General features: G+C 36.5%; 1 protein-coding gene across 2 annotated transcripts; it reads right to left on the minus strand.

The window, feature by feature from the left end:
• Positions 1-3,127: 3,127 nt before the first annotated feature.
• Positions 3,128-50,883, minus strand: NDUFS4 (NADH:ubiquinone oxidoreductase subunit S4). Of its 2 annotated transcripts, XM_014889714.2 has the most exons (5): positions 50,515-50,792; positions 29,953-30,031; positions 11,151-11,323; positions 7,645-7,718; positions 3,128-3,336 (listed from the first exon to the last, which is right to left on the minus strand). In XM_014889714.2, the coding sequence occupies exons 1-5, from the start codon at positions 50,598-50,600 to the stop codon at positions 3,233-3,235; spliced, it is 516 nt and encodes a 171-aa protein (XP_014745200.1). In that variant the 5' UTR covers positions 50,601-50,792; the 3' UTR covers positions 3,128-3,232. The 2 variants fall into 2 exon arrangements, with proteins under 2 accessions (XP_014745200.1, XP_088013257.1); XM_088157131.1 differs by lacking the exons at positions 3,128-3,336; positions 7,645-7,718 and having other exon boundaries at positions 11,147-11,323; positions 50,515-50,883.
• Between the last annotated feature and the right edge of the window lie 21,206 nt (positions 50,884-72,089).

A 72,089-nucleotide genomic window follows, 5' to 3' on the forward strand; every position in this document is an offset into this window, starting at 1 on the left:
ATGCACACTTGGTATCAGCTGTCAGGAAAGTGGAAACACAAATGTGTGGTAAAATAAAGACACTGTAGTTTACTAGAGAAGCTAAAATTTCATCAAAACGTTCTTAGTTTTACACAACCTTTCAAAACTCATTTATGAAAACATCAACTGGACAAGAGACACTAAAAGTCCCCCAAATCTATATACCACATATCTTGTAGAGTTGACTGGAGTAAAAGGTAGTAGCATATGGGAGGAAAGATACTATGATGCTGCTTGTTTCTTTGAAGAAGGAATTTTCACGAAGACTTGACAGAAATAATCCAAAACTCATTATGATATGCTGGCTGAGACAGCAATGACAGATAATAAGCCTTTTTCAGAAAACTGGCGGTTCTTTGGAACAATTTGCTAGAAATTGGAAAGGACTTTGTCTCTAGCAGCAGCATGCTGCCTCCAGTACTTCACACAACACAACTACCGAAGCCAAAGTGCAATGTACTTCAGATCAGCCTGTTCTTTGCATAGGGCTTTCTACAATAATGGAAGCTACAAAACTGGAAAGAAAACACCTCAATTCTAACACAGCTCAAAAGAATGAAAGAATGAAAACGTGAAAGAATGTAAATGTAACATCTGTGGTACATTACTCTGCAACATACAACTGTCTAGTAATTTTTTAACATTCTTTTGCTACTGCAATGTAAGATGGCAAGACACGTGAGATGCAAACAAATCCCACTGGGTAAAGAATATATTCAGTTTACTTGTGAGCTTTACACTTTTTCTTTACCCAGTAATGATTTTGTTACTTTTACAGGTTTCATATATTCCTCATAATAAAAGCTTAGATTAGTTGGATGCAACACAGTTAAATCTACCACCAAAATGAATTTGTAATATCATTCAGCATTTTAATTCTCCTTCAGATGATTTGCTAGTCTCATTCAGGATAAATGACCAATTATGTAGTTTACTTGTTGCGCCTTTTGACACATTCAAGGTTCAGGAACAATTTTATTTATCCCAACACATTGCGGAATAGATAGAAGCTGGAGTTCACCTATGAAACATTCACTTCTGAAGGCACTTAACTAAAGATGGTCATATCATCTTCTACAATTTCAGTTCCAGCTGAAAAAACTTCCAGAGTTGTAATAATTTGGTAAACTAATGAAAGGGTAAAGAAGTTTAGTGTCTAATAGAACTTCTGATCTCTAAAATATATTCTTGCTGCAACTGATCCTTTCCAAGCTCATGCCCCCAGCACTACTTCTAAGGTTTGAAGACCTTAGTGACTACAATCAATTCTATTACCACTGTCACCATGGTCATTCTTAAACCATAAAAGAGGAACAAAAAATCCAATTCCTAAGAAAATGATCAAAGGAAAAGAAGATCAGGGCTCAAACACGACTTAAAGACTTCAAGATGGTAAGAATAATACACAATCATAAACAAAGAAACAAACAAAAAGATTTCTTCCTTAGAAACAGAAGAGGATTTATCAAAATTCCTTTTATGTCCAGGAGAAACAAAAATATGAAACTGTGTTTTATGTGAAACTGGTTCTAGTTACAAGAAGTATAGATTAACAGCAATTTCATTAATTAGGTGTCCAAAGATAATGTTAGGTATCTAACACTAATCAGTCAATTCAATGGACCATGTCATTTCAAAAACCAAGCTGTGCCTCTTCTGTATTAAGATACCATGGATTTCCTATTTTGATAATCTGACGAAGCTTGAAGATCATTAAATTAAGAACTTGCTGCTCTTTACTTGGAAAAAAACAGAAGAAAAAAACTAACAAATGGCTTTTCTTTTTACTGTCTTCTTAGTAAGATAAGCATATTAAGCTGAACTGGAATATGAAGAGATGCAGTAGATTCTGGCTGTTAAGATTCCAGTTTGGTGCACTTTGGCGTTTCTGGGGGACTTCAGGCACCATTGCAAAATGCAGCATTCAAAATTCAACAGAAGATGAATTGGAGTAATAGTTTTTATCTGTAATAGAAAAATAGCAACTTCATCCAACTGGTTGATTATGCTGAAACTGGGTCAGACTCAATGCCTTACATGAATGCTAGCCAGCATATAGGGAGCTAGTTAAAACTGAAACAAGAATATATGCCATATAATAATAAAACCTGGGAAATACAGGATAGTTTTATGCCTTCTTTCAGTTAAAATCTAACACGGCACTCACACCATTACTTAAGTCTATGTGGAGAGAGATGTTTCAACTGTATCTTTGTGACAGCTGAGATGAAACTCTCAGTTGCATAGGAAAAAGGTGTACCCCCCCATTTGAAATAAGTTTTACTGATCATGTGTGAATACCATAAATTGTTAAATTAAAGCAAATAAAGCAACAGTCAAAGATATATAAACAAAGATTTCAAATATAACATTATGCATTTTTAAAACTAATAATTTAATAATTTAAGACAAACTGAGCTTAGAATATGTACTTGCTGTTAAGGCTGAGATGCTATCTGCACATCTCCTGTTAAGCAACAGGAAACCTCAATAGAGATAAACATGTAACCAGCAACAAAAGATCCAGAACTGTAATTATGTAATCAGTGATGCACCCAAGTATTCTGACTTCATTCGTGAACATTTAACTGGCTTGAAAACTTTCACTTTTCAAGAACATCCCAGAGAAACAACTAGAATCTTAATATTTCGGACTAAATCTGCTCCATAACCAAAACAAAACTCAGTGCTTTCTATTCTGGTCACGAATGCTTCTGGAATAATGACAGTATTAATTTCAGCAGAAAGGAGTTATATAACATACATTTATAGAGAACAGTCTTGAGTTATACCCATTCTTTGCTCTTCAACTGCCAATACTGCTTTGTATAGAAAGAAAAAAAACAGTTTTTATTGAAAGACTTTGCAAAGGTTACTGAACTTATTAAACTTCAGAAGTTTAAATAGTAGATATAAAATTACCATCAAAGATCAATTATAACCCCTAAAGTTGCAGCTGATTTCAAACATTCCCTTTGATAGATTCCTAGTACAGTAAGTTTTTAGAAGTATGAACACTTCAAATCTCCTCTATTTTTAGGGAAGTTCGTAACAGGTTCAATTGGAGACATGAAAACCATTTTAAATAGACATCACAAGATGCATCTGTAGTTTAAAGGTCAAATTTATTAGGAGATTAAGAGATGTATTATACATGGACTATAAATACAGCACAGCTGACTTTATTCACAGTCGCACAGCCAATGCCAACCTATTTTGTAGACACTCTTGTTCTTTTGTTCCAAGAAAAATTTGCACCATAAGACTTGGATTTAGGTTTTGGCATCTTCTTCTCTTCAACATCATAACTCCAGCCTAGAGGATATAGGGTAATGGCAGGGTGAGACAAGAAACAACGAGAATTATATTCCCAGCATACAATATATAGCAAATACAACTAAAAGGTTTTAACTTAGTTTTTCAATGTAGGCACCCACTAATCCATTCCTTTCTAGTTGGCAAAGGAGAATAATGAAATACCATAAATGTGGCAAATGACCATTATGAGAGATGGCAAGACCTGACCATACTACAGACCTCCATGCAAAAAAATTGACAGTCATCAATGAAAAGCTCAACAGGGAAGACTAACTGTCCTGTAAGTTCATGGCTCCACAATTCCATAGCACAGAGAAGCACTAAAGCTCTGTGTATGTTGGTACAGGAAATGAAGAAGGTAAGAAAAAACATGGCATAAAATAACATACAAAAGATCAATCTCAAAGGTTGGGCAACAACGGAGACCTTGGAAAGCTAATATAAAAAGAAGGGCATGAGGATCAAAAAAAAAAAAAACCAAAACCAAAAAGCAAAGAAAAACTTCAACATTAGATAGGAGTTTAATACTTAACATTTTTTAAAAGAACATAAAAAATCAGGAGTAAAAAGAAAAGGGAATGAAGTGATAGAAGACAAGTAAATTATGTGATAGTTAAGCAAGAAAAATGCTTAAAAATGTCAGAAAAGAGGAGGTGGAGACATTAGTGTTTATGTAAATCAAAATGCAAATTGATTGCAGCCTCCAGGTGCCTGGAAAGTTGCCAGGGCAGCACTCACTATTCCAAAGTTTGGTTTCTTTAGCTGCAATATTTCACTCAAAGTTGAGATACTTCAGTTGAAGCCAGAAGTGGTTAAATATGCAGTTTTAAGTGATACTCGTAAGAAAGTACTTTTCTTCCTTAGTGTTAAAACTGAAAGTTTTAACAAGCCCCAAAATGCTTAACATATATCTACATTTTTATACTTAAGGTGCTCACAGTAAACACTCAATACACCTACACATCAAAATGTTCTGTAAGATACACAAGTTGTCATGTCACTACCTCAGTTTTGCGTATTCACAAATGTCATACAAACATTTTCTTCATGTTTATTAGTCTCAACTAGTGTTAATTTCCAAGTTAACTATTCTCTGTAAGAAACACTGAACAGAGATTTTAAAAACATATTCTTTCCATCTGTGAGAACACTGGCTTTTGCCTCCTGTTCTGATTAAAAATATAAGCTTGAGTAAACAGCCAGAACTAGATCCAGAGACAGACTTCAGTGTTGCAACATTCAGCATTGTAACACCTAACACTGAGACACTTGGCTGCTGGAATGGAATCTACAGCCCCAAGGTATTGCTTCATCTTTTTATACACTAGATGGAGAGGGGCCGAGTGCTTCTAAAAGAAATTTGCAACTGCCAGCACAATGACTTGCACCGCCACAGATATCCAAAATGCTTAAGGTTAGTTATATCTAACTAATGATTGCAAGAGGCCATCATATGTGATTAGGTTCCACACTTTGGAACAGACTCCTTTGGACCGGCACTTTGAGGTGCTCACAACAGAGAGCAGAGGTCACTTCTATAAAAATACCAGATGCTGAGGGAAGTTACTCTTGCCCAGAGCCCTGCCATACAAGTCAAGTAGAGAGAAAGCAGATTGCACCTTCTCTGGAAGAACACCCTCACCACCTGACTAAAGGTTATTGTGGAGTAGAAAAACTCTCCATCCTTGTTACTTAAGCTGTATGTTTTTAAACAACTGTTTAAATGATGTCAGACACGACAAAAAAAATAGGTCAACAGTCAGAATTGTTAATTTCTTCCAGTTAAAAATGTTTCCTCCTTGCCTAGAACTCATACCATCCTCAGCTGTAATATTTGGACAGCAATGTCTCCTGTAACTGTATCCAGAGCTGCTACTCTGACATTTGAAAACATATCAGAAGGGGCAGGCAGAAAGACAGCTTATCTCCTTAAGGTGACAAAGAACTCTTAAGTTTACCAGCTGTACCAAAATAACCTGCAATATCTAGAATTTTCAGAAATTACACTCCAAGTTCTTAAGGAATTCTGTGATGGAAAATTTGTGTGGTTCATATAAGAGGAACAGAGTGAGGTAAGTATTAGTGTTCTTGGTTAAGAAGCTAACTTCCTAACTTCTAATGTATTTTAAAAAGCAGAACTAAATAATGTAAAATTTGTATTTTTAGCTACATATGATATTGAAGCTATCACTACAGAAAACATTATGCACATATCATATGCATAAATAGAAATGAAATCACAATTTAGGCAAGCCAGTATCTACAGAAAAGCTTGGCTCATCTCAATTATGGTAAAATTAAGAGAGCAAGCTAAATGAATACTCAACTACTAATATTAATACCAAGTCATAGCCTTAGTTTAGGTGATTTCATGCACAATGGAGAAATTTCTAGCCCAGCGAAGGCATAAACTTTCTACACCGAACAAATGCATTTTACTCGAATCCATATTTTGAAAAGACAAAATATAACATCTATATAAGAGATGACATAAGCAGGTCATTACATTAATTTTTTTCCCCTATATACCGAATTATTCAAGAAATAATATGAACAATACAGAAGCATAAATGCAACTATACCAAATTCTCTCAAATTTCACTTGCTCATAAAACAGTAAAATACACTAATAAAATTGCACAGATTATCCTATATGATCCTATTAATTTCTTAGGTAACAGAACTTATTTTTCAATAAAATTAGCATTACTAAGACAAAAAGAATTACATTCGAATAGGAACAGACAAATTAGATTCTAGCCTTTACTATTAAAAAGTGCAAATTAATTGCACATCAAAAATTAAATAAATTGCACATTGATTTCCAAGGTCTCCATTGTCTCACAGCCTTTGAGATTGATCTTTTGTATGTTATATTATGCCATTTAATGTGCAATACATCTAAATCATGTTTCTTAGATGTATAGTTAATGGACTTACCATGTTTGTGGTGCACAGTCAATCATCTAACAACTTTGCATAATTTGGTCTGACCAAGGAACTTTACTATTTACCCCACACTAAGTACAGTTGAAAGCTGCAGACCACAATGAAGACTTCTGAAGACTTCATGTGCATTATTCCTGGCTTTATCTCAATGTAATTAATCTTCTTCACATCCGTAAGGACTAATTATCAAGCTTAACTTTTTAAGGAAAATGGAGTTGATTTAAAAGAAAAAAAAAGAAAAAGAAAAGAAAAAAATTCATGATAACACTAAAAAGGACCACTAAATATTCAAAAGGCTGAGATTATGGGTACTGTTTGTGGTACCATCATACTGTCAGGAAATACAAACCTAACTAAGTTTACAGATACATTCCCTCTGACACAATATTGGTTTAAAATTATTAAGTGATGATACTGACTTTCCTACTGTCTTTTTCACAAGTTAGAATTATCATCAAGAGTATGTATTTAGACTCTAATGCTGGGCAGAGTTAGGCATAATATCCTAAATCTACAGGTTCCTCATGAGGAGCAGCGAGGGGATGTGCTGATCTCCTGTCTGGCGACCAGTGACAGGACACAAAGAATGGAACGAAACTGTGTCTGGGGAAGTCCAGATTCAACAACAGGAAAAGCTTATTCACTGAGCGAGCATGGTCAGAGGAACAGGCTCCCCAGGGATGACCAGGACACCAAGCCTATCAGACTTCAGTGAGCATCTCGGTGATGCTTTTAGTCACACGATTTGATTTTAGGTAGGCCTTCGAGGAGCAGTGAGTTGGACTTGCTGATCATCTTGGGTTCCTTTTTACAATAAATCTATGCTGCAACATAGCCACAAATGAAGTCCAACATGCTTACTTGGCAGTCATTTAATTTTAGTTTTTCTGATTATCAAACATTTAAAAGAACTCAAGACAGTTTCCCTTAGTAAGAACTAAGATGCTCATGTTAAGCATTCAGGCAAAGATCACATTGCCATGCATCTGGGACACCAAGTCTGGGATACACCTGAACTATTAACTTTCCTCTAAGACCTGAGCAAGGTCTCATTCAGCTCTCATTCAAAACAGAGATACTTGAAAAACCATTTTAATTTTAATATTACATGTTAATAATATTAATGGCTGAAACACCTTTCTAGAGAGTGTAAAGTCTAGATTCAATGCCTTCAGCACCTCTGGAAATATCCCCCATTCCCATTTTCCTCCTCCTCATGTAGTACACTAGTGGTCTACCAACTCTGCAGAACAGAGGGAAGGTATTTATCCTGCATTTATTCTGTCATTAATACTTTGAGATCAAGATTGCCTATGGAAAGATGAATCCCTCATAGCCCATACATACAATACATACCATTTTTTTCAGCAAAAGCAATGGCATCTTCTTTAGTAGAGAAAGTAAGAACCATGTTGGATAAAGGATCAGCTCTGTAAGTAATCAGATAAGAATTTTTAGGCATATTGGAAATAGAAAAAAATTATATCTGCATCTCAAATGTTAAATTAAAGGCTGTATTACACAGTTCACTGTAGTACACCAACTCACAAACATTCAAAAGACTTTAAAATTATTTTCAGGGTCAACACTTCCTTTATGCAAAATATTGTTTTACTCTTTCATTGTGTTAAACTTCCCTCACAACTACTTACAAAAATTAATTGGGTTGTTAGACAAACATGTCTAACCACTTGCTAAAATTATAGTAAGTGCTTTGCAAGACTCTTTAATTTAAATCTGTAAAATCCCTCTCTTTATGTAAGATCAAGAGTTTTAAGGTAATTCTGAACATTTCAAGGAGACCAAGAGTCTGTAGAGCAGCTAGAGGAAGAATAATCTCAGACAGAAAAGAGCAGAATACTGAAGTGAGCAGAGAAGGTATTAACCAGAAACTGAAAACTACATTAAAAATATTAAGAGTTCTGCTTTGGCTGAGGTCACATGACCCGCACAATTTATTCCTACACAGCAAGCAGCTCACAGGCCACAACTGAAAATGAAGCTCTAAAATGCAAACTGCTGGTTAACTAATTACGCAGTGGTTGGTTTTAGATGACCAGCTATTCCTCAACTGCATGAATGAAATACCATAAAGGTTTTTGCAACAAATTTAATTCTCAGTTAAAACACAAAATTGCCTTATTTGTTGCTAAAAAAGCTCAATTTAAGAACAGTGATAAAGGATGGGGGAAGAAAGTAGGAGTTCTAACTCTTAAAGAAATGAGATACTGGTTGTAGCAACACAAAGATAGATAAAACCTCCCTGCGACAACACCGCCTATGAGCCTGGGAGACAACTGGAAAGACAAGACCAAATTGCAAAAACTATTGAAGGAGCTGCCTCTCAACTGTTCTCTCTTTGAAGCTAGAAGGATAAATGAAGAGAAAAGACTGAAGATACACTGAACTCTCTACAATAAAGGGCAAAGCCTGTGACTGGAGAAGGGGGAGGGGAAAGGGGGGAATCTCGCTTCCAGCAAAGGCAACAGTGTAATTTTATCTGATGTACACATGGAAAAATGGAGTTCACTATATATCCAATATATTCCCCAATAAAAAAATCAGAAACAAACAAACAAAAACCACACAACAAACAAAGAGAAAACCAGGATAGAGACAGAAATTACACTTTTGCAAGCCACCGTGATAGGCTCTCTTAAGACATTTAAAGACTTCTCTTATAACAGCAGTTAAGTGAATTAGGAGCTAAGAGTTGATGACATGACCAGTGGAGAATCAAGTGGCCCTAGTGTACTGCAATATTGTGACAACTTTTACTTATCATTATTTTCTTCCATGATTTGGGTTAGGAAAATCTTTTCAACACTCCTAAAAAGGAACAAAGAAGCTTTAGGTCTGAAATGCAGTGAGGGACCAGTGCCTGTTGAGACCTGCAAATATGGCAAAAGCCTCCCAGGACAGAGGCAGCTGGGAAATGAGAATTGTGTAGAAATTATTAGTTTTATGTTGAATCATCCTTCATTCAATCTAAATACATTTCTGATTTATTTCCATAAATGAGCTATCCATGTAAGAAAACTGGATTTCATGATGTCCAGCATGATGTCCTGATAGTGTCAGTTTTACCAGTGCTGCAGAATTACCTATGCCTACCCCCAGCTCTTCTATCAGTCACTGAAAATTAGGATTCCATGTTTTGTTCTCTCACGAGATCTCACACAATGAAAACTTCGCACTTTCCACATTTCTTTGTTTACAGCTTTATATTAAAAGGTGTACTCAAGAACTGTCTTTAGGCATTCGTGTAACAAAACCTTCCAAATAAAAATAAATGCCATGGGTCCATTTTACTTAGATCTATAACTGGATAGTTTTCACTGAAAAAAAGCCCAAATAGCCAAGAAACAACAAGTGAAAAAAACCTCCAGCCCTAAATAAGACTATAAAGCAACAGAAATATAGGAAAGACCTACAGGTGAGTAAATATATTTGGTTTAGAGAAAAGAGGGCTTTAATATGTAGACTCTAAAGAGCTCTAACCCACTAATCCCATTACATTATTCAAAAGTAAATGGAAAACTGTAAAAGGAATTTTCTTTGCAGAAATTAAATCTCAAGAGAAGAAACTCTTCTTAGGTATTTTTGGGCATTGAATGGTAACACCAGAGTGTATACTAATAGTTTTTACAAGAATGCCTTAAAAATGAATGGATACAAACTAATTTACAACACCTTTAACCTAGCGGTGTCAATTCTCAACACAGCACCTTTTTTTATCCTACCTGGAGCTTGCTTACCCATGAGAAATCCCTTTCCCTACCCAAAAAAAACCCCATATGTACAGCCTTCTCAAATTTTTATGAGAAATCAATTCAACAGGAAGACTTGATTTCAAAGTTACCTTGAACTAAATTTCAGTTACTTTGAATTAAATTTCTGGATACATTTATGTTACATATATAAAAAATAATTTCTGTGACTGGATTTAGAGTGTTAACACATCTCAAAAAATGTACCCTGAAATTATTTCAGGTTTAAGATTTTAAAGTTTCTTTTCATAGAATTTTGTATTCTTTCATGGTAAGTGCTAGTATGATTGGAGCCAGATATTTTCAGTACACATTGTGTTCATTCTGAAGGTTGAAAAATAATCTCTAGTGGTTGATTTTGGTTTATGTCTAATAATTAACTATTCTGAATATGCCTCAAAGGAGACAGCTCCAAATTAAAGTTACAATATTGTCAGGGGAATTGCTGGCATAGCTCTCAGCATTTACAGTAATTCGAACCACAGTGTGAAATGTAGGTACTGTATTCACATAAGGAAAAAAAAAGAATTAAAAATTAGATACATATAAGTAGTAACTACATCTCCAAAGTACAGTATATTTAGCTAAGAGCAGCACCTTTCTGTATTTTTTGTGTTTTTAAGAGGTTTTAATGCTAATATTGGTAATATTTTAACAAATTGAATATTATTTTAAACAGCTGGGCTTGTGGTTTTTTATTAGTTATGACTCCTCATTTTAGATCCTCAGGATAAAAAAAGCTGAAAGTATTGTTGTTTTTGTTTAAAAGATGCAACTGAGAGCTGAGAATGATTTACTACTTTATGTAACTAATGACCTTCCGGCCCTGATGCTGCCACACAGTAACATCACTACAGTATAATCATTGAAAAGTCTAGCTAACATCTTTTTCAAACTCTTCCAGATGATTTCGTGAGCTTTAAGAATCTGCTTTTAAACTGAACAGATCATAAATCAAACAAACCCAACCACTTACTGTAAGGAATATTATAATACAATCAGATTTAAATGTACAAAGGATATTTCAAATTTAGATTACTAGTGAGAGCCAAATATAGAAGAAAAGTATTTTCAAATTCACTAAGTACTCACGTAGATGCCCAGCCCATTAAAGGGTTCTCCCAGCGCTCCCTGTTATCAAATTCCATCTTCCATTTCTTTGTATTGTTAGCTCCTGATTGCATTGCATTACGTGCTGGAACAAAAATGTGAACCTTTCTGGTTTTGATGTGCTCATCTGGAACACCAGTTAAAGTAGTGATATCCTAAAAAAAAACATAACACGACTTGTTAAAAAAGGGTTTATAAGAGATTTGTAAAAAGTACTGCTTATGCCTTTTACATAATTTCAAGCCTTATTTTTAAAGCTACAAAAGCTGAAAAAAAAATTTAGAAAAAGACATTATGATTTCAGCTGAGCACAACAGAAGGTGATAACATTTTAGGGCTGCTATTATTTTGCTTCCCCTGGCTGAGTTAGGTTTTGCTTGGATCAGTTACCTGAGCTTGCTTATCTACAAAACAGCTAGAGCCAGAGGAGGGACAGGATATTTCCCCCTATCCTTCTCTGTCCACAGCTGCTAAGTTAGGACTGCTTCAACTTCCACCAGCTATAGCAAATATGGAAAAGTGCAAACACTTTATTCCTTCAGGAAAATATTAGAGTGCAGACTGAAACATTGACAAATTCCAAAATTTTACATTAGCATTAGAAGTCTGAACCTCACATGAACAGGACTATTTACCAAAATACTTGCCAGCCAAATATATGCTGCAGTGTAAGTGCTTTCCCTTGGGCTTAACTCTGTATATTGTTAAGAGACACCAACACCTAAGGTGGCTCAAGAAGCTATCCTTAGCATGAAGGAAGAGGGAGAAGGTAGTATCTTTTGCACAATATGCTACTGATTGTTTGGGACTGCAGAGAAGGTACTAGAATTCACCTCTTATCTCTCTAGCCATTAGTTGTTAAATAAAGCTGACCCTCTCTTCATGTTTCAAGTTATGACTCGGCATTTGACAGTTCTGTGGAGGTTCAAGATCAAGAGAGGGACATTTGATGCTTGGTAACATTCTTCAGTATATTTGTGAAGGACAAAATTATTCAGGAGGTTCCAGCCTTCAAAGAAAAAGAAATTTGTTACATATAGTAGGATGCCCTCCCCTACTAGGGAGGGATGAGCTTTCCAAATAAACCTAACAAAGATAAATCCTTCAAACCAGCCTAAAAATATTAACTGACTGTAACAAAGCATAAGATAGGGAAAAACCTCACAAGAACTGCAGTGAAAAACTACCCTCAGCAGCATCTGATATAATTAAAGTGAACATTCTTGCTAAAAACTAAACAGTAATTATGCAAAATTAACCTGTCAGCTCACCCTAGTAAAAACTGAAATCAAACATCAAATCCATCTCTAAGGAGGTTAAACTACTCCTGTTCCTTACATACTTAAAAGGCCAGTGGGAGCTCCTCAGTCTCCCTCCCTGCCCATCCCTCTCCACCCCTCCCCTGCCTCCCCTCTTCTCTCCCCTTCTCTCTCTCCAGAAACAAGTAGCAAACTGGTAAAAGTCCAGAAAACTGCAGCAAAACTTCGGCCATATTGAACTTATCCTGACAGTATTGCCATGACTTGAATGAAAAGAGAAATTTTAAACAGAACACTGTCGTTTTACTTAAAAGTACCTACTAACTTAATGGGACTTTGCTTTGTGACAAACTTGAAACTTCCCGATGCAGTCACTAGACCATCCTTTGAAATGCAGCAGTTCTCATTTTCAATTTTACTTCAGAAAATTTGAGACACCAGTCCCTTAAAACTGTAAAAGGGAGGAAGTTTAAAGCATTTGACTTGCATTTACAATTAGGACAGCAAGGGCAAGAAACAAGCATCCACACTAGCTTTCCAACTTCTGACATTTCTACCCAAACCACCACAACAAACTGTCAGAGTATCTTAGCAATTCCATTATAAATGCTCTCATTAGGACCAAGTCACTCTTATTTTCAATATGAGTCTAGCAGTGATATGAAAGAGAAGCAGTACCAGCTACTAGAATGTTGCAACACCTATGTAAAAATACCTTCTGACAGATTGGCATTTCTCACTGCTGAAGCTTAAAGTGAAGTTTAGGAAGGAATTTGCTTAAATTTTTCCGATTTGAATTGGCAAAGTGCTTAGCTTAACAAAAAGGAGTTTTTACCTGCAGTAAAGTTTGGTAGGGATTCAACGTTTCAATTTGCTTATTTATACAAATAGGCTGAAATATAGCCTTTATGTCTATATTTAACAAATATGAGAAAACGTAGTAATAGTTACAAAAAATTTCTTTTTCTACTCTTAAACAACGGTATGTGCAAAAATGCTGGGGTTGTTATCATCAAATACTTTCAGATATGTAAACTTCAGAGTAACTCAAAATTATTTTTTTTTTTTACTATTATTACTCTCAGCAACTCATAAGTTCATTATGAATGGTATGCTTCAGATTTAGAAGTTTTTGAATTCTTCCAGAATAATCTGGAACTACTAAAATAAAGATATTATATTAAATAACATTATGGACATATCCTATTTTCTCTTTTGAATACTTAACACCAGAAAATCATAAAAAAATTGCACAGTGCATACAGAACACAGTCTAAAAGGAGGATTAAAATCAGCAAATGATATATTTATGAGATAATCATAGTAAAGAAATGCCTAGACTTGTTTATCTGGATGAAAGTAAAACCAAAACCCCAGACAAACCCTTCAAGCTATGTTTTTTGGGCACTCAGTTGGCTCTAAATCAAGGTTATTGCACTAATAATATAGGATTAATCCCATAAAAATATTTTCAAACTGAAAATTAAAAATCAAAACCTGCCTGCTTTCCAAAACTGAAATATCTACATGGTGTTGCTAGCTCCACAAACTTAACATCCATTATAGTTTTCATGCCTTCTGGGAATCTAGCAATTATTTATTGATATCTTTCCCATTTTAAAAGCTGGCAATTGAACAGACAGTTGTTAGGACAATGAGTTTCAGGTTGCTGAAGCTCAAGTTGTCCTGACATAAAATCACTGATTTTGCTTGCTGTAGACATGTAAGGTACTGTAGCATAGCTGAGCTGTTGCCAAAGATATGGAATAAAAAGGCTTGGCATCTATCACATACTTGACACCTAAAGAGCACAGAAGCTCTAAGATTCTTATTCCCTGTAGGCGCACTCTTAGTCTAGACAAACTGATTTCTCACACTTTTAAAATGCATTACAACACTCTATTGTGATCATTTCATCCACACAGCTCCAGCTAGTGACAGAAGAACCTGTCCTTTAAGCGACATTTCAATGGGCTAAAGCTCCCGCTCCAAGATGCCATTAAAACAATATAATACTTGAAAAGAACTATGCTGCATTGGGTTGAACTCTTTACTGGGTCTTCAGTGCTTTGTTCTGAGTTTAAGTTCTCATTGAAACTACCTGTGAACCAACTTTCCAAAACAAAGATATTTTTGACAGCTAGTTTCACATTACTATCTTTTTTTTTAAAGTGTTCCTTAATGAATTTTGTGTATTAGCATATTAAGATACTAGTGAGATGTTCAGAATTCAAAATCTTAAAGATATTAGATGACAATATAAAAGACTTGAGATTTGAACTGTATAGGTTTACTAAAAATTAATGACTTTTTAAAAACAGACACCTAAAATGTCAGAATGCATCTAAAAGGCGCATTCTGTTTTTCATAATATATATATGTATTATTTGAATAGTAAACTCTGATTTCTTTTTTTTTTTGATAAGTCAAGAAAATTTAATACTAAATTTGAGGCATTTTGTCTCTCCTTGAAATAAGCTTAAAGGAACAAACCACTTTTTTTTTAACAGCAGAAATAACATAAAATTTCCTTACAAATATAGTGGTTTTTGTTTATTACAGCTTACATTATTTAAGAATGTTTCTCATGGTGGAAAGCCTGCTAAAGCTGTTCTGGGAAGGGTAGTAACAAACAAAATGTGCTATGCAGCAGTAAGAAAAACTGATTCACAGAGGCAGTGTCAATGAAAGCACCATTCAGCATGAAGATGACTTTTAAAGGAAACGAGAATTTCCTTCTTTTAAGTCCTCCACTAATAGCAGAAATTCCAAAGGGGACAAGAAATGGAACTCTCTAATTAAAGGAGAGAGACAAAATGATTGAAAGTAGCTCTGAAAACAAATGGTTTTGAATAGATGGGTCAGGTGTGCATAAAGGTGTCATATTTCTTCTATGGCATTTCCTTCACCACTAAGACAGAAACTGTACATAACCACTATTAACTACCTACAGTTTAGCACTCCTTTTTTTTTTTTTTTTTTTTTTTTTTTTTAAATAAAGGAAACAGGGAACAAGCAATGGGAAGTTGATGTCAAAACACAGAAAAACCTCCCAGCAAGCTTCCAGCAACCACCCAGGATTTAGAGTCTTGCTAGCCGCTCTCTTTTCAATACCAGAATTTCACACATTTCAATGACCATTATGACTTCAAAGAATCAAATTTTCATCATTGTCCGTCATCTGCCGGTTGATTTGTATAAAGGAGTTCTTCTGCATGCATTCCAGACAAAGGACTCCTTACTTTCGTGGCTATATATCAAGTTTAAAAGTTCTATTTGTGACAGTTGTGTCTGTGGTAAATTAGGGTAACACTGAAGGAGTGCAGCTGCTCCGCAGGAACCTCCTTTTTGGCATCATTTCACTTAAATAAAAACTGAATAATTAGCGTCTGCCTTTATGAAACCACAAAAATGCCACTGGCCTTAGCAATTACTTCCGGTTGCCCCACCTACTTAACCTTAATAGTTTTACACTTGTTAGAATGAAGAGAAAGTAGAAGTTTTCTGTACTTTATAGGAGTTTACAACAGCTTGCTCTCTTCCCTACCTCCAACATGTTTTACCAGACTAACTACGTAAAGTTTTGCTATAAATTCGTGTTGCAATTCACTTATTTAGAAGTTGTTATATCAAAGCACAGAACATCTTGCATAATACCCACAAAGTAGCTTCTGTGAAAAAAGTTTTTATTTAATGTGCTCAGCTGCTTAACTGTAAGTCAGAATCAGAACATTTGTGTTTCTACATTTCACTGCAATATTTTTGAAGGAAACGCAAGAGAACAGAATCTGCTATGTAAACTGCAAATGGAAAAATGGAGCAGAATGAACTAAACATGGTCAGACAACATTTATCTAACAGCTACAGACAAAACAAGGGGAAAAAGCATATTTGCCCTTAGGAAACTTTGTATCACACAGGATACAGTTTTCTTTCAGGCTTCACAATCATTTTGCATTATCACAGTAAATGGTGAACAACATGGTATTACTCATAACATATTCTCCCATGTAGCTATCCTACAGAATGATTAATAAAGAAGCTGAAAAAAACACCCAAAGAATCGTATTTTCAAAAAAGAAAACCAAACATTGTAAACAGGAAATAGAATTTGACAATAACAAAGATGAAAGCTTCCATTTAAAGAATTTTTTTTTTCACACGCAGTTTTGCAAAAAACTAAAGAGAAACTGAAAACGGAGAAAAGTAGGTCTAACAGAACCAGAAACTATCACATTACTGGAGTCAAGCTAAGTCCACTATAATCTTTTTAGATTGCTGACTGCCATTATGCAAAGGAAGTGTCAGCATTCAAAACAAGCACTGGTAGCTTCAGCATTTCTATTCATCAGTTTGTATTTCACAGCCAAGGCAATACTATAGCAACCACGATGTCTGAGAATTCACTGCAGTTGCAAGAACTCCTTGAGAACTTCCCTGTTGTCCTGCTCCAAAGGCTCACTACACTTTTCCAACATTTTACATGCTTAATATTATTCTATACTTGTTTGTATGAGATACTAAAAATAAAATGGCATAACACATTCCACACACCATTAAACCAGTATGTCTTTGAATCTGTGATTTGAGAAAAACACAAGAGCAAATAGGAATAACAACTGGACATGACTTCACAGTAATAAGTAGAAAACATCCTTCTCACCAGTCCTTTCATGTCTTTAAAACACTTCACTAGAAGTTTGCAGTACATCACCAAACTTTCTAGTTACATCTCCTCCAAAAGTCACAGAAAATTGGTATTTATAAAAGTGATTACTTGCAAGTTATGGGAAAAGCTGCTGAGTTGTGGTTTTCTTAGTTTAAACTACAACATTGAAAAGAAAAACAAAAATTATAATTTTGCACTTCTCAGTACCCTGACAAGACTCAAAAGAGAGAGGCATTTTTTCTTGACACACTTGCAAAAAATACCAACCATTTAGCCTGCAGTCTGATCTTACAAACTTAAAAATTAAACAGTAGAAACACCTAAGTCCCATTTTAAGCACTGACAGATTATTTCTCGTTCAGTATCATTTTTCTGTCAAGAAATAATCACAAGAAATAAAAATGTATTATTTATTAATACTGTATTTTTTTCCTGTAGCGGTATGTCTTAGCTGTGTAGATGTTGTCTGGGTAAATAAAAAGATGTTAAAAAGAAAGGAAATCAAATAGCTGGGTTTACACTTTGGTTTCTCCATATATCAAGAAAAATAAGCATTAATTAGAGGAAAGTTGGGGCGGTTAGGGGCAAAAAGTATATTTTGTAAAAATAGATTGATGTTGCTACTATTACTCATAGGAGACGTCATTGTAGATGCAATGTTAGTCAAATTGACAAAATGACAAACAGCGGGATTATCTTGAAGAAGACAGAAAAAAGTCTGAATTACACAAGATCTTGCAAATTACTTTTTCTTTTAATACAGCAACAAAGAAAGTATACTTTCTGGCTCGTTCAAAGCATATGCAAGCAAATCCTGCTTGTACACACAGACAAGTGGCTAGATCTTTTTGCGAGGCCTTTTAAAAATACAGTTTTCTACAGTGCACGTATTTCAAGCACTTTACTAGAAACTCACAATGCTCAGATTAAAAAACATGCAAGAAAATCAATTAGTGAAGAATAAGATAACAGCCACATTTTAGATGATAGACTTTCAAATCAAAGAAGGGGCAGTCTTAGTTTACCTGCATTTTGAAAATGAGAGGGTAACCAAAAAACTGAAACAATCCAATTTATCTTAGAATAATTTACATTATGGGAACACTTCCCTACTTTACTTACCATATACAACTGCACTTACAGACATTATTTCTCAGTGGAAAACAAGAGAACAGGCAGGAAAGAGCTTTGCAAGAAAGCAGAGAGAAGTACTAGCAGATAGACACTACCTAGGATAAAGAACTTTGTAGCTATTTCTTCAGATCAATTTTGTATATACTAGTAAATAAATAGCATATTGAAGTTTACTTGTAGTTCAGTGATGGCATGTTTTTCAAACGCAATTTATTCAGTTTGCAGTTTTGATTATTTAGAATACAATCTTAGCATAAGTCACAGTAAAGCAGATTGTCTTGCAAAGCTAAACACAGTATTTCAATATCATCTTGGTGAATTATTCATTACCAATGATTTATAGTCTATAAAATCCAGTTTTGATCATGGACACCAAGAGCCTTAACCAGCAATTCAGGATGAGGTCTTCATATCTGAAGTGAAAGCCAAAATTCAGGCTGCTCTTGTGCACTGGAAATAATCTCTGTACTTTTTGTGTGTTTCTGATGCTATTTTGATAAAGAACTTACTTATAACATTCGATAAAAGTTATGGATCTACAAAGTAATCCATAAACATATGACTTAAATGAATTTTTTAAGGTTACTGTTTTTCAGGAATAAGAAAATTTAAAATTATTATCTACTTTATGCCCACCTGAAAACCTTACAAAGCTTTTTTTAAAGTACCAATTAAGAAAATTTCCAAATAAGGCCCCAGCAGAGTTCCCAAATTCAGGCACTACTTGTTCCATAATCTTCAGTTTTTGGAAATTGTTTCAATTGATGTTAAATATGTGCCTTTTTCTCAAAGCTCCCTTATCCGTCGAAGCTGCAAAAGACCCAAGGGGGCAGAATAGGTAAGAGACTGCAGGGAACTAGGAAATTACTTACACAGAGTTAGTGGAATTGTTGCTGTGAGGCAGGAACACCTTGGTCAATTCCTAATCTAACCCGGACAGCAAATAGTTTAAGGTCTGAACTGTTGAGTACCCATTTGGATGTACAGCAGTATCTTAGGAACTGGTAACTCTGGTAAGATTTCTTATTATGAAATCATAAGAAAAATTGTCACTACAGCGTATGAAACATTAATAGTGAATTCAGTTTTAAGTAAGTAACAATGTCCCAAGGCAGGAAGCTAGAGCAAAGAATACTAAAATTTAAATCCCATTATCATGCCTTTTCTAGTTCTTTTCCTTTCACCTCACAACTACCAATTAATTAATTCCCTACTGAATGGTAGCTATGGAGCAGCATTTAACTTTAAGCTTTAAAATTTAGCAAACTATGTAGGCTTCTGTTTATTCATCAAAGGTGAGGGTGGAAAAAAAAAGGCAAATAGTAGGGTTTAAAGTTTAACTTGACAATTCTGTCACACTACTGTATGGTCTGCTACTAAGAACAGTATCAAGAAATTCAACCAATGCCTGCCTTCATTGTGATGCATGTTCTCTATTCTTCACATGTCCTTTATAGAGAAAATTATTTCTGTAACAGATCTTTGCCCATACAGTTATAAGTGGGGTGAGACACAAGAGAGAAAAACAGAAGCAAATCCCCAATCAAGAAATGCAAATTTAGAGCAAAATCCCTGTTAGTGCATGCTTTTTAGAAGAAGAAAAGTTGCACTTAAGATTAACTACAAGGAAATCAGACCTGTTAAAAGCTGCCCCTTATCCTAAAGCAGGATGTAATGCTTCTATGTAATATGCATGCACTTTAGAAGTTGAAAGAAAGTGCTAAATAGTGTACATAATTTCCATACACAGCAGGTAGTGAAGCAGGAAAAGAACTGACACAGTTACCCTCATTAAAGAGATGCACAATAGAGAACTGTTATGCAGTGTTAGCATATTGAAGGTCTATGCATCAGGGATGTTGCGGCTATTAACAGCTTAAATGTTCACTGTATTTTGTTAATTAGTGCATATAGGTTTTAAACCTTAACTGTGTTTTAGAAGGTTCTTTTCTAACAGTAGTGCAGTCATTACTTCCTGGTGGGGATGGAAAGGGTTGATGCGGCTTCAACAGTTTCAATGTTATCAATAAAATATACCTTAGTACCATTGGACAAAATGGGTTTATTTTAATTTATCTATATAGCTAGTTAAAATTGATGGTTTCAAAAATGCCCCTCTAAAAAAGCTGAATCGTAACTAGAACATATTCATATTATTTCACAACTGGTTTTAGTTTGTTATCTCTAGAAGTCCATTCCTGTAATTAGTGCTTTGGCCTTTATATGCTTGGCCTTTACTTACAGGACAGAAATCATAGTTGTATAGTTTCTAATAATATAGAGAGAAATCCATCATCAAATAAATTCAACTTGATACACAGCATGTTTCCTTCCAGTTTTCTATTGCTGGTGGGAAAAAAATCAAAGGAGAAACAGTGTACAATTGTGTTTACTAAATGGTGATAAAAAAGTAAGAATTTGTATTGGGTCCAGACATTAGAGAGAAGATATTCAACTTCTGACTCAACAGATTCAGAATGAGTTGACTCAAGAATGCTTTCAAATATAGTCAATCCAGCAACAAAAATGTGGTCCTAAGAAAAAATACAAACCAGAAGAATAAAAAAATACTAGTGCAAGCTAAAATATTTAATTTAAAACAATTACTAACCAGTCATAATTTTTTAGAAATATTTGCAACGTAATTAAAACATCTTTAAAAAAGTACTGTCTTTGGTATGTCTTACCAGCATTTTGTAGCAATTCCTCACCGCTCAGCTTCTTCTCACTTGTTAACCAAATTTTCAGGGTAATGGGTAATAGGATAAGTTATTTTCCCATCTGCAAAGAGTTTCTTTTGCTTTAAACCTGGAGTGAGTAGAATTGAGTATGCCAAAAAAAGATACATAAGAGACTATGCAATTTCCCTACAGTGCGTGCTTCACAACACAAGAGCTAAATGGCATACTAAAATTCTGGATCTGAGATGTTCTCTCCATGGTGCATGTCTCCACTTAATACAGGTTAGCTTTGCCAGTATGAAAGTAGTTCAAAGATATCTCACAAACATGCCATCAAGAATTTGAAAAGCATCATTGATGATCTGAGTAGAGTCAGAAAGCAATGAAGAAGCCTCAAGCTTTCTTGCAGCATGATGATTCCCAGGCTTTCCAGACAAGGAAAGCTTTTCCTTTCTGACTTGATAAAATGATTCAGCTAGAACTTCATGACTAGAAACAGCTTTCAAGTCTGTACAAGGAACTTTCTTACGATTTGTGGTTTTCTAGCATTTCTTAGGCTAGAAGCTGTGGTTTAAGTCTACAACTTAGTACTAGAGAAATGCAGAAAAGCACACCTGAATGCACAGAAAAAAGAGCACTGTATGGGAATTTATTCACTATTTCTGACAAGACAAAAAAACCCTCATGGCATCTACAGAAATATATCATAACATGGGATACTAACTTGGGTGTTTTAGAAAAGGTTCAGATAATGGAACTGTTTTATGAGAATATGGAAATACCACCCTTTAAAAAGAAAAACCATTGAACCAAACAGCTCCAAAAAATGAAGTTACGTCTTACTCCTGTTGATTGCTTAGTTGTATCAATGACTTAGTTTTCTTCTTTCTAGCAGATTAGAAACCTGTTTTACATATTCAGACTTCCAAAACCAAGTAAGTATTTGCATGTTGAATAACCCTTTGGAATCCAAACTAAACACAGCACAATGACCCCTTTAATTTGTTCTGAGCAGCCATCACAACAACGTCTTCAAAAGCATTATTCTTTGACAGAAAATTAAATACTATGTAATGAAATAAAACAAAACCTACATACCATTCAAAAAGTCATACTTTGACCAAGTGCTCTAGATTGAGGCCTTGAAATTTTTGCACAATAATGCTGTATGAAGGAAGTGCAGAGAAAACAGACACTCAAAAAATTTTGTGTAACCTCAACTGCAGACACCCCTCCTTCCAACAGCCAGTATAGGGAGCACTACTATGTACAAAAAGACCCTCAGATCAAAGAAATCCCAATCTTTTACCCCAGCCTAAACCCAAAATAAACCTATACAGGGATGAAAGGGAAATTGCCCTCATGGATACAACCATCTATCACTTTATAAAGGGTTCTGAGCTACCTGAAAAATGTACAGTTTTCTAAATTGAACACCAGAAGTATTTACAACTGAACTTTAGTAATATAGCAATACTTATTGCTCTTAGAAGACAGATGAAGGTGATGGAAATTTCTTTACTTGGACTGTCAAGAGTTATAGAAACCTTCTTTATCACAGGGAGTAACTTGTTGCCTACAGACATTCTTACAGAAATCACTTTATCAGCCAGCTGGGTTTTCCAAACCACTGCAAGCTTCACCAAACTACAGCTGCTTACAAAAACAAGTTGCAGCAAGTACGACAGACAGAATTGAGCTAGGATAGTCCAACTGAGGAGAGATTTAATTGCCAAAAAGCAAAATATAGTAAATATGCAGCAATGAAAGTATGTACATAACTAGATAAACTGGTAACTATACCTGAGCTTGTACTATAATGAAGCCCAAATGCAACTACCAACCGTAACTATAAAGAAGGATATGCTAAATTATTTCAATTAGAAACAAAAAAATCATGTTTAAAAGCAAATATATACTCTGGCAGATAAGAATGGTATAGATGAAGTAAGAAAGGTTATCACCATTTCCAGAGTCATTAAACCCTTCAAATATTCAATTTCACTTAATCTGCTTTTCTAAGTTAAACAAGGTTTTTCCTCCCCAAAGTATTATTTCTTAGTCTTCACTGGGTGAGGGGGGTTGGGAAATGGGGGAGCGTGGGCAAGGTAAAACAAAGAAATAGAAAAACAGCTTTTTTAAAGATTATGTTTTGCAGCAAAAATGCACTTTCACAGAAACTACTGGTGACTGCAGAGTAAAGGCCTTTAAGCACTTAACCCTATGCAAGTCCATTCTTAAATTAGACAGTTTTATTAAAGTAAATGCGCATGTGTTTTCCTTCCTAGTGGTCTTCTCTTTTGAATATTTTACTTTTACTGAAAAAATTAATTTTGAAATAATTCCATAATGTAGTTTTATACCTTAATCAGCCTCTAGAATCATTCAAACATCAGAGCAGTTAAACACAGAACTGCAGATGACCAAAGGAAAACAAAACACTTTTTAAAATCTTGAATCTCAAGTACAACACAGTTCAAATAAGCTGATGACCTGCTTACTTGACACAATCATGATTGAAGTACTCCTCCAAATCACAGGCTCCATATGGAAAGCCCCTTTGCACAAAACTAGAAACTGTTTCTTAAAACATATTTGCAGTGTAAAGGATGGGAAAAAAACTTTATTAGCCTAATCTTATGTAACAGCTTCAATATTTTTCATTAATTTTAGCTATTCTGAAGCAAAATGCAAGCTGCTGATCCAATTTAGAGGAAAAAATAAATAAAAGGAAGACAAGCCACAAGAGGAAAATTTGAGGCTAGGGGAACGGAATGAGTAACACTAAAGCCCCACCCAAATTACCATCCTGGTCCAGTGTATGCTTTGAATATGACAAGTTCTTATCAGAGCTATACATATATAAATTATAGAAAAACTTCTAAGTTAGATTCCTCATCTACATAGGAACATTGTCCTGAATTGAATTCTTTATGGTAGCCACTTGAATAAATACTGCAGCTAGAGTGGATTAAATGAAAGATTATTGCAAATTCTTTTATCCCATTAAGGTAATTTAGAAACAGCTTCACCTCACCCTTAAGGAATTAACCCACAATGGTTTAACAGCATTTTGAAAACCCAAACATAGAACATCCACTATATCCTTATTATTTAGCACAGAGGTAATGCTTGGAGAATTCTTGGCTGAAATAGTAGTTTCAATAAAAGAAAATCTAGTAAGCCTGTCCTTAATAAATGCATACTTTGCTGAGTGTTTCTCTTCACTGAGTCGCAAAAACAGCTCCTACACACAGTCTTCAATGCAATGTCACACTGTCTCACACATAACTTTATGACACATTTTTTATTTGGTTTTCAAAGTAAAGTGTATTATATACTCTCAGTTCTTGGGAAAGCTATGATTACACATTACACTTTCAAATGCATGTTAAAGCATGATTTAGTATGTCCTTTGATTCATAGCACTGTAGACTATCAGACTGAGTTTTGAAGAAGTTTCATCATTCCAGACTATTTTTCACTTGTTTGTATATTTTACTTTGAGCTGCAGTATTATCACTGTTTATTATAGTAAAGTCTATGGTTCTTTAATCAAACAAAGATTATACAATTTCACTAATTTTTAATCCTAGCCAAAATTGGGATTTGGATAGTGAACAAACTATGACTCAATCCTGAAAACACCGTGTGATGTTTGCTAATAACACAGTCTTCTTCTAGAAAAAATGGACTGGAGTGGTGGAAAAGGTTCATATTCCGAGAATCCTATGAATACACTGTTACTACTGGATTATCTAGTAGTAAAGATTTAAAACAGACACTAAATGATACTTCTACACAGCCAAAAGGAAGCTGCTAAGATTCTTGACATAGATTTCACAATAGTAATTAGAATCAAGGAAATCACTGCAAACGCCTGTAAGATAATTGAATCCAATTTTTAGCACAGCCAAGCCCATCACTAAACTATGTCCTCGAGTACACATATATATACATCTTTCATACATCTCCAGGAATGGTGACTCCCACATCCTGAGGCAGCCTGTTCCAATGCTTTACACCCTTTCCTGTGAAGAAATTCTTCCAAATATCCAGCCCATTTCCTCTTCTCCTATGAACTGCTGCCTGGGAGAGGAGACCAATCTCATCTGGCTACATCCTACTTTCAAGAAGTTGTAGGGAACAATGATGTGTGCTCTGAGCTTCCTTTTCTCCAAGCTAAACACCCCCAGCTCCCTCGCTGCTCCTCACAGCACTGGTGCTCCAGACCCTGCCCCAGCTCCGTTCCCTTCTCTGGTCTCACTCCAGCCCCTCAGTGTCTTTCTTGGAGTCTTTCTGGAGGGGCCCAGAACTGGACACAGCACTCGAGGTGTGGCCTCAGCAGTGCCCAGCACAGGGGGACAATCCCTGCCCTGCTCCTGCTGGCCACACTATTGCTGATCCAGACCAGGATGCCATTGGCCTTCTTGGCCACCTGGGCACACCCTGGCTCATGGTCAGTCACTGTCACCAGCACCCCCAGCTCCTTTCCAGCCACTCTGTGCCAGCCCACACTGCCTGGGGTTGTTGTGACCCAAGGGCAGGATTTAAGTCTTGTTGAACTTCACACCGTTGGCCTCAGTCCAATAATGAGCCTGTCCAGATGCCCCTACAAAACTCTCCTGCCTTCCAGCAGGCGTATACTCCTGCCCAAGTTGGTGGCACCTACAAACTGACTGAGGGTGCACTTGATCCCCTTGACCAGATCACCAATATGGATATCAAACAGGACTAGCTCTGATACTGAGCGCTAGGAAACATCACTTATGATCAGTACCAACTGGATTTAACTTCATCCACCACCACTTTCTGGACTTGGCCTTTCAGTATTTAACTCTTGGCCATCTAAACTTCTCCTGAGTGAAAAGCACACCCATCTACGCCATGAGCAGGTTTTTTTTTGCAGGAGAAAGATGTGGGAAAGGATTTCCTAAAATTCAGGTGGACAACATCATGGCCTTTCCTTCATCCACATTGACTTACATCACTGGCCTAGGCTGCTGCAGTATATAGCATTTTCAGCTCATCGTGAGTGCCTTTCCAAAAGTATGAATGGCTCACCCTCAAATAAGGGTTCAGATTTTCTGTGCCCGGTTTGGTTTATGCAATGTATCCAGTGAGTTACAGTTTGTCTACAGTGTGATGGAAAATGGTCCTTTAATGAGGTTCAGTACTAAGACTTCTGAACTGTTACTTGGAAAGGTTAACTAGTGTTATAGATAAAACAATTTCAGGACACGAGATGAAATGTTAATAGCATCGTTTTATTTAACCTCTCATGCTTGTAATAGTCTGCCCCTAGATGTTCTCACCATGCTGAAAAAACTATTTTAGTACCATTTAAACTGCATTGTGTAGCACTGCCTGGAATACTTAACTCTCTGCAGCAACTAATCTTATTTCATATCTTGGCCTGATACAGAATAAAAACATCTGGGAGGTAAATACAACCTCCCAGCAACCTAGCCCTATAACTGCTCTTGCAATAATTTTTGCACTGAGATACAGGATATATATTATTAGTTGAATATTCTGCTTTAGCAATGCAACGGATAATTTCTGACAGTAGTTCTAATTTTGAAACATTTTTGAAATATCATCATTTAATCAGTAAAAAAGTCATTTTATTGATAAATATTTGTGGGAACCTTTCAGCTGTAAAGAGCAACCTCCACCAAAGTGCTGAGCTGCAGGCTAAACATCCACAATGCAACCTTACCAGCACTGACTGGGAAGCCTGCTTAAAGCACACATGCTGAACTGGATGACTTTTAGCTACACACAGTATTGATGCACACTACTCACAACAACTGAAACAAATCACAGGAATTAGAACAAACCAAGTGCCTATTTCAGGCAAAACCACTTCAACTTTTTATAATGATGATATAATGACATATGTTATACCATACACTAAAACAGTTAAATAATTTGGAACATTACCTGAGATTTGCTGCTGACAGCCTTTGCCCTCCATAGCCCAAATTTCCTAATGCAAGCAGGGTCTTGAGAGACTATTTTTCACACAGCTATTTGTCCAGACTCTTGGAATATGACCTAATTGGCGGCCAGAGAATCAAAATGTGATACAAAAATCGTGTTTCTGTTGAGCTTTGTTTGTTTTGTATATTATTTTCTTCAGGTTTTACTGTTCATTAAAAGGGATTTTGTTCAGTGCTCACTGAAAACAGCTAATAGCTGAGACAAAGACCTAATTTCTTGGATGTGTTCTATACAAGCTGAGCATTTAATTCCTTTTATATTGAAGAGACATTTCTTTCTAGAGTGATTAATGTGGAAACCACTAGTTTTCCTACTATTTCATTAGAACTCATTTTTCTGTTGTATTTAACTGAGAAGAGTCTAGGCTGCAGAAAGTAAGTGACTGGCCACCGCTTATTTAATGTCAGGATGCTCATACCTCTTCTATTTTATTTGTGTTTCCCAACACAAGGAATATTTTAGCACTGCTAGAACCAAATAATTCTGTTGAACAAGTTCTAGCATATGCATGCACACACAAGAATATAAGGTCTACAAAAGCACTGGAAATACAAATTAATTCCACTACAGTATGCAGTTAAATGTTTTCAACAACCTTAGCATTACTCTACCAGCCTCATAAATATCAAGTCATGGAAGAGTTCAGTTTCAAAATAAGTTACAAGATGAGAGCGGCAAACAAGCATAACCATATCCCCTCTTCCACCTGTTCTTCCTCCTTCTGAAATGCAAGTAAAAGCATCTCTAAGGTGATGTCCAGCTTTAAAAAAAAAAATTAAAATATGACAAAGATGGCAAATCCATCGAAATAGGATTTAATGATTTCTAACAATTTGTAATAGAAAACTTTTTTCCAATTAAATGTTAAGCATCAATTTCCAGAGCACAGTTTAAATACAACTCACAAGGAAATAATGGTTTTATGCTTTGTAACATTAATTAACAGAAAACACCTGCAATATGCTAAATTAGTCTCAATTGGTTGCAATTAATCATACTTAAAAATAGGAAATATATTGCAGCAACCTAAAAGAAGGTAAGATAGTACTCTACTTTAACATGAGATCTAACAGGTGTCTAGAGAACTTCTCCTAATGTTGAAAGAGTTGAAAAACCACATCAAACCCTGAGATAATTTTCCTTGCTGATGGGATATAATTTTTGCCCATTAAAAAACATTAATTTAGAACATTATGGAAATTATTCCCAAAATTTAATGAAATCCACAAATGAAGTTTCTAATTTTCTGTCATTTTGTTTCAGGTCCTATAATGATCTAAAAAAGAAAAAAAAACTTTTGTGTTTAGAATATGGAACTACATGCATAACATTGTAAGAAAGCACTATTTAGTCTGACATTTAACCTAATACTTCAAGAAATAAAGACAATCGTTTTGATTCATTATATGTATCAAAACAAATGGCTTAATGGCTGATAATACGAGATCTCAAAAAACCTAAGTAAATATGATATAAAAGTTTTCAACTTGATGACAACATATAATGACATTAGAAATATGCACTCCATGTACAGTGTATTTACAATAACACTAAGGGAATTGAATAGCTATAATTCAAACTAGTTTCACTTTAACTCAACTGAAAGTATAAACTCATAGCTAGACAGGGTAATGTACAGCACTAATTTTGGAAAATGTACATTTAAATTCAATATGGAAGATGGAAGAGTACTTTTTTTGTGGGTCTGTCTTTGCATTGTAGTCTTTTCAGACATGTATCCATCACCCAAGGCCACAATAGGGAAATGTGATACATGTATGTATTTGAATACAGCTTTTATAATGCTTAAAAAGTAAATGTATATTTTAACATTAAAGAACAGTGCATTTAGAAATCATTTCAGAAAATGTAGGTCTACTGTCTTGTTCAATCTTGTTTACACAGTGACTCACAATCTCTGTACAAATTCCCTGACCCCAAGTTATGCAACTAGACTAGAGAAATAATCATATTTGTGAGAATCAAGTACTATTTTTTCCTTAATTTTTAAATCTAAGATTATACTATTATTTCTTAACTTCAGAAAGAAGTTTATGAAGTCACTGATTATTTTTTTTACTTGTATGCAGATTATTACTGCTACATCTACATACAAAGTATGAGTGAAAAAAACCCCAAAAGTTGGCGAAGTGTGTTTTTTTCCAAAAGCCTGTTAAACTTCAGCTGTCTCAACTTGTACATATCATAACAAACAATCACAACAAATTTATATTTATAAATATAAATTCCACATATTTTTTAGGTAGTTATCATAGCTTCAGGGATACAAAAAAGATAGGTACAATGTGAACTGCCTGGTACATATGAGGAACATTGTTTTCCTGTAGATTCAAAAGCAATATGAAAACCAATGAAAGGCATGGTTCTGCTGTGATGCTTTCCCCCCAGAAGTCTTACAAAAATTATACTATTGAATAATGTAAACATAAGTGTCAGGTTGCATCTAGAGTAACAGACCACACATTATGGAAGAAGTTACAAGAAAAGATTGCCAAATTTCTGATCTGCTACTGATTAGCAGAAGAATGTTATGCATTTGTTTCCAGTTGTAATCTAACCTTCATGCATATTCAAAAGCTAGAGTGTATGTGCATAGTAACAATAATCTTTCATGATATATCTTTACACAGTATCTTTAGTAATATGGGTACCAATGAAGACAATTTCAGGAAGCTGGCAAATTCCATATAATTTTACTACACAGAAAAAACACATGAATTTCAAAAAGAGTAAACTTGTTATTAATTACAGCTCACACTGGTCTTTGACTAAAATATAACAATAATAAATAAGGTACTCATAATTTTTCATTGCTTAGCATTTTGAATGCCATATTCGTTCACATAATTATGTTTTACGGATGTTCCACTTTTAAAAGTGTATAAAGGACTGTTGCTTTGTAGCTCACATTTATATGGCTTTTTCCTAGAAGAACGCAGAATACCATACTGAATGCCTATTGTGCAGAAATAACCCTGAAGGCTGTATCATAGTATTCAGTAGAAAACCCTTACCAATTTTTCATCAACTGTGATGAGTTGCGTGTCTCGAGTTTGGCCCTGCGCCAGCCGCCATGTGGAAGTGCTCAGTGACCTGCAGTGCAAGACTTGAAGTTAAAAAATGATTCATGCAATGAGAAAATAGAGGCAGACAAATCTTACATAAACAAGTTACTTTAACAATATCCGTCTTGTAAAAAAAATTGAAGAGGGAGAGATGAGGGCACAAAAATCCTTTTTCTCCCCAATTAGTTCTGTCTGCTGAGTTTTTGGCAGACTCCCACTTAGCAGTTCACAACAGGCTGCACTTTATGTCAGCCTACAGGCTCTCTGTCACAGAGAGACTGCCAGTGGCAAGGACTGTACTGCTCTATATGAATGTACAGTAGCTGGTTTGTCACGAACAGACAGAGAAATACAAGGCTGCTGCAAGCATTCTGGAATTCTGATCCTTAAACTGATGGCATCAGAGGAAAAAAATCCTAAATCTATTTGTAATGGTAAAGCTCCACTACACTTCCGTAACAGGACATTAACAAATTCAAAAAAACCCAAACCAAATCAAAAAACTGACAAAACAAACTCTAAGCTGATACTGCAAATGGAGTTTTCTGGTTGTGAGTGGACAAAACTCACACTTATTTTGCTTCACTTCTAAATAATTTTGGGTTAGCTTATTCATTTCCAAGAAATAGTTTATCTTCTTGCATAATTGCTAAATCTGTAAGATACATATGGAAACAGAGAACCCAATTCCACATCACTGAATTAACAAATTAAATTTGCCCTTAGCTTACATTATGTCACAATAAAGGGATTAGAACAAATGAGAACAAATCATCTTTTGGCAAAATAACGCAACAGCAGGTGAAACAAGCCAAGAAAACTAATTCTCTGACCTCATGATAGAATACCAGGTTGGAAGAGAAGAGAACCTCAAAGACCATCTGTTCCAACCTTTCTTGGCAAAAGCACGGTCTAGACAAGATGGCCCAGCACCTTGTCCAGCTGAATCTTTGCATTGTCCAACATTAAGGAACCCACCACTTCCCTGGAGAGATTGTTCCAATAGCTGACTTTACTACATTGTGAAAAATTTTCCTTCTGTCTAACCAAGATCTCTGAAGGAGTAGCTTGTACCATTAGCTCCTTTTGCATGTGACTCATGGCAAAAAAGGACTGTCCACCTTATGTGTAACCACTTTTTAAAATACTGGAATGTGGTGATAAGGTCTCCTCTAAGTCTTCTCAAGACTAAACCAATCCAGTTCTTTCAGCCTTTCCTCACATGGCAGGCTTCCCTGTCCTTTGACAATCTTTGTGGCCTTTCTTTGGACCATCTCCAGCCTGTCCATGTAGTACTGCAGGTATGGCCTGAGAAGTGTTGAGAACAGCTGGATCATAACTTCTTCATCTCTGCTGGTTATGCTTTTGTTAAAGCAACCCAGCAATGTGTTGCCTCTCTTTGCTCAGAAGCAACTGTCCACACAGACTGAGACTATTTTCCTCCAGGACCCCAGGTCCCTTATGCCAGAGCTAGTCCTCAGTCAGGTAAATCCCAGACTATACTGCAGTTCTGGGTTATGATTTTCCAGGTTGAACAACTGCAACTTGCTCTTGTTGAACTTCATAAGGATCTTGTTAGCCCGCTCTTGCAGCCTGTCTAGGTATTCCTGCAGGGTGAATTTCCTTTCCAAAGCGTCCACTTCCCCGCTCAGTTTGGTATCATCAACAAACTTTTATCAGGGTTTATCAGGATACCACCATAAATCACTTATGAAGAAATCACAGTACTGAGCCCAAAGCTGATCCCTGGGGACCCCACTTGTGACAGGTTGCCAATGTGAAAAGGAGTGAGGCATCACCACCTTCTGAGGCGGCTCACCACCACCTCAGCAGGTGGCTGCCTGTCAGCCAGTTCCCCAGGAACTGCATGGACCACTTCACTAGACTGTAACACACCCGTTTTTCTGGGAGAAGGCTTTGACAGAGCATATGAGAATCCTTGGAGAAATCCAGGCAGATAATAGCGTGCTCCATATTTAAGGCTATTAAAAAAAAAAAAGAGGAACAAAAATGCAGGAATTCAGTTTTCTCTACAAGAACCTTCTGAAACTAAGCAACTGGAATAAAGTTTAGTTCTCAAATATTTAATATAAATCTACACTTTCAAGACAGATTACCTTTTACTAAATTATCTTCCCTCTGCCATTAACTACTTCAAAACATCTTAAAGTTTATAGAATCACCTAACTCTGCGGCATGGACAGACACATCTATTCCTATTTAAAGTGACAAAATCTGTCAGGAAAGTTACTTTGTTTCAAAACCCAATCGTTTTCAAGTGCAAGGAAGCACAATAATTCCATAGAAATTCAAGGTAACAACTTTGTTAGCTCAAAAATCTCTGTACCAGAGAGTTTCTGGCTCAATATGGCTGCTATTTTTCAATTTGCACATGTAAAATAATACATCATAAAAACAGAATAAAGAGATACTAGAATACTAGGAGAATAGGCTGCTACTTGGTCCTTATTAATTACACACCAAGTTATCCCAAGAGTATCCTGAAGCAGCATTACACTTGTGTTCCAGATCTAAGTAGCTAAAGCCACAAAATATCCAACCTTAAATCAGGAAAAAACCATTGTAACAGGAAAATTAGTTTCTCCCCCACTACAGCAGCCTTAGTATCAAAGTAATATTCTGCAGGTATTCCGGTACTTCATGTGATACGGTGTCCATTACATTACCTAATGTATGTCCAAAGAAGGACATTGGATTATGCAATTTAATTCTTTGGTTCTCTAAAGAAAAGTCATCTAGACTACGAATCAAGAAGTTCTCTGAGGACTTATAAATATGTAGATTAAGATTAGATAAAGTTTCACGTATGCAAGGGCTGTAAAAAGGCTGATCAGAATGATACTTTTTCTTGTAATATAAATTCAGTTATAAGCAAAATTTAGCACAATTTAGTTTGAATATGGTTGAGAGTGGGTTGTTTTGTTTTAAACTGAAAAAGCATTAATCAGCTTTGAACAGTACAAATGCCATGCCCTTGAAAATCATTTCCACTCAGCATTATGTCATTTGACATTGTTTTTACTAATGCCACGATCAAGAGCAGGGTAAAAACCCCGCCAGATTAAAGGTGGGCAGAATCTCTTTCTGAGATGCCTCCACATTTTACACAGAGGGAGTTGGGTCTTCTGCACAAGATGACTCTGTCAACTGGGTAACTTCCAAGCCATCATACTTTATAAGCTCTCCATGATATTTTAGCTATTCTTCACAAGCATATGGGCAGCTTAATAACCTAAGTCAACTACTCCTCTTCATCATTTTTCATTTCTTTCAACTACACAATTCTGAAATATACACAACTGTTACTGGAGTTTGCAGCTTTGTACACTTCTCGAATAAGCTGTCTTCTGTCCTTCCTTGGACTGCAGTGAGTTGGACAGAATATACTTTGTCTAAGAACTTCCTAATTGAAGAGTGGTTGAAAACTGGCTTTTAGACTAGACTAGGAAAGTGAATCTCAAGTCAGTGGAGGAGAGACCTCCGTGTGAAAATACATAAAATACCAGTTGTGCTTTAAAGATGACAGGCTCACAATATTTCCATTTGTTGCATGTCTCATAGGAAAGTAATCTGAAGTTTGGGAAAACCAGCAACTCTGAAATGTCATATAAACTAAAATACTGCTGCTTGAAAGTTAACAGAAAGTGTAGTTTGATTCCCGGAACGCCTGTTTAATTTTCAACAAGCTTCATTGCAAGTTCATAGCTAATGTCAGGCTCTAATCCGAGGACAGAACCAGAAAATGCACCTCTTTCACACAGCTCTCTCTTCTCAAACTCTTACAATGGCAAGTATAATTTCATCACTCAGGCTTCGCCTTCGAAATTGTATAAACTTTATAATATCTAGTCTACCTTCAAGTTAAATGAATTTGCAATCTACATCACTTAAATGAACACTAGATTTAAGCCTTTTATTTCATCCTCAACAGTACAGTCATTCTCATAAAATTCTTCATTAATATTTGCCCACATCCACCCTGACTTTTAGGTAGCTTTTCTGATGGATAATCTTGTAGAACTACAGAACATGCATTTTAAAACTCCATTCTCACAAGATCCTACTGCTTTTTTTCTATTACTAACCTCTGGAAAGGTAATCTGCTTTCTTCCTTTCTCTCTATAAGCAATACAGGTATATGTTACTCCATTTTGCTATTTTTTTGGCTGCTTGTCCTTTTTTTTCTTTTTCTTGTTGAAATATTTTGGGATGAAGCCTTAAACTGTTCCAAGTCTAATCAAACTCTGATTCAGAATTATTGTACACAAAATACTTAGAATAATAACAAGTTGACTGTTAAAATAATTCAGAATTTCAGAAACTATACAGAAAGTTTTACATGTAGCTAGCAACAATAAACCTTGCTATCTTCTAGGCTCACTTATGACCTATTCAAAACAAGTACCAAATGAACTTCCTTCATGGTTACTATCTAATAAACAAAGTGTGACAAGGCTCCAAGCTGGCCACAGCTCTGTTGTGAATCTGCCCAAATGTTTTCCTTATAGCAAGCTTGTTAGTGATGAACAAACAAAGCGTTTAAATGTGAAAGCCTACCATTTAAAACAAAAACTCTTCAAAATTACATAAAACAAAAATTAAGATTTACTAAAAAAAAGTCACCTCTCTCTTTTATGATTTTCCATGTACTTTGCCACACTATAGCATCTCCTTTATCTTTTGAGTACAGCATTGAAACTTCATTCAATTTATATTCACAAAAGGATTTTCTCCCCATGCCATTGCATTGAGAATCTCAATTCCTTAATCTTGATCTATATTACACTTATTTCACACTACTTCTTATTTTACACTACTGTAAGTTTTTGCTATAGCTTATGATAATTTCATTATACTAATTTCTACAGTTCATTTCAACTGTAACATATACCAAAATTTTACCACCAATCTGACTACTTCAGCATAGACTGTATTATATATATGCTACAAAACATATACTTTAATGATATTTCTGGGTCTCAGTGTTAGGAATTTTAAAAAGGTTAAAGTAACTTTTTCTTCCATTGTACACAGTTCTTTAGAGAGGCATTACAGAACTGAATATTGGATCTAGAAATAATTATGGCTACCATTTGTATTTTAGAGTCACACAATAAACCTAGATATGTAAAATGTCTTTTACACTGTATAGAGAAGACAGGAATAGATATTTGGCAAAGACTAAACTACATGGTCTTCTTATTAAATATTTGTAACTCTTACACCAGCTCAGTAACACAGAATGTGTTACTGAGGACTACCAGCAAAAATATGTGTTTGTAGAAGTCAAAACTTTCTGTAGGTACCACATGTCCTAAAAAAAAAAATGCTATGCTCATATAACCACGTATTTCATGATAAGTGTGTATTCCCCTTCCACCATCATCTGCAGTTACAGCAAAGTCAAAACAGTTTGACATCTCTGCTACACAAATGGAGGAGTCCAGCGAGAAGCCACTGAAGTTTTTTAGTCTACTGGAAAACTACAATATTCATAACAATATCAGGTCTCTTAACCATCTTTTCCCACTGTGAGATAAGGACATAGCAGTTCCATGTTGCAGGGAAGATTCTTAGGTCTTCAATTCCCTTCTTAAGTTATAGGCCCAAGCTCTGCTGAAGCCATTAACTTCTGTTGAACATGAGAAACCAAACACTAAAAAAATGGTCAGTGGATGTCTTTTGCAGTATCTCAATTCAGGCATCTGACTTGAATGGATTACTTGGTAGTTCTGGGTATCTGTATTCAACTGCTGAAACAAATTTGACCACTGCAGATATGTGCTAAGTAACCTTTGCTTTATCACTACATGGTAAGAAGCTGCCATATTTACAATGGCATCAATTTGCCTTCCACTAAAAGCAGTGCTGTGATCGGAATGTTACACAAAACCCAAATGTGAAAATTTGTATTTTCCTGCCACAATTCAGTAGCTGGGACTCAAGCCATTGCATAAAACTTTTCCTTAACCTCTTTATGCAACACATCTGACTGTTTGATCTATTAGCACCCCCTTTTGGTCAGCTGTTGGAGATATGGTTTAAAAATTCAGGTATTACAAAACAGGTAATCAGATCATAATGTACAGGTAAGACAAAGTCTTGAAGAAAGCCCCATGTGACACATGAAAAATGAAGACAGTCATCAAGAAGTAAATCTAAAGGTTGTTTTAAGTATTCTGACACTGAAAGACCTGGGGACCAGTGGATGTGAATATATGTATATGCAGAAGCCATGATGAACGATTCAATACACTGAATATTGTTAATTTTTAGAAAACCACATAAAAACATTAAATTCTGAACAAAAGGAACAAAAAGAAACACTACCAGTTAACTTCCACAGCATCCAAGCCAGACACTGTGATTAAATGGGCTAAATACAAATCACTATGAAGTTCTGGCACATAATACACAGGTAATAATGATACAATGTCAAATGCAAAATGACCATAGTATTCAGCCCAATATAATATATTTTTATTTAGCCCCAACATAATGCATTTTTATAAAGACAGCTTACAAAGCTAAACTTGTGAGAGATGAATTTAAACACAGTAGGATAATGTTTCCTTGGTATTAAACTCACTACTGTAGCTGAAGTGATAATGTCTTAGTCAGTGGTATTTTATTTTTACTCAGTTTCACGTACTAGTTTTACTACTTTCCAACAGAAGCAAAATATGGAATATCGTGTCAACAACTGCCGATGGTGACACGTAATTCTATTTTGTAGTATGAACTGCAAGAATAACTTTTGTGTTTGGAGGAAAACGAAGTTCCTCATTAATAAATAGTATTTTCATACTCTGGTGAAGTTGGCTGATCATACTTTTTCCTTTGCCTACAAAATGATGTTAAACGGAGTAAGTTATATTTCTAGATGGATGAAAGCAGTATAAATTTATTTCTCTAAACTACTAAAATTTCAGTAGTAAGTTGCTGAAATGATCAATATTGAAATATATAGACACTGCTTTTATTTGCTAATAAGTTAATATGCAATAAATGATTTTTTTTCCAGTTGCATGTTTGAAAAACAGGGCAAGAACTGACTAGGCTTTTCTGTAAGGCAAAACTTATGAAATGAAGCAATGGTTATATAATTGTACTAAATTAACATGAAAATAAGTATTTGACTTGTTTCGAACTTTAGAACTGAAAGCATGCATTTTTGAAGCTAACCTGCCTTTACAAATATTAAACTACAGGTCTGTCAGTCTCACTTCAGTGCCTGGTAAAGTTTTGGAGAAGACCATTCTGAGAATTACTGAAAAACACCTGAAGGACAATGCAGCCATCAGTCGCAGCCAGCACAGCTTCATGAAGGAACAGTCCTGCTTGTCAATTTCCTTTTATGACAAAGTAACACAGCTACTTGCTCAAGGGAAGACAGCTGTAGTCATCTTTCTGGATTTCAGCAAAGCTTTCAATACTGCCTCTCACAGGACCCTTCGGGACAAAATGTCCAGCTGACAGCTGGACAAACACATTATGGGATGTGCGAGAACTGGCTCAGGGGTTGGGCACAAAGGGTTACGGTGAATGGGGTGACATCACTCTGGTGACCTGTCACTAGGAGGGCTTCACAGAACTTTATCTTAGGCCCTGAGACCTTCAACATCTTCATTAACAACCTGGATGCAGGACTGGAAGGAATACTAAGTAAGTTTGACAATCGTACTAAACTGGGAGGAGCTGTTGAAGGCAGAGAAGCTGCACAGAGAGATCTTCAGAATCAGAAGGACTGACAATCACAGACCAAATGAAATTTAACATAGCAAGTCCTGGATTCTGCACCTGGGATGAGGCAGCCCTGGATATACAGACAGACTGGGCAATGAGAGGCTGGAGAGCAGTGCCATGGAAAGGGCCCTGGGGTTCTGGTCCATGGCAAGTTGAACATGAGCCAGCAGTGCCCTGGCAGCCAGGAGGGCCAAGCGTGTCCTGGGGGCATCAGGGACAGCATCAGCAGCCAGGCAAGGGAGGGGATTGTCCTGCTGTGCTCTGCTCTGGGGCAGCCTCACCTCCAGTGCTGGGGGCAGCTCTGGCTGCCACAGTATAATGAAGTCATTAAACTATTAGAGAGCACCCAAAGGAGGGCAACAGAGACTGAGAAGGGCCTTGAGGGGAAGCCAAATGAGAAGCAGCTTGGTCTGTTCAGCCTGGGGGAGACTGAAGAGAGACTACATTGCAGTCTGTTACTTCCTTGTGTGAGGATGTGGTGGGTAGGCACTGATCTCTTCTCTGTGGTGACAGTACTTGAGGGAACATCATGAAGTTGTGTAGGGGAGGTTACTATGAATTAGGGTGTTAGGAAAACGTTTTTCACACAGAGGGTGGTTGGGCACTGGAACAGGCTCTCCATGGAAGTGGTCACAGAACCAAGCCGGACAGAGCTCAAGAGGTGTTTGGACAATGCACTAAGGCACATGGTGTGACCTCCTCCTGTGCAGGGCCAGGAGCTGACTCACTGATACATGTAGATCCCTTCCAACTCAGGATATTCTATGATTCTTTTAAATTAGTCAAATTTTCAAGTAGCAAATTCTTCATTAAGTAGAAAACAATCTAATTTTAGTTATTTTAGATTCCACTTAAATTATCCCATATGTGAGAAAATGCTGTTGACCTACTATATTCAAACAAGTACCAGGTGAACGACTGCACAATGTAAGGACAGACATGATCCTTCCTGAACTACCACAGGACGAGAGCACTATATCCATGCCTGCATCCCAGTGAATTCCTCAGAACACAAGTCAATTCCACGAAGACATGAGCTGTCTACCACCAGTTCTCTTCATTTAATCAGCTTTCTTGCAGTCAAGACATAATAAAAAAGGTTAGCTCTGACCTAGTACCAAGCTCACACTCACTGACTCAAACAGAGCCCATTTGAGCAGCCAGCTATCTGAGGTGGCATGACTGGATGCACAACAAAGTCCAGTCCTTCAGAAGGCTCCACATCAGGCAGACAGTATGCCCAGGCCATCCCAACCTACTCCTGCAGAACTGTACAGGTGTCTTTTAAGCTTCTGAGTATAAGCATATGCATAATGCAAACAGCTTGAGCTGAGGAAAAGTTCAGCCAAAAATCCACAGAGGTAGCCTGGAGGTTCAATCAGCACACCGGCAAGCAACAGCTGCACATCCTCCAACTATTCTCTGCAAGGTCCAGGCTGGTACCAAAACATTTCTTTAAGTGCTCGGATGCAAATCAAGGCATTATTTGCAACTAAACTTCTAAAAAAAGTCATGTCAGTGCTCCTTGACCCTCATATACACATGACTCAGAGCATACCAGTAGTCTCTGACGGATTACAGAAAACAGATTAGAAACGCTTCTGAGAGAGGGGCTTAATATGTTAAGAATAAAATGACTCAAAATCACATAAACATTTTTGTTGTGGAAATCAAATAATTCATTATGGAAGGAGACCTGGTATACTACATTTACAGCAATATAATACATAACTTGTAAGATGCCCAGCTGCTACCAGGTCACAAGAGCTCTGAATTACTGCCGCCTGTACAGTTGCTAATAAACCATTTAGTTACACACTACTCTCCAAACTAGAACACCTAATCTTACAAATTAACCTCAGTTCTGAAAGCAGCAGACCGCTGAGAAGCAGAAACCTCCTATAGGCAAGTCAGTTGGAGGATAAATACTAGAAATGTTCCACAGCCCATAACAACTATCAACTGAATTTACATTCTCTAGTTAGAAAGCCTAATAAATTTAAAAAAGAAGAGAGGAAAGTTGTGTAGGGTGTTAAGATAAAATACCCAGGTGACACATTTGCTTTGTTTGTACTTTCTAAATGTCAAACTCCCCACACATACACATTCAGGCATTCATACAACTTGACAAAACTAAAAACTGTGCTCTCTTTATAGAAGGAACAACAAAAGTCAAAGGGTTTCATTTCAAAATTGTGAGGAATGAAACTAATGTTCCACAACCCACCTCTCTCTTATTTTGTGCATTTTGAAAAAGAGCCTTTGAATCATGTAACATTAAACAGAAAAAAAGAGTAAAGATTCCTCTGTGTTTGCAAACTGGTCTATGGCATAGCATGGTCCTGTATTTCATCCCTATCCACTCTTATTGATTTAGCCCTTCAATCTGAATTAATTAATTCTTATTCTAATAACCTAAGGCCTGTAAAACATGATGCATATATATATATATATATATTAAAAACTTCTTTCTTATTTAATGCTCTCAAACACTTGAACTGTAAACTATAACACTAAAAAGAATCCTTTAAAGTGTAACTGGAAAACCACATCTTGGTTTATAACAGTTCATGAAAGTCAAATGAGCTATTTGTCTAGTAAGTCTTAGCTGTTGGGCAGCTATGACAAACTGTATCTAAGAGCTAAATATTAATGTTTGTAGTACAAACCACTTAGAGAAAGCCAAATGCTTTACAAATGGAACATGACACACAGGTTTCTTTGCAAAACTGTATGCTCTTAACAGTTGTTCTAGATGAGAATGGGATAATCTAGGTAATATTATTTTGTATTACTTAATTTCACACTTGCTCTGTGAACTTCGCCTTGTCTCAGCCACTTTCTCTTCAATTTCCTTTCTAAGTTTTTGCCCTCAGTTCCCCTTTGAACTGTTGCCATTCCCCAGTTATGTATCTCAGCTACTCTCCATGTCACACACCTTAATCACACTACTTGATCTGTCTGCCCACATAGTTGTTATATACCTCTGAGGAGAACCTCCATGATACTTCAATAAAATTTTCAGTAGAGAGTTAAATGCAGAGAAGATACATCAATGGTGCCACCTTACGTGCAAGAATACAGTGTGAGTTTTCAAGTGCTCTAATATCGACAGTCTGAAGACAAACCGTCTCAGACCATGCATCAGGACACTAAGGGGCACTAGCAGGTCCTAAAGGCCATGAGCAGCCTCACACAGGGCGTCCATGAACATGCCCTGCCTGTGGCCCCGGAGTTCCATTTAAAAGCTCTGCTCTGGGTCTTCAGCCCTTGCTTAAATGGCATCATTAGGTCCACCTTGAGCGGTGGTTCTGGCTCGTGCCCTGGTCAGTAAGGCCACTGTCCCTGCTGGGGTCACCCTCATTTTCCAGCTTGCCTTACCTTCCAGAGAAGACAGCCTTTCATGCTCCTTGACACTTGGCTTGTCATTAAGTCCTATCAAATACAATACTGTGTTCTTACAGTGTATGCAATTCATCTGCACTTGGTTTTCAGCCTCATATTGCAATCAAAGCAAAGGACTTAATTTTTATGTAGTCTCTCTATAATGGCTGATTTAAAATCTTATCTTATTTTCAAAAGATACTAACCACACAAGCTTTTAGTTGTGGGTACAGTATGATTAAATATCTTCTACAATATACATCCGTCTTGAGATGAAAAAAAATGATTGGCTGCAATGTGTCTTCCACAGGAGTTTTAAAAAAAATTACCACACCAAAACTTTAACTCCAATTTTACACATTAGTGCAAGCAACAATTACATGGTGCTAGCTAGGAAAATAAACCTCTTCCTTTATTTTGCATACTGCATCAGCATTTGCAATCTTGGAACAGCAATTCTTCAAACTGATGAAGGGCAAACTATTGTGTACTACAAAATAAATACAATGAAACTACCAAGCTACATAAATGAAATCTGCATACAAAGAAAGCTTGAGTGCTCTGTTTTTATATAATTATCTGATTTAATTTTCTAATTTCTAATATGCCATTATTTATTAATGTAAACACACCTCAGAAGCATTTTTGAGAACTCACCTTTGAGAATAAAAATAACCTCATCAGCTACACTATTTGTGTGTTTACTCACACTCTTCCTTGTACACCAATCCTCTCCTCCTCTAGTACTATTCTTTCTTCCTTTTCATATTCTTACTATCTGATCAGCTGTTAGCTCTCCCTCTGAAAGGAGACTGCAAGTATTGATAATACTCACTCTTTTCTAAAGCCTTAAGGCAACACTGGTGTTTAAACATTAAACCTTATTCTTGAATTCGAATTCAGACAACATGCAGATTATTTGCCTCTTTCTCTGGTAGGTACAAACATACCTACCAAGCATATCACAAAACATCACTCTCACAGAATATTCCTTCCAATAATTCATGCAGCAGATGCAAATACTCCTTGAATACATGACAGAATAGTCAAAGCTACTGCATGAAGAGCTTTTTGCCTTTTTCCTTCATTTAAAATATAGTAGAAAGATGATGATACCTGGTAACTTCTGAACATGCAATATCCATAGAAATACTACCTTAAAACTACTGAAATCTATTTAAAAAAATGAAAAACTCAACAGCCATTATCTGCCACAGAGTTGGACTTCAATATAAATGCCACCACTAACAGTGGATTATTTCATTAACATTTAGCAGAAGATTACTTCAATGGACTGATCACAAGTGACAATGTCAGAGGTGTTCACGTATAAAATACACATTCATAAAAAGTCTAAAAATATTTATACCAAATACATAAAGTCTGACTTTAAAAAAAATGAACAGGACTTGTTTATGAACTCTTTCATGTTAAGACCCCAGAAATAAGCAGCTGGAAGAACTGTTTGCCCACACACATTCTGGAGCTGCCTACAGTCTCTCTCGTTGAGTCAAAAGTTACTTCTTCAACATCACGGATCAAGGAAAGATTCAGACAGAAAATACTGCAACTAGAAAGAGCTAAGTAAAGAGTACCTAAACATACTATTACACTGCCAGGAGAGAACAACTGCCCATTGAAACTCAGACAGAAATAATGCCATTAATTTCTTAGGAAACATGAAAAGACATATTATAAAAAATGTAATGTAAACTGTTCAGCTTGCCTCCTGCTACTTTAGAGATTTCTTTTATTAAAAGCAAAAATGGATAAGATCTTAAGAGAGTTGGGAGGTATATTTTTTAACACTCTCAGAATCAAATGCTTACAAAAGAATTTTAAAAACTTAGCAAAATCCACTATAATACAGTGGAATGAAGAATAAGAATGAAAACCTGCACATGGGTAAAAGCATATAAAAGATTTAGCTATCAAGGATCATACAAATTTACCAAAATCATTAGTATAAAATAAGAGTTTTTAAACTTGGGGGTTTTTTTAAACTATTTGTGAGGAGGTTCATGCTTCCCTGTTAACTATAAAAGCCTCTCAGCATTTCAGTTTCTTAAAACAGTCAATTTTATCTAAGACAAGGTCAATAGAGTCAAAATGCTCAAACCTACACTAAGGCAAAATCAAGGTCATTTTTAAAATCCAATAGCAGTTACTTTTCTGCTATGAGTTAAATTTGTTGAACATGATATATTAAACCTACATCAATAAAGCAAATTTTATTATTCTGATAACATAGATTTGAAACACTGTCCATTGACAGCTAAATTACTCCCCTTCCCCACGTATCCATCTGGTATTTCATAACCTTACTATTGACTAATTAATTTGATAAAAAATGTGGTTCAACTTAGTGCAACAAGTTATACAAATATATGTCTCAAGCTCTGAGATATCAAATATTCAGTATTAGGATATACCAACATGACAGTCTTTCCCATAAGAATGTTTGGGGGATTGTCTTGAAAACCAAGGGTCATTTTTCAAATGCAGTGCTAGATTCTATTTTAAATTGCTTAGTCCCTGAAGGAAAGTATTATGTCCTTCTGTTTTAGGATACTATTGCCAACAAACTTCACCTCTACCCTCCAAAGCTTTTTTGAGGGTTCGTTTGTTTGGTTTTTTTTTGTTTTGGTGCAGTTTTGGGGTTTTATTTATATCTCCACTCCTCTTCAAATCTTCTAAGCAGAGAGAAGATTATTAGGCTCTCAAATCAGTAAGTTTTTAAAAAAAGTTATTATCACATATAACAATGCTTTTTTAAAAGTAAGCCGAACTTTATGTAAGCAACCTACAGTTCTGAACCCACAATGATTAGTTGCCACAGAACTGGTCAGAAGAGCATTCAGCTGTTTTACTGGAGAAGCAAGCACACTGCTTATTTACGAGTTATCTTTCAACACAAATATACCTTAAACATCTGTTTGCTTGTCTCTGTTTAATCTTTACTTTCTGATAAGAGTGTCATTCCTCCCCTCGGGGTTTCCAATTCCAATTCCAAAAGTGAAGGAACTGAATGTAATTAAAATAAGTCACCCCAAGTTATATGACCAATAAGAAAGAGCAATCTAAGAAGATTTATGAGGAACATTTTGCTGTCACTATGCCTGCTTTACTTACCTCTCCATAAATACATTATAAAAACAGCTATTTCCAGAACAACACATCTCCTCCTTGCCGCACTCTCAAACTTTGGCTCTCCCAAACTTTTTTTCGTATCTGCCCCTCTTGCACATATTTCTATCCATCCTCTTCCTCCTCTAGACGAATACTACAGGTACATAAACTTTCACAAACATTACAGGAGTCCCATACACTTCAAGAGCTCAAATGAGCTTGATCTGAGCTCACCACTAAACTACATGATACATGGTATTTTTCACTTTTTCATTGTGATGGAATTGTTCACATTGACAGGAACATCCTACTACTCCCACGTTTCATTACACATAACATCTTCATTATTCCATGGGGGCTTTCTGAAGCTTGCTCTTTCCACTCCAAAGGAGCACTCCTACACCCTACTTCCAATAACAACAGAGAAGGCAAAAACAGGAGATCTAAGACACCATTCTGGTTCACCATAGTCACTTTGATATCTTAATAATGGTGCATACCCATGAACACAACAGACATGAGTAAGTTATCCTGTTGCAACTACTCAAGTAATAGTGGATTAGCAGCTTTGAGATATTACATAAAATACTGCAAAGGGACTGAGGTAATCCTACTCATCAGAAATTTCCCACTTTTCCTCACAGCATGTAAAACTGTTGTGAAAAGAGGGCAACAAGAGCCAGACACAGGCTGTTGTCAAAGAACCTGTGACTATAACAAGTAACTGCTGATACTGCTTTCAGTCACAGTGAAAAGGCAAGATTTGGCTCCTAGATTGCTCTCTTAACCACACAATCACTATTTGAACAGCACAGACAGAGTCAAAAGGAGTTGGTTTTAAACAAATTATGCACTCCAGACATATGAAATACCTACTCTCAAACTACTGCTTCAGGGTGTCTGCAAGATCAGACACTCACTGCTGCCTGGAGTTTTGTTTTTAAACTCATGCTCATTTAAGTGTATGAACTGTAGTGGATTTCACATTTTTCTCCCCTTGTCTATGTCCATTTGTCTTCCACCTGGAGTCTTCTCCAACACTCCATATCACCACAATTTCACGAGCAAAAAACTGCTGGAATTTTATTCCAGATTTCAGATTACCCTAGTGCTATTATGTTGTAAGTGACTCACTGTACTTGTTCTGATACATATTAAAACCAAAATACATACTTAAGATAAAATTGCAAAATTCCAGCCAGATATGTATTTTAAATGCCAAATACATCTTTCTCTTGGTGAATAACCAAAATGAAATTATCTATAAACATCTCGTATACAGCTAGGGCAAGACTGCAAAAAAGACTGCTTTTTCTCCTGATCTTATCTTTAAATTTTATTTCAGGTTCTCCATGCAGATTATATCAGTCACCAGAAATAATTTCAACAAAGATAAATGCTACAGAACTATGGTTTTTATTAATGAAAACCAATGCTTCTGATGTGTCTGAGCTTGACAACACCACACCTACTTTTACATATTGTGTGAAATAAAGTACGCAGCAGACATGTATTACAGGGGGATGAACTAATAAATAATACAATAAAAAAATAATACAACTTCTGCAACATGCTACCTATTTCAGATTTGACAAAAACCTCACTGGCTAGCACTAACACTGGCCAAACCGTGTTTCTATTAACCAGATGCAGTCAGGGCTTTGTGCGTCTTTAAATAGGTCTCAGCTCTACCCAGACCTAGCTCTGCTAAGTCTACTAAGCTGTATTTTAACACATGCTTTGGTATTGATGTGAAACAAAAACATCAGTGTTATTTCATAAAAGAAGAAAAAAATAAACCCAACCAAACAATAATGCAAAAGAGTAAGCTAGTTATCTTGCAGAATTGGTTTTTGGGTTTTTTTTAAGTTACTAAGCATTTTCTCTATTTTCCATGGAAGGACAGAATAAAAAATTAAGACAAGAATTTTTTCTGTTTTAGAAGTAATTTATTTTGTCACAAAAAATGTTTCTCCCTCATTTTCCTGAGGGATGCCTGCTTATAAAGACAGTAACTGAAAACTGAGATGTAAATGGCATCCCAGATTTCCTCAATTTCTTGAGTACGAATTGAAGAGCAGGCTTTGTACTACACAAGTGTCCATAATTCTTTACTTTCGTAACCTCAGATATCCATTTATGATTGTGTTAGGGACAGAAGACAGGTCTAAGGCCTGCATACCTGGTCCACTGTTGTACACATGGACAGAATAATGTTAAAGATCTTACTCTTAGCTGATAAAACTAATCTTCAGTAATGAAACTATGGATCAGTCACCTGGTAGGATCCATCCTGTGATAGGAGAGTAACACACACTAAAGCCCTTGCTGCCATGGAGGTGTGTTCATTATAACCTCATCTCATGTGCTGCCCCTGCGTGAGATGATGTTGAAACTGGCCACTCCTGAGGAGGTGATATAAAGTGTGGTTCTGGGGTGGAGGGGAGAGGAGGACATGATGCACACCGTTTTCATCCAGGGGATGCTCTGAAGGTGCACAGCCTACCTGCTGCCCCTCCCGCCCATGCACCATGCTCCATCTCCTTCTCGGCGGCTTCTCCAACATCCAGGGGCTGGTACGTATTTATGCAAAAGTGACTAATAAAATTGACTTGCTTTGCAATTCCTACTGTCTCCTGAGTTTTTTGTGCACGAGCATCCTCCTGAACCTACAACAATGATGATGAACCAGCAAAACATTTGCTGTCATACTCAAGAGTCTTCACAACAGCATACAAGAGGAAGGCAACACATTTTGAAAAACCACGGAAAAGTGACATGAAAAATTCATTATTGTGAAATGTACAGAGCATGTGGCCATACTACCCACACACAAAACATTCTGCTACAGCAACAGAAATTAATTCTGACTCCAATATATTGTGATAGAAAGGCTTCTCAGAAACACTCTGAAGTGGTTTTGGAACAAATATCTGATTCCCAGTTCAGCAGGAATTTGATTGAAGTGCTCTTTTCCCAGCTTCAACTGTCCGTATTTGTAATGGAAGGAAACACTGCAATCTTTTAGTTCAAGGTAGGGAGAGCATGTTCAACATAATTTCAAGCCTCCTTAAAATTTCAGATCTTACTTTTGAAGCATGAAAGCTTCAAAATATGATTTAAGCAAAGGATACACTTTAATTTTCTGAATCAGCAGAAGTATCTTCTGATATCTATTAGGCTCACCACCAGATCAAATAATGAGGGATTCAATAACCACTGCTTAAGTGATTTAAAACAAGCACTCGGGATTTCATAAAGATATAAGGAATGTTGGTGCATGTTCTCTTAATTTCAGACTGGACACTTACATCCATATTGTGGAAATAACCAGCTTAGAATCATCAGGCAGCTTGGGCATGTATATGTTAAAGTGCCTAAATACGCCCTGATAAAAGCACTATTTGTGTTAGATGATGTAAGATTTCTAAGAATCAAATATCACTAACAGAAATCAGAACAGGATCTCTCTTGTAACTCTTGGAAAGTGGTCATATTATTTAATTGAAGTTCTGAAAACTGGAGCACTGTAAGAAGTTTCACACACAAAAGTCTGCAAAAAAATGCACTGCAAATAAAACTACATCTTGAATGCTTAAAATTTAATCCTAGTGTCTAAACAATAAGCTGTATTACTCTCTTAACCTAAATTAAGCAAATAACATGAAACTTGCCTTAAGCTTTACCAAACAACCAAACTTTATTCTGAATCTAGGCAAACAAAAGCATAGTCCTGTAGTGATACAAGAGTCATTCAAACGCCCTCACAGTTGACAGTTCCAGAATCTTCTTCGGTCATCTCCTAAGAACACCAATAATTTTTATTGTTAGTAATTGTAACACCTGTATTTACCTAAAGACACAGATGTAGCATACCGGTATAACACATTCTTTCTACAGGTTGACAGAGATTACTCCACTAATAAATTAGACAGACAAATATTTCAAATATACTTCAAAACAAAGAGACTGCTTGTGCCAAATTGTATTTTTTAAAATACTTTTCTGAAAGGAAACTAGTATTGCAGGATTTATATATCCAATTGCAAAATATGCAGCAAACTACTGGCTTCCCAAAGAAGTAGTCTTAGATAGCTGCTGATCACTGAAACTGGAAAACAACCTTAAGTGGTCTTTGGTAAAAGGGTCAGTTCTGTGAGATCAGGAGATGTGTGACACTAAAGCTAAAAATGAGACTTGCACACTGTCAAACTTTGAGGCATCTATTTGTATAATGAAAGTTATCTAGGATTCTGATGAAATACAAAGTATTACACTCTCTGTAAGAAAAATTATATGCTATGTAACAAAAGAAAACAAACAGTTGCATATAAGAAGCAATACAAAGTAAAAAAGTAACAGATACACTTTCTCCTGTCTGCTTCAGATGTATCACCCCACTAAGAGCTGCAGGAAGACATCTTGAATTTAAAACACAGAATCCTTCTCAGTACTTATGTATGTTGATTCCCACTCCCAAGTAGAAAGACTACAGAGGCTGGTTAAGAATAAAATCGCATATAAATATTTTTCATATAGAGATATTTTTATATAAAACAGTAATCGAGAAAAAATTTACTTTTCAGTGCCCATCTAACCAGGAAATAATTATTTTGCAAAACTTCAGCAGTAAATGAGTCTTAAGCAGTCCCTCAGACTGCCAAAACTATCTTATTCTGAAGTGCCTTTTCCTTATTCCATGGAAAATTTTATTCTCATTCTAACAACAAGCAGTGATTACAAAGGTGTGTACAAAACTTTAAGAGAAACTCATAATGCTCTCCCTCTTCTCCAAGAAACCTGCTGTTTCAGTCCCACTCAGGCAAATGTCCTCAACATCCCTCTTACTGAAAATGCTAAGGGACACTAATTTTTCCTCACACTCTGTGACAAGCATGGAACCTAATGCACTGTCTCCAAGAAGAAATACCAACTGAACTGGACCTACCTCACATTTCCATGCTTCTCATACCCAGCCCTGCTACATCCTACTATTTTTTCTGAAATAATTACTTGAAATGTAGAACGGTAAGACTTTAAAATAAACAAACAAAATTATTTTTAGCCTGAAGCACTTGATTGACCCAATTTACTACATGGGTCAGGCAACAGTTCTGTCAACACCAGAGAGGAACAGAAGAAAGGCAGAAAGAAGCAGCTGAACATGAACAGTAAGTTTCTGCATTAGTGTAGAAGCTTCTAAATTCAAACTGACAGATTTCAAAGCGTTTTTAGGAGACTAACAATTAACCTTCAGCAGCATAAAACAGGTGCCATTTTAGGAGGGAGGAGGCAGCAGTAGCCAATGGGACAATCAGAGGATAAAAATATGAAAAATTAGTAGACCTACACTTCATTCTCTGAGTGTATACATAGTTTCTCTGTGTGCTACTACATACACACATACATGTTTATATACACATATATTTAAAGACTCCCATTGATTTAAAAGAAATTACCAGAACTAACCTGTATCTGTTAATATGTAAAGACTTAAGCAGCACAAAAATCAAACCCTCCAAATCACAGCTAAAGGCATTTAGCTACCTTATTTCTCCTGACTAGAGTGGGGTCTTACATAAGCCTTGGGCCTGTGAGATGCACAAAAGTAAACACATGCACGCATCTTTGGACTTATAACACTGGCCTCTGCATTAATGAAACAAATAACAGAGTTGCACCTAGGATTATAAAGCTATTTCCAACAGAATTTTTAGGAAATCGGCGAAAAAGCAGATATTCATCCTCTGAAAAAGGTAACCCGTTTCGCAGAAGGGCTAGAGGAAAGACAACACGATACAAAAGAACGTAGTGGGGTGCAAATCTCTGGGAAGACTGCTGGCGAGGTAACGCTCCCCGGCAGCGAGGCCATGACGACCAGAACTCGACCTCCAGGCACCGCAAGGATATCGGGCGGCCGGGCAGCGCGAGGCAGACAGCAAGGACGGGCAAGGACACGCACCAACAGACAGGAACAGGCAAGGACACGCAGGGACAGACGGGGACGGGCAAAGGCACGCATGCACTGACACGGAAGAAGCCTTGGCCTGGAGCCTGCTGCCATTTCTGCCCCCCTCACTCGCATCGGGGCCCTTTGCGGCCCACCCGGCCCAGCTCCCGGGCCGGCCGCGGCGCAGGCCCAGGTCCTGGACGGCCTCCTCGGGCCCCCGTGGGCGCTACGATGCGGCGGTGCCCCCAGGGCGGCCGGCGGGGAGCCCGCGGTGCCGTTACCTGGGCGGCGGCGGGCGGACCGCGGCCGCACCGCTCCTGGCGACAAGGCTCCTCAGCGCCGCTGACATTGAGAGAAACGCCGCCATGATGTTCAGCGCAGCCACTGGGAGACGGCGGCCCCGCGGGGCCAAACCTCCTCCGCCCGGACAGGAAACGCGAAGGAGAGGGCGGAAAGAGGCGGCGGAAAGGGCGGGAGGGGAAGGGGATTGAGATAGGGACAGGGAGAGAGAGCGGGAGCGATGGGGAGAAGGCTCGGCAGAGGCAGGAACGAAAGGCACTGCTAGCATGGAGAGAAGGCAGAGCTGGTGCCCGTAGCTCCGTAGAGGAGCCATCCACGTGTTTACGGTGCAGACGTTCCTTTACCCCAGCTACATGTATGGCCCAGAAACATTTTTTTGGCAGCGTTGGTTGTGACACCATCTTCCTTATGGGCACAAACTGAAAGAGAGGAAATTTAGGTTAGCTATTAGAAAGAAATTATTTTCTGTGAGCGTGGTGAGACACTGGAACGGGGTGGTTGTGGATTCCCCAATTCCTGCAGTATTCAAGGCCAGGTTGGAGAAAACCTTGAGAAACCTGGACTATGGAACCAGTAATGTGTCCCTGCTTCGTGGCAGGGAGATTGGAACTAGATGATCTTTAAGATCTGTTTCAACCCTTAACACTTGCTGACTCTGTGACTCTCGATGGCAGGGATAAGCCCCAGGGAGGGCAGGTGTCTGGGCTGGCCGGTGCCCCTGAACCTGGAGACTCCTTCCTGGGCACAGAAGCTGTGGAGACAGGTATTTTTGGCCGCATTCTTTCCCTTTATGTTTCACAGACAAAATGGTGCACTCTGTACAAAGACATGAAAGTGTTGGTACATCTTCACCTGTTTTTAGCATACTTCTTAGTTTTGCTGTCTGAAATGGATTCACATTCTTAGGAAGCCTCTAACATACTGTGGCACTTTCAGGAGTTCTGTTCTATTTTTAAACCAGTTCCAACCTTACCTCCTATACTCAAGCAAGGAAGACTGACATGACCCCTTTGTCTCTTGGAGTCATATTTATAATACATTAACTCTACATCGGAAGTAAATAACAGCACTCATGCCCTACAATAATTTGGGTGCTGTGTACACGGTTAAAGAAGACAGATTGCTATAAATCAAAAGTCAAGTATGATTCCGTTGAGTGCCAAAAGCTCAAATGACATAGTTTCTAAAAACACATGGTACAAAAGCAGGGTTACAGTAGGATCTGCAACATTGTGAAGAACAGAAAAGTTCTTGGTTCTGATGGTGAAAATAGATGGTATTCTTGAAATTACTCTAATTATTTATATATATATATATATATATCGGATGGCATTTTTGAAAAAAAAAAAGCTTAATTGAAATTTCAGCTTTAATATTACTCGAAAAGAGAGAAAATATTTAAATTTTTTTTAAACAACTATTAAATTCCTAAGGGGGGGATGTTGGTTTTGACTAACTGTTCCTGCTTTGCTCCAGGAAAAGGAAACCTTGTGCTTGATTTTGACAGCAGAGTTTGACAGGGTCACATACAAAAATTCTGCACAAGTGAGTAAATTCAGCATTTTCTTTCCCTAAATGAAGGAAGACTGAAAAATAGTTCCAATGAAAAGCTAAACAAACTTTCAGAAAATGTCTTCTGCCGTATCAAATCAATAGAACATTAATTTTTCAAAGCAACAGCCATATATTACATAGTCTTAATGAAATGTCAGATCTAGAGCCATTATTTCATAGTCCTTGTATTAGGCAGTTGCAAGTCATCCTATCCAAACTTGCCACTGTAAAATATGTAATTTTCTATTCTTTATTCCCATTTAATATTTCTGATTTATGGGGAAATGAAAATGTATCCTCTTTTTCCCTTTCAAAATAGAAGCAATGCTGCAGAAAAAGGAGAAAAGTGAAAAACCTGTCTAGGCAGCATAATAGAGAGACACAGTAACAACAGCAATTTATAAATTTGGTGGGTTTACAGATATGAGTATTTACAATTAATTTTTCAATTGTTAGTGAGTATGTTCAAAGTCAGATGTAGTAAGACAGATAACAGGAGTCATTTTGTAGCAATGATGAATTGGAATGATTTATATAGGGTAGTGGTGTCTTTTGTTACATGCAGGTAAGAAAATAGCCCAAACTTTTGAACTAAGCCTTTTTTGTTCAGCAAGTTTGAAGGAAAGACTTGAAAAACTGTTTCCCACTTTTTTTTTTTTTTCACAGCTGTACTACTTATCAGCCTAATAAAGCATATCTCTCATGTCAAAGCTTCAGTCACCTACAGAAAAGACATAGCAAGAATATCTGCATCTCACAAAATTTGTTAGTTTTTCTCTCTTCCAAAGTCTTTGTCCAGTGCATGAGTGATGACAGCATTCACACCAACTCAGATTTACTTCATCTAATCCAAACTTTTCTCTTTTGTGGTGCTTCAGCTAGGAAGAGTCTTCTGTCATTTATGTAAGCAGGGGAAGATTTTACAGCTGTTCAGAGGCACCGGTGGTTTGGTGAAGCCAGTTGCCTTTGAGGGCTCCATTGTGAACTGAGGTAAATTGTCTGACTCTGTCTATCAGCCGACAGATATTTTGGGCAGAGCCAGCTTTGTGTCTTCTCTCCCTGCCAGAGAGGAAGTTAGTGGTCTGGGCAGCATGTGAAGGCTCCTGTGTTTCATGTGACCCAGTTCTTCAAACTCCAGCCCTCCCTACTGCCTCTCTTTAGGGTGGGGAGAGGACAGAGGTGGCACATGGCAGCTGGGATTTGAAGTTGCCACCTTATTAACTGAATCTGCCAAAGGAGGGTGCCAAATTCAGGAGCTTCCTTTCGCAGCTGCAGGGACAGGATGGTCTTGTGTTAGATCACTACTGATGGGCTTGAGCATGTGTGCAAGTGAACGTGCTGCTAATTGCTTGCACAGCCCCTGGAACCGTTTTGACCCTGACTAATTAGCACCATCCCAAACAATGTCTGAGCACAGTCTGGGAATGAGCATGGGCCTGGGACTGTTCCTAATAAGCCGTGTGGATGAGGCCTTTCTGGGTTTTGGATTGTTTTTTTTGAGTAGGGGAGAAGAGGAGAAAGAGTTTAGCTCCACGGATGTGAGCTGTGCCATGTAAGCTGAGCTTCATCAGGGATACAAAAGGATCCTTAGACTGTTTATTTACTAATTTAAATGTAACCATAGCATTTGTTGATGAAGTATTTTTGTATAATAGTCACAAAATGATGAGAGACCATTTCAAGACAAATAACCATAGCTCTCCAGAGACAGCATTTGTGGCAATTCCGAGCACACAGTTTACCGTGAAATTAATATGCACCAACAGTCCCTTGCAGTCTGGTGCCTGAGAAGGGGAGAGATGAATTTTTCTGTCTCCCACTACTTGCCCAGGTTTATAAGTAGACCTGTAATATACTCCTACACAGGTTGAATGTTTAATATTTTATCTGATTGGCTTAAATTTGTGTAAATGTATTCACACATATAATACAACACCTTTTTTAATCATCATGTCTTAGGTTAAACTAATGAATTTTTGTGCATAGCAGTCTTAGAAAATGGAGTATCAAATGCCACATTCCTCAAAATAGTTCAGTGCATCAAATTTTGAGGTGACTGCAGAACTACGATTTGAAGTCAATACTTTCATGAAGGCTTAAACTTTTCATTCATAATTCTGGCTGCAAGCTGATCTTCTGTCACAGATATACTGTGAAACACTGTCCCACAAGACTGAAACAGTTCATGTGCCAGCACTTGTTGTGCTGTACAGTATGCTCACAGTTCCTATTGTCTCACTCTCTGAGAAAGCTTATTAGCTTAACTGTGCAGAGCTAGAATCATATTTTCTCTTCTCATATATGAGCTGTGCACATTGTGAAAATTGGAGAGCAAAATGTAACCTTTTACATTTTTCCTGCTAGACTGAGGTTACACAGCCTTACTTCATGCCCAAACAAATCAGTTCTGGTAGAAATAATTTCATAGTCTGAAGTAAACTACAGTTAGCAGTGACCAGCGGAACTCTTGAGCTATTCCTTAATGTATTGTTGCTTTGAATTAGTTTATTTTCTTCTGGGTGGCAGAGAGGAACTATGTAGGAAACAATAGCATCAGTCTCGATCTCGACAGTCTAATGGGGCAAAGAACTAGTGGAAAAGGGATAAAAAGTACAAGAAAGCTGATTATATTGTCTAGAGCTGCATGAATTCTCAGTTTCATTTAATTTATTGGTTGCATTGATTTTATATACAGAAGCTGTGATTTTAGGATATCTCTCAGATTCTGACCCTTCAGACAACTAAGCATGACAGTTTAACACAGACTAAATAACATTCATTTACGTTCATAGCACTAGGGTTTAGTTTTTAAAATACTAAGTTTTAGTTTGCAAATTTATTTTGAAAAATTTATCATTGTAAAGAGCTTTCTCTGTAAGTAGTGACTCTTTTGGCTTCATTCTGTCTCAAATGATTTACTTTGCTGATGAAATATCAGCTGCACTTATACTTGTAGGGGTTTTTAAGTATTTGCAGTGGGACAGAGACTATTCCTATGTAATCTTTTGCAAACCTTACAACACTTTAGGTGTCAGGGTAAATTTAATGGGAGAACTTGTCCCAAATGTTAGTTTCTGCATTACGAGATGAGTTAGCATAAGAACATGATGTTTTGGGATTTTAGTATTTATTTACATTCTCTATATGGCAAGCAGGTTGGTAAAAAAGCTGATGGTATTCTCAAAGTCTGTTTTATTGCATATGAAATGTAAAGTGCAGTTGGAGCTGTCTGGATTTAATTTTCCCCCCCCCCCTTTGGTATGGGGGAATAATATATCTCAGCTCATACAGGAGAAAAAAATTAAAACCAGGCAGAGCCAGCCCCATTGTAAGCTTCACATGCAGTCAGACGTCCTTGCAGAGAAACTCCCCTTCCTGGCTGCACTGCTGCCGCTAGTGAAACACAATTTAAAAAAAAAAAAAAAAGGAAAAAAAAAATCACTTTTTATACTCGCTGCTTTCAAGTTAGACATTGACATGTGAACCAAAATCTTCTTTTTAACTATTGCCCGGGAGGCCACCAAAGAATCCCAGCTGACCCCCTGCCATCAGAGTGAGTGATGGTCGGCTGCTGGTGTTGCAGCTCACTTCCCCCAGGCTGCCACCCTGAGAGATCCCACCATCCACCGTCGGTGTGAGTGACATTAGCCCACTGGGCTTTGAAAACACTTTTCAGGTCAGTCATTGCAGAGAGATAGCTTCCTTCACACACACCATCAGGGTGAGTGACGTCAGGCCACTGGGGTTTAAAATACAGACCCTCAGGCTTGCTAAGCTGACACTGCTGAGAAAACTGCTTTTATTGTTGTACATCAGCAGGGACCTCTTTGTCTTTTTTTGCATTGTTTACTTAGAAGCCAGCCTTCCCATTCCCCGACTCCCACCCCAGACAATTATTAACATCTGTAGGGTAATTTCTATGTCTTCTTTCTTTCCTTTTTCATTTTCTTTTTTTCTTCCTTCTTTTTTTTTTTTTTTTTTTTTTTTTTTTGTAACTGGAGGTAAAACAGATTTCAGTCATTGAATTTTTATAGCCATCTGCCTTCTCATATGATTTTTGAAAGATCCTAGGTATGCTGGAGTATTTGTTAGTGGAAGAGTCTTAGAATAATAAGAGTAAAACAATTGTTAGAGCTTCTAGTACTTTTAGCTGTCCAGATCAGATACTCCTTCACTGATAATGATAGTCAGTCTCCTTCTTAGCTTTTTGGGAGGTTCCTGGGAAATTAAGTCTTCAGGAAATGTTTCCTTCCAGTCTTGACATAGTATGACTTCCCTTGTCCTTATAGTTCATGCTGAAAAAAGGATTTCTCTGTTGCCAACTGTTACAGAAGTCTTTACCTGACATTTTGCATAGTTTTTGAACCCTGAGTTCAGATGATGAGATTTTAGAGGCTTTCTGAAATACTACATGGTATTTAATATTAAAAAAAATTCCCAACCTAAAATGGTTAATGTGGAATAGAAGAATTTAAAATCACCATTCTGTAATATTGCTGGAAACACTATATTATATAATAATATGTAATGCAGCAGAAGTACCATTTTTCTGAACTGTTTCCTTTTCATGTAAAATTAGGAAATGTTTCTTGATGTATTTTGAAAAGGAGTGATTTATTTATGTCTATGAGATGTATATTCTATTAATACATACTAAAGAGCTATATTATATGTATTTTTGTATCTATTTATATATATTCTATATTCCATATATCTCATGTATCTATAAGATTTATATTTATATCTTTATATTTATATTTATAGCATTTTGGTTCCTTATGAAAACAGGAATCATAAGTAAACTAAATAAGTACATGCTTTTAAAAATTTAGGAAAATAAATCATGAGAATGATTACTTTGCTTATTACTAATTTATTTAAAGGTACAGAATTGTATTGAAACCAAAATTTTTTATTTGTGACTTTATTTTCCTTTCCTTTACTCTGTGCAATTTAAAGATCTTCTCTCACTGATCACTTCATTTCGATGCACAAACTCATTTTATACTTAGTTTTTCACAATAGTAGTGTTAAGAGTACCACTGCTCTCTGAGAAATTTGATCACTGCAAATAGTCTCTCACTTCAACTTCCCTATTTATTGAACGGCATCAGCTACAGGTAGATACTGAATAACTCCAGCTGCTTTGAAGAAATTGGCTTTTGAAGGGTTTTGAGAGATTGTGGGAAATTATTGAAAATATGTAGTATAAATAATGGAGCAACTGTGCTGTCCAGTAAAATACATTTGAAAATAATTTACTTTAGCCTTCCAAAAACTGAAATATAGAACAGAAATATATTAACAGTGCAATGCTAGATCAGACTGAAGTCCTTTCATGTTGGCATGAAAGTAGACCTCAGTTTAATTATCACTGCAAGATGTTTCTGGGGATGCTGGAGGCAAGGATGACTTTTAATCTTCCACACTGAAGTTCCCATCTGAGTTGATATCCATTATCGTTAAAGCTTTTCCTACTCATAGAAGTAATTTTAAAGATGGAGTTTGAATGAACTTGATTATATTCTCTGGCAGTAAGATCCACAAGCTGGGTAGGTGTTATGTGGGATATTTTAAACAATTGTCCTAAGTTTTGAGTAAGCTCCACCTCTCTTTCTATAAACAAGATTTTCAAGGCCAACTGCTTACTCCAACACCATACAAACTGAAACAAGGATTGGACCCCAGACTTCTGCAGTTCAGAACCACAGACAAAACTGGGAATCAAACTTCTGTGCTATAAAATTTGCAAGACGTTTAAAGAATGCTTTCGTGTTTTCTCCTGGCTGCAGCAATCTGTGTGTGATTTGCAATTGTGCACCTGTCTTGTTGACCAGATGGAAGAAAGTGTTACTTCCAGCTCTCTTTGTGCTGCTAACAGGAGTTCCTGTGTTGCTCTGAGCATGCTGGTGTTCAGGCACCACCATAACCCAGCCAGCTCCCTGTCTAGCAAGATCTGGGAAAGGGCAGTGTATATTCAGTGCTGTGCAGTTCTGGGATTCCCCTGCCGTAGAAATCTCCAGACAGGCTATGCTATACATTGTGTGAGGATTGATTCATTTGTCACATATCTAGCATTGCAAATCAGTCTGTTCAGAAATTAGAAGGGGCTCTGAAATGTAGTGAGTTTGCTAAATAAAAATAAAAACATAGTTTGCCTCCAGAATTTTGGGCCTTTTTGATTTACTCACTTTTCATAATCAAATTATCCTATGGAATCATGTACATGATTTTGGATCTTTGTTGTAAAATAAAAATTAAGTTTTGTCTTAAGTTTAGAGCTTCAGAATCTTAAAATACATGAGAGCTGCCAGAAAGTTCAATATCTATAACTATCTGTATAGCAATGAAAGATGGATATCCCGATTGCAGCTGGAATTTGAAATCAAGAGGTTGCAAAAAAGAAGGCAACAACCCATTTGGATTATTCTTGCTTTGGCTATGCGTACTTTGGATAAGGAAATGCAAGTTTTGTATTTGTCTGCCTTGTGCACTGGCATGCTGGAAGAGACCACACCTGTATTTCCACACCTTCTATATTTGGATGAAAGACATAAAAATCCCCTACTGTTATGAAGCATGCTTTATAATACTTTAAATTTTTATTGTTACCATCACTGTATTATTTGCACCAGGAATGGTTTGGTGACACAATTAGTTTCTGTAAAAAGGATTGTGATGCCAGAAAAACAGTATTATTTCTCTGAAGCAGCTCTTCACTTTTTTAAGGATTAATGATTCTGTTTCCATAGAAGTAGGTTCCTGAAATACATATTAGCAGAATATTTACTAAGTAGAAAATTTAGAAAGTTTCCTGAAAAGAAAAATCCGAGTGATTTATAAGAGAATATGTTGAAGAATTCGTGATTTTACTGGTGAAGAAACACTGCCTTCCTTAAAAAAAACCCTAGTCAAAGCAAAAGTGACATTAATTCCCTGTCAAATGAAAATGAGCTGCAATTTTGCAATAAAAAATTAAATTAAAACAATCCTCCAAGCATATAATTATAATAGAAAGCAGGTTATGCAGTCCTTTTTTAATTTGGGGTTACTTTTCCCTTTTCTTGACTAAATTGTTGCTGGTTTTGTTTTGTACCAGATTTAGTTTTCACCAAAAGTGGTTGTATTGCAACACTAGGAAAACCCACTGAAATAAATTCATATTTCATCTGAAACAGAAACTATTATACAGAGGTAGGTCTTTTCCACTCACTTCAGTGTTCCTGTCGAGTTTAGTTTTAACTAATATAGATAGCATAGTCAGTCATACTTGTGTCTTTTTACTCAGATGTTAAGATGTCAAGATTTAGCTGGAGAGATCTAACTCATCCATTTGTTGCGAAAACAAGGCTCTTTCATACAAATTATATGATCACTACTTTCTCTCTTCCTGCTCTCAAATGAAACAGTTAAGGATTTGGTAGATTAATTGGCTTGTGAAATTACTTCCTACTAGTTCTTTTCTAATTTTATCAATTTATTTATTATCACTTTCCTTACACTTCTTCCCATGTTTTTTTCTGGCCTCTAAGTCTTACACTAGCAATTACCTTTCTTTGAGTAATTTTTTTTTAAATTCAATTTGGAGAGATTATCTATTCTATGAGGAAAGCAGAAACAAGTTTAAATGAGAGACATTTCATCAAAAAGACTTGTAATCACTGTTGTCTGTGTATTCTTCTTGTCAGTTTGGAAACTATCATTAAAACTCCCGTTCTTTCAGACTACTTTTCTCATATATTTTCCATTTTATATCAATGAAGTGCAGTGAAAAACAGGCAGAAAACTGTAATTTTAAGTATTTTTAAATTGTCATTTAAGTTACATTTTATCTCCGTATGATAAACAACAGGCTAAATACTACTCTAGCTCTCCTATTTTTTTCTTTGTACTTTATTGACTATGTCACACAGTAGAGACTCTTCCTTATTTTCTATTTTCCTCACAATAAGGTAAAGGGTAGTGGTATTACAAGAGTGTAACAAATTCCCTGTTCACAAGTACATGTCAGTGATCACAGAAATTGTGACTAAAATGACAGATACAATAAGTGTTCTTCAGGGTCTTTTGTTAATTTAGATTTAGGTCACAAAATGTATTTCCCAGGCTGTCGTTCTAACAGGCGCCCATCTGACAACATAAACATTGTTTTACTTTTTCAGAACACTGGCTTTGTAGCAGCATTGAATTAAGAGTTTTCAGAACTTTTGCAACTTTAACAATTCCTTTTAAGACATGAAGATTAATTTTTAAACAGTACTTTTCCTGCTCAAATTCTCTGCCCGTGTTTCCATATGGTTTCATTTTTATGCCTGTTAATCCATACTATTATTGCTTGCCTCCTTTTACTGGAATTCACTGGAGGAAAGTGCTATTAGGGTTTTCCTTTTTGAAGAGGAGGGTAGTTGTTCTGAAAAGAGAGCACAAGATGAAATAAAAGAGTACATTTATGAACAAAATGGACATAATAATAAAGGTTTTCCATTGAATCTCTCTGGTCTAGAGGGGATCACTGGCATTCTGAATGAGAACAAAGACTCTCAGAAAAAAAATTAAGACATTAGCAACATTTTCTGGAAGCTTAAATTTCTTCTTATGTCTTATAGCTCTAATTCAGATGAATCCTAGAAATGGTAAAAAATTATATCTGTTCACAAAGATTATTTTAGTTAGTATATGTAACAACTGTTTAAGTAGTATTTGACAAAATCAGACAATTTCCAGGAAGTCCTTTAGCTTCATATTTGGTTATTCAATGTATTCCTAATTTATATTACCTTTTTTATTTTACCATATTCAAAACCAAATGAATTTTTAACAGATATTAATGTAAAATAATTTATAATATTGCCTCATATATGTTTAAAATCCAGGTCTATTTTTGACATTGATATTATACAGAGTCCTTCATGCATTCAATTGAGATATTCATGACCCTGAAGAAACTTGGTATGTGTTAATATACTTTGCTGAGTTGAGGCCTCTAATTCCAATGACCTAAAAAACCCCTTCAAAAAACAAGGAAGCAATTGCAAAAAAAAAAGATACATTTTTCAGAAGAAGATTTAAATAAAACTTGCTATATTTTATATCTTGGAAAAAAGCAAATGCGACCTTTTGCAGTCTCTTGAAATATCCCCTTTATTGACAAAGTTGCAATTTGCACTTCAGAAAACAGCTAGATTCCCAAAGTACAGTGAAAATAGGGAAGGAATTTTCCCTTTTCTTAGTTTTCCGTCTTTAGGAATACAGACAACAATGTTGGAACATGTTTTTACACGTTTTTGAATTTCAGTTTTGGAGGATATTTCTCAAAACAATTCCAAGTTATGAAGACTATGCACCACATTCACATTCTGTAGTTTTATAATGAGCAATGTTCAATTTGCCAGCAGGAAAATTATATATCTGGTGAACCCCTCAAACTTTCTATGTTGGTACTAAACTTTGCTTAATTGTTGCTGATTTTCTACAAAATGGGGATTCGGGGGAGTTTTCAGGAATGCTAATACAAATTATTTTGAATTTTGCATTGATTAATTATCTTTATGACCTTCATCACCACGCCTTTCAGTCTTTAAGGTCTCCCTACAAAGGCAAAGCCCATGGTTTCTTTCACATATTTATTCTGTTTTGGCTGTTGTCTCATCAGGTTAAAAAGCTTTTATCACTACTTGGATTTCTGTGTTCAAATTCTTTCTTGGAATGCTTTAAAAGTTTTGCAGCGAAAGTTTCTCAACATGAGAAACTGGACCAAGAAATAAATTTTAATAGAAAGTTGTTAAATGCAGGTTATTGTCATTGTAAATCACATTTCTAGAAGTGGCAAAATGTTTTGATCTTTATAACCAAGAATATATAAGATTTTAAAGAATCTTTTGGCACACCCATCTCCTCCTAATTTAGGCAACTACATTACATAACCTTTTTTGATAAAGCTCCATCTTAATATGATCTGGACTAATTTTGCCACATTGCTCCTTAGGGAAGTCTGTTCAAGAACTTAATTGCTTTTTGTATCCTGTCTTGAGATTGTGTTTGACTTGAAGTTTGCTCATATGACACTATTGTCTTGTATCACTTTCAGTTGTTCCTCACCTGCAGTCTGGTTCTTTTGGCTGTTTCCATAGCCAATTAATCATGGTCATATAATTGTTTCTGGGTTGTATCTGTGTCTTTATCTGTACTACTAGCATGTATCCTAACGTTTGCTGTCAACATCTGTATACTTGGATTTTGTTTCAAGGTAAAATTGACAAATACATTAAACAAGATGGTTAAGAAGCACTCAGGTGGGATACTCTATTTCTTGGGATCACTTGTGATTATCTCTCTTTTTTTTTTTTTTTTTTTTTTTTTTTTTTATCCTGCCTTATCATCTTTTCTGTAATTCCCACCTTCTTCTGGCATAATTAAGAATTTCCCTTATGGTGTCATGGCATGATTTTTGTTGATGACCAAGTGGATTATCTCTGTTTTATTTCCTTTGTGTGAACATATATTGTTTATTTTTAAATGCGTGTAATGCTATGTCTGATCAGAGGTTGTCATAATAGGTCATTATCTATAGTGAAGCTTCATGAAACCTGAAACTTTTTCTCACAGGTCTTAAAGACCAAGATTACAAGGTAGAGATTTGTTATGTCAACGAACTGAAAACTGTAAGTCAGAAACTAAAATTTGCTTGTTAATGGAAAAATACAACATTGGGATGTCTGAAACTGTAAGTATCAGTGAAAGTTTAAATACTTTGGTGCAAAAATAAACTCCAAACTCAGACTTTCTAGGGAGTGTTTATATTGGAAGTTGATTCTAGCCAAATCCAATTTCTTGGGTTTGTATTACTCATTCCCTTTTTGACAAGTCACCAAGTCATGCTTTTTTCTGGTATAGGTCACCCTCTTTTTTATAGCAAAATTAGGTGGAGAGGAATCAGTAGAGAGGAATCAGTAGAAAGGAATCACAAAAGGTCCTTTTTATTTCCATATCGTCCCATGTAAATATTTGGAGGAAAAAAAAAATGTATTTCTTTGTAGCACCCTAGATACCTGATGTTCCTTTCAACAGTTCCTGATGATAGGTTTCCAGAATGAGAATACAATTATCATGTAACCTGTCAAAGAAGTACTTGAAGATCTCTTGAAATTTTTATAGCAGCTAAAATCCTACAGAATTATGGATTTTGAGTGCAAACTACAGCCAAAAAAGAGTCCCTGTTAACTAGCAGGATGGTTATAGTAAGCTTTCAGAACTTTCATCTATTGTGTCTTAACTTTTACGTATTTTTAAAAATATGTGTCCTCTTTTTTTTTAAATTAAAGGTCACAATTTCTAGGGATGTATGTGATTTCCATAGTAAAGTACTTCTTGATGGTATATTTTAAACATATAAAAGCAGTCTAGATACCTTGATGGAAATAGAGATGATGTAAATAATAGGCAACTGGCCCACAAATCCTCATGTCTACAGGAAAACAGAACAGGCTTCTCTTCCGCCATGCATGGAGCAAGTAAGTTAGATCAAAACCTAAATTTTAATGTGATAACAAGGTAATTTCTTGACAGATATCTTTAGTTGCAATTAGGTCTGCTGGATTAATGAATGAATCTTAGCAAACTCCTAAAATTAGCCTCAGAAATGCGACTATCTTGCAAGTCACTATTTTGTAGTTTTCTTGTACCTTTCTAACTGGTTACCTTTATATTTCTCAAGTTGGGATTTCACCTTTGCCAAGGCTGATTGCTCACTTCCTTTGCAGTAGAAATCTTAAATTGAAGTAATCAAGGTGCTGGTGGCTGTCTGAGACTCTCAGACAGTTCTACCCAAGAGAGAATGTTCTTCCAATGGCAAAATTAGAGGGCTTATCTTACTGCAAGAGAATGGATTTTCAGAAGAACACTGGGCTTTGCACACACGAAGGGGCTACAGCTCTCACAAGTGGAGGACTAATACTGCATGGAGCTCCTGGGCTGACCTGGATGCTCAAATCAGGTGCAGATTTCTCCAGCTGGCATTGAAGTGAAGGCTCAGAAGCTGTAACTTCACCAATTTCTATTTTGATCGGGTTCATTTACCTCATTGAATCAAATAGTTCCTGCTAACTAAGCTTGCAAAATCCTAATGAAGACAATGCAATTATCATACTCCTCTCTAGTAGCAAGGCAATAGCCTTGACTCTGCTTAATTGCTTCCAAAAACTAGAGTGCTTTTTTTCCACAAGGATGCTCCAGGTAGGAGCAATCAATGTAATCAATTCCGTGCTGGAAAACCACCTTTCTTAAATTACAAAAAAAAAGGTGCGCAAGTGTCTCTGATTTAGCTCCTCTTATTTGCTTCCTAGGATTAGTAGTCCATCTGGCTATTTTAATATGCTTTGTCATGCATTCGTCCTCTTCTTCCCCTCCTCTTTCACTTTTAATATTTGCTTTAACCTTGCAAAAATTTCTGTGATCTTTTCTAACAGAGCTTCATGATTTCTTTTTATTCAGAAGGTTAGATACTGTTCTCATGCAGACAGACCAGTGACATACAAGAAAGGAAATGTGAATTATATACTCCCACATCCCGTAGTGCAGATAGCATCTCAGACTGAGCTATGCACCTGGAATATTCCTAGTAATATCAAGAACCCATGAGGTGTGTCCAATAGCACTTCATTCTTTCTCATTCCTTGCTTCAGTCTGCCTAGCTATGTTTGTGCAGACAGCAGTTCTTTAATTTAAGGATGAAAGAAATTATTCTAAGCAATTTTTTGCTGAAGTGTCTTTGCTCTTGAAGTAACATGTTGATTCCACATACCACTGGGACTGTATTATGTAGTTCATTACTCAGAATATCAAGACAGAATTGCCTAATAAGAGGAGCATAAGACAAGATAATTTGCATAGCTCAGTTGAACTTCAGAGTTTGCATTTCTGAGCAGGAGAAAACGCCAAGATTCCATAAGGCAACTACTTATTCCAAATCTGGCATTTCTCCTATTCAGTAACACAGATTGTGAAGTTCACTGAAGTGACTGAAATCAATCAATTTTTTTCCTGAGTATTTTAATAACAAACACATTTTCTGTTTATTGGTGTTTTTCTTGTATACTGTTTGCATATTAAGATATTAATTGAGTATATTCACTTAACTGCTGTCTCTTTCCTGATTCTCCAAGAAAAATCTCTGTTGTACATTTAAAGAAGCAAGGAACATAGTCAGGTTGATACATGCTTGCCTTTGCTGGAAAATTAAGATGAATATCATGCACAGCTCATTTGTGGCTTTGTCTTATGTCATTCCATCAGTTGCAAGTTATACAAGTAATTTCTAGAACCGTATAAATAAGGTGTTTCACACAGACAGTGTATAAACCTGACCTGAAAATTGTGTTTGTGTGAATGAATAAAATGGACTCTTCTTTGAAGCCAAAGCCTGTGTCTCTATGGCTTTTCCTCCTGACTGTATTAACTGTATTCTTATTGGCGATGATCCTTGGCCTGTGCAGATCCTGGAAATACAATTTTGAGTTGTAGAAGAAAGGTAGTTGGCCTGTGCCAAAAGGATGCCAGGAACCTTGATAACAAATTCACACTACGCTTGCACACCCATGCTGTGACCCTGATGAGGTGATCGATACAGTATTGCCGATTTTGGTGTATCCCTGCCTGCCTTAGGATACCATCCAGGGTCCCTTTCTGTCTCTTAAGCCCCAGCCCAGCTCTCTGTACTGAACTCAGTGGCTTAAGGACACGTGCCTCCACATAAGTGGTGGAAGGGCAAAAACACCTCCTTCCTCGGCCTAGATTTATTTAGCTGCAGCAGTGCTGCTTTGCAACCTGGAGAGAGGAAAAAATACATGTAATGGTGCATCTGTCAGACCTTCCTCATGAGCAACAGTTGTTACACGCCCTCTACTTTGTTGAACCACTTGTTTCCCCATTGGAGGCTTTAAACAAAGATCTCATCTGTGATTTGCAGGATCTGTGAAACCCACGAAACCTTTGAGGATTCAGTGCACAATCTGCCTGAGACAAGACACTACTGCAAGTGATTGTATGTGCAAATAATGACATTCATTTGTTTTCAATATCCAGATAGTTTGTGCAAGCATTTTTCCATAAGTTGTTGGAAAACTGACTTTAAATATTTTGCTTTTCATTAGAAAAGGCAAAGATTTCACAGTGACAGACATATTCAACTCTTCTTCTGGGGATCACATACTTCAAAATACTATGTTGTTTGAGGGGTTTTTTTGTTATTAGCATCATCAGAACAAAGAGTGAGAACATAGGTTCTGGGCTTGATGCATGCTGTTGAATATTTTACAATACTGTAATAAAAGATTATTTGATATGTTATATGATTTGCTACTGCAGTGAAAAACAGCTATTAAAACTTTCTAAGCAGCAGTGGCTACTTGCCCCTGCGAATAATCAAATTCAAAATAATCATTTGGTTTCTGTGGTGCTTCAGAAAATGGTGTATTCCTGTCTGGTCTATACTTGATACACTTTACTGACATAATTGTGTTTTCTAGCAATGCAATTTTTTTTTTTTTGGTCATGATAACTGTTCTTCACCACTACCCTTCCAAAGATGTAGGTATGCTGACATTCTTGCTGATGATATGAGTCTTGCTTCACTGCCAAAGAGAGGATATACCTTTAAAACAAATTTACATAGATTAAGATAGAATTACCATTTCTAGATGTAGAGAATGATTTACCTTGTGTGGGACTGATTAAAAGAGGTGTTCTTAAATGCAGGTAAGACTTCAGTTTCATAGCACAGAACAGTTTCGAATAAAGTCCTCTCTGCTTGACAACAGCCTTGCTGACTCTTAACGACTTTATCATGTTTTTCAATGTTTGTTTCTGTTTTGTTTCTTAAAATCCCCAAGTTCTTGCATAACATGATTGCTTCATAGAAGCCTATATTTCTAGTACTCATAGTTGTAGAGAAAAAGCTTGAAAATAGTTATACAATCCCCACTTCTAACAGAGGAAATGGAAGGAACTGAAATGTGCAGTTTTTAAAAATATGGTAAGCTTTAAATGAAGTTCCTTCTTTTGAAACCTAACATTTTTAGTTTTTATTATAATGGCTTCTATAATTTTTATTTGCCTCAGTTAATTTCAAATGTTTGGATCTCAGTTGCCAAAATGTTCAGGCAAAAATTTAAAAACATAATTTTTAATAGGGCTGCATACATTACAAGAGCGTGTTTTTCAGATTTGGAGACTTCTGCTCAAAATTGTAGCTGATTTCAATAAGTTTGCTTGTCTTTTTAAAATGTGCTTTGTGAACTAAAACTTGGGAGTTGAACTCTGTGCAGATACTGGTTAGTAACATTCCAAGACATGTAGATTTGGAATAAATTTCACAAGCACAAGATACGCCACCATTTTGTTAAAATAAACATTGTCCATGAGCCTCCTCAGATGTAGTATCAAGAAAGGGCTTTCTGCCCGTGTGTGACTGTACACATCTGTTAATTCAGAGATTTAAATGTGAAATCCAGCACTCAGGGACACCAGGTGGATATCTGATACTCTCTGAGGAATTTGTGCTTCATAAACCATTCTATGGATTGTTCACAGCCATGCTTTTTTCCCTGATTGTGACATAAAAAATATGGATTAAATACTTGTATCAATAATTAATTCTGATATAAATCAATACAGTTACTAATGAATGAGAAACAGAGACATGTTGCTGCCAAAAATCAGCTGTTAATGCCTCTTCACTTACTGAAATGGCATGCCACATATCACAATTTTTCTATTACTGACTACAAAATATTTCTCTAGGTGAAAGTCAGAAATATTGTCCATCTCCACAGTAAAAGCTGAAGTCTTGACGCAGTATAATTTTAGATTGAAAGAAATGTGCACAGAGCATGAGAAATAACATGCAATTCTTTATGTCTACTTTCCATGACTCTTCAAAACTACTTACATGACTTAAGAATAAGGGCTCAATTCCCTTGTCCACACATAGGGACCTTTTTCATTTAGAACTCATTGCCTTATCAAAGCTCCCTTGTGGGGTGGCAGAAATTACACCAGAGCTATGAAAAAACTGTATCATTTGGGTACTGCAGCTGAAGACCAACAAGGATATTCTACAGTGCCTGAAGTGGCACTAAATTAATGTGTCCTGGCAAGTAAACCTTCGAACATTCACCAGTTTGGGCTGGATTCACTCTGAGGATCTGTTATTGCAGAAGGTATCCGTGCCACTTCTAAGGAATGTCAGACTTCAGAGTGGTTATCCCTTTCTATTGAGTATTTTTCTCAACATAGTAACTCTTTAATTAGCCAACACATTTGTTCTTTGCCCAAAGATTATGTAAATGGTGAGGGACAGCCCCCATGTTCCCCAGTAACAAAGCAGAGTTCAACAAAACACAAAGACTTTGCTCCATGCCACAATGATGATCTGGTGGTGTGATCATACTTCTGAAAAATGGCAAAAGTGGGAATGATTTCTTCTGGCCAAGGATTGTGAGGGAAGTGCTCTAATCTGTAGGTTGTAGCTACTAATAGATATTTTAAAGCAAGTTGTGGATGTGTCTTCACCATGTTATGGGCCTTATGTTTTCAAGATGTAATACTGAAAATTATGAATTTAATTCTCAAATCTCTCTTCATGTACCTGAGACATTTACTTGAATCTGACAATAAATCAGTCACAAATGAGACTTGCCTCTGAGAAATACAGGCATTGGTAAAATTTTGTCCCTCAGCAGTGATTAAACATACTGTCCACGTAGGGGTCTCACCTAGTAGCACAGCACCAGTGCTTCCCAAAGTTTTCCCTTAGCAACCCTACTTCCAGGGTCACAACCCCACTTTCATTTTCACTTCCAGGCTTGTGGGCCCCAAGTGGGGTCATGACCCTAACTTGGGAACTGCTCTATAACACATTGAAAAAATTAACATACCAGCCAGTAAATACATCAGCAAAACAAGCCTATCCAGTCTGCCCAAGACCCTGCCTGTCTGCCATCCCTAGGGGCCTTACCTATTAAACATGGGGTTTCAAAACCATGTATCTACTTGCGAGCTCACATCCTGCTTTGTGTATGTGTTACCATTGTCTTGTAGTCTTCCTTTGTGCTATTTAGCTAAGTTTGGTGTTGACAAACATGTGCTAACACTTCTGAAAATATGACCTCCTTTTTCTTGCTCATTCATGTATTGGAGGTGCTGCTTAGATTTATTATTTGCACATAATAGAGTTCACAGTTATTGTGTGTCAGAAACCAGATCTGGAGAGTCTACTGCTCCCACAGCTGGAGCAAAACATACACATCTGGTAAAACTGCAGCGTGAATAGTATTGTCCTTAGAAATTAATCACACTGTATTCTATTGATTCTCCTCCTCTTTAACTCCTACTGGTCTTCACCTTCTTCTCTTTTCTTTTTCCTCATCTGTCTTCTGTTCTCCATTTCTTATGAGTCTCACATTTCATTTTTTAGCATATTATCCAGAAGTGCTGAGTCTGGATGCGGACATGCAAAAGTTTCTACTTGTCTGGTAGAACATTCTACCACTACATGTCAGAGAGCTTTGCACCAGTTGTGAAAGCACACAGGTTAGCTGAAATCTCAATATCTGCCTTTTACATTGGAAAGATTTTAACACAAGGTCCATTACCCACAGTCACCAAAAAGTCAGTAGAAGAGAAAAACATGGATCTCCCATTCCATGTGAAATCCCATGGTGGCCTCCAAGCAGCATGGTTAACACCAGATATACCAGTAGATGGCACTTCAGTGTTCATAGCCTTGCTTATGCATCTGAATGTCTGATACAGCTGGCCTTTTGGTATGTAGTCCTTCCCATGCAGCTTTTAGCATAATTTTCTTTCTTTTTGTTCTTGTGGTCTTTTTCCTTGTAGCTTTACTCTGCTTTTTTGTCTTTTTTTTTTCCCCATTTACCTTGCTGTGACACTTTTCTGTTATTTCTCCGTTTCTCTCAATTTTATATTTGCTATGTCTCATTCAAAAAGGGATAAAAACACCGCCCACCAAAACCAAAACCAAAAAATACGCAAGAAAATCTAATAAGGGGAATATCACTCACTGTTTTTTTTTCTGAAAAAATTGTTATGTAGATCCTGACTAGTTCGTCACTAAGAACTGAGTGGTGGTGAGTGGAAGCAATAAGGTTAACCCTCAAATGTTAAAGCTTCACCATGTATTTTTTGCCAAGTGAGGTGAAGAACTCTCTGCTAACTTGCAGTGTATCTGTGAAGTGCACTACATGTATTCAACTGTGTATATTAGACTACCCTTGCTGCGCACAGGCTGTGGCTACACACTTCAGGTTCTGGCTTTTTTTCCAGATAGGAAATGAGGATTTTATTTTGGGCTTCAGTTGTGGTCCATGGCTGTTTTTCCCCATCAGGTCATGTAGTGCTGCTTGCCATGTTGCTGCCAGTGGCAAGTGCCTTTCAATTAAGGCTGAGGTTCCATCAGAGCCTGCAGGTGAAGAATGCTGGGGAGATTAATAAATGAATTGTCACAGCTTCCAAGCATGCTGGGTTGAGAAGTACGCAAACTCAATTTTGTGCGCTGCATAAATTTGGAGCTCTAGCTCTGTATATTTAGACAGATGGGCTCAATCCCTTTTCTCTTTCTAGTAAAAAGAAAGAAAATTAGTTTCCTTAAGGTTGATGTCCAAATGTGGAAATACTTATTATTTGTGTATCTTTATTGACATGCATTTTAGGCTTTTTGCAGTTTGACTGGACTCACCTTTTGAAACAAGGGTTTGAATTGATCTGACTTAAACACTGTCAGTGGGAAAAGATTATGGAAAACATCCCTGAAGAGCTTTATTTTCTTGCTCCAGTGGGCATTATCTATTATATTTCCAAGTGTCTTGTCTTGGGCTTGTTTTTTTTTTTTTTTGGCTTCTCTTGCTGTCTTGACCAATCTAGCTGGTACTAGTTATTGTCTCTTTGAGAATTATTGCCACTACTAAAAAAAAGAAAAAAAATTGCAAATCTGAACAATAGCATAATTTTAAACTGCATTTTAACTGTTTCTTTCATTTTATTGACTTGTTTTCACTTAAAAATATAGAAATTTTATGCATTTTGTCTACTACACATTCTGTGAACAGAGTAAATATTCTAGGTATAGGTGTCAATTTCCTTGAACAGTAAACTCACTAAACTGTGGGAAAATAGCATTTATCGAAAATGTTAGGGTCACTTAAAGATCATATAACTGAAAGACATATTACAGAAGGACCATTCTATATTCCTACTGGCAGTTGAATCCTAGATCTGTGGTGATATGGATGCTCCTTCAAGGTTTCTTGAGGGAATGATTTCTTTTTCACTGGGTATTCCTTTCTGATTTTGGAGTGTATATGACTTGGGGATGGGTAGGCATGAATTTTCATAGTATCATAGGATAATCCAATTTGGAAAAATTGTCAGAAGATCTCTTTCTGGATTGTGCTAATGGGGAAAAGTCTTTTTTTTTAACCCTGTGTGAACTTCTCATGTTTCATATTTTATCCTGCTACATGTGCTGCTACAGAAAGCCTGGCACTTTCCACACAATGACCTGATTGTAGGTAGAAAAGGCTGATCTGAGGTGCTTCTTTTCTCCAGGCAGAAGCAGTTGCATCACTCAGACTCCTCTAGCAGGGCCAGTACTCCAGTCCTTGAGACACTGCAGAACTCACTTTTCATCAGTGCAACCTCTGTCTCCATTATCCAATGACTTGCATAATTACCTATCTCTCTTACCTATGGGATTTGCCCAGTGAACTTTTTTAGCAATGCTTCTAATTCAGAAATGAGATGGAAGCACATTTTAGTACCTTTGGTGGCCATCCACCAACATCAGCCTCATAGTTCCAGGTGCCTCTTAAAATATGGAGGTACTTTGAAATTAAAATTACAAGTATATTACATGAAGATCAGCAAAAGATTATAGGAACACTGATATCTGAGTAAGAATATTTCAAATTGCTAAAGGATCTTGGAAAAT

This window comes from Sturnus vulgaris, chromosome Z, assembly GCF_052056855.1.
Source record: "Sturnus vulgaris isolate bStuVul1 chromosome Z, bStuVul1.hap1, whole genome shotgun sequence".
NCBI classification, from domain to species: Eukaryota; Metazoa; Chordata; class Aves; order Passeriformes; family Sturnidae; genus Sturnus; species Sturnus vulgaris.

What these genes read in the sequence shown, in the direction of transcription:
- NDUFS4 (XM_088157131.1), bottom strand. Translation starts at nt 50,846, where the DNA reads ATGGCTCCTCTACGGAGCTACGGGCACCAGCTCTGCCTTCTCTCCATG. An exon ending in GTCCGCCCGCCGCCGCCCAG is followed by an intron (nt 30,032 to 50,514) that starts GTAACGGCACCG and finishes CTTGCACTGCAG; the next exon opens with GTCACTGAGCACTTCCACAT. An exon ending in TCACAGTTGATGAAAAATTG is followed by an intron (nt 11,324 to 29,952) that starts GTAAGGGTTTTC and finishes GTTTTTTTTTAG; the next exon opens with GATATCACTACTTTAACTGG.